General features: G+C 42.9%; 1 protein-coding gene across 1 annotated transcript; it reads right to left on the minus strand.

Annotated features, from left to right (window-relative positions):
* Nucleotides 1-32,857: 32,857 nt before the first annotated feature.
* LOC131285704 (toll-like receptor Tollo) lies at nucleotides 32,858-37,192 on the minus strand. Its single transcript, XM_058314560.1, has one exon. It carries the CDS (start codon nucleotides 37,094-37,096, stop codon nucleotides 32,858-32,860), a length of 4,239 nt encoding a protein of 1,412 aa, XP_058170543.1. The 5' UTR covers nucleotides 37,097-37,192.
* Between the last annotated feature and the right edge of the window lie 34,897 nt (nucleotides 37,193-72,089).

The following is a 72,089-nucleotide window of genomic DNA, read 5'->3' on the forward strand; positions in this document are numbered from 1 at the left end:
CCGTTCCTCGGTTATTATATAGTTTTTTGAGGCGTTTATTTATAAGTAAACAAATAAAACAAAAAAAAAATCAAGTGTGTACATAGCTTCCAAAATACCTCAACGATAACATTGTTTTGTACGCAGAATACTTTGAACTTCTACTTGTATGTACTTCGTTATTTGAGATATAAGTCATGTTCTTTTATAGTTAATTATGTAGTGGTTAAAATAATTTTCCGGGTAGTAGTAACTATTATAAGCTATATTTTGTCAGTCACTCGCTATTATAGATATCATCAAAAGTAATGTTGTAAGTTATTACTCAAAACATTAGGCATATTGTTAATTAACGACACATTCTGGTTGTTTTTCCATTATCGATACTAAGATTTTTAAATTTAGCGATTATTCTGCGTAGTAAGTAGTACGTTCAACCATTATTAGAACACCATTTGCTTGATCAAACTTGTTTTCTAGTTTTTATAATAAAGTTTATTAAAATATTAAAAATGTGTCGTCGACAGATTACAGAAAACATCGGATTTATTCTATTATTTTGATATGCAAGTGTTTAAATCTAAATCTTTTTTCAACTTAGCTGTACTGTAGCATTACTACACAAATTCGAAGGTTAATTTGCGTGTCGCGGAACAAGCACCACTTGTAGACATTCATTTCCACTCGTGATGTAATTAAAATATAGGAACTCAAAAAGTCATCCCCAGCGACTAGAGAAATAAATTAAAAACGTTTTCATTGTGTATGCAGGTGCATTTGATCCGAACTGTTCGCCCGCGATTCGGAAAGAAAGTAACTCCGTTCTGTCCTCGAGCAGTTTACATCTTCCACCACTTCTTTCTCATCAGATGTGAAAAGCTCGTAAGTAACACTTGAGCGACTCCGCTGTGCAAACACGGGCACTGCTCCGAGGCGCCCTGATCGTGCGTCTAGAACAAAGGGCTCGATAATCGGAAACATTCCATCTCATCAGCCGCTGGCTGGTTTCGGGACCGGGGTTAACTTTGTACCAGCACAAACACACGTGCAAAGCCTTCGGCCAAACCGCGTCGTTTTCCAGCAAAAAAACAACCGAAGGTGCATGCGTGCTGTTCCACTGGATGGGGAGAGTTTCCCTTCCGGCACGAGTAGCGTTGGATGAAAATACGAAATATTAAACCCGACAGTCGGTCGGGGTGCAGTAAAAATATTAGACTTTCCAGAAACAAATATCTCCAAGACATCGAATCGTCACAAGGCTTCCCAAGGCTCTTACGGTAGCCCATTCCACCGGGAAAAGGAAACCGTTTTGAAGGAATGTAAATAAACGACGATCCCGCTATATTGCATGCGCAGTGATATCCGAACAATTTAATTTGTTCCGCCCCCCATCACTCCACGCGGTTCGTGAGAATCGAAGACGACCGGGTCCGGGAATGTGTGGCACATAAATTGAAATATATATGGTTGGGGAAAACAGAAAGAAGTCGTACAACACACGCGGCCCGACGGACGACAGATCTGCACATTCGTTGAGTCCCTCAGCAGAACGGGAAACCTGAAAACACACCAAGTTCTATGCTAGAACATACCCGCAGTGGCCCGCTGTCTGTGGTGCGAGCATAGAGAATGCAACCAATCCAAAGTCGTCGTCGTCGTGCCGGAGTCAAAACGATAGAAACGGCAATCTGTGGCATAACGAAGTTCTTCGGTCGGAAACGATGAGCCGCACAATGGGTTTATTAAGATGCACTCGCCCCTCGATGCCGGGTCGTTGCTGCTTAGTATGCAGACCCGGCTCCACCCGGCAGCGGTGCTACGGTGAAAAACTCCACCACTTTTCACCCGCCATAAATGACCGATGATGAGACGGGTCAATGCTAATACCCTTTGCGATTTGAACAACTTTGTTTAATGCACTCTCTCACATACGGACGAACGTGGCATGGTTATAGATAGGGTAAACGTGCATTGTATCTCGTGGAAAACAGTACCGTCTTCGTGATTGCAATCTGTTCAAATATTTTTTTTTTCTTTTACCTGACTCATTCATTTTTTTTTCTTTAACCTGACTCATGAATTTTTAAAAATGTGCATCATTAAAATTGTTAATGATCATTCCAAAAAACAAAAATTACCCTAATGATCAAAAAGCTTGTGTACATTTGCAAAGCCTTCTTAAAAACTAATGACTTACTTTGAAATCAAGAACATTTAAGCCTTTCTACAGACATTATTTACAGTTCTTTTTTAGTTCTAAAATTACTAAAAATAACATGTCAAATTACGTTTTTGTGAATATGTAAAAATTTAACATAACTGCTCAATGTTCAGTACAATGTTCAGTACAATATTTCAATTATACAAATGTATAATTAAAAGTACAAAATATAAATCATCAAGCTACAGCGGCATTTACCACACGATGGATTCTTCTTTATTCATTTCATCACGAAATCATTGATGCCTATCGCGAACGAAGTAGGTTTCATCAATCGATCGATGCATTTTTATCGGTCGATAAAGTTATCTACTCGAATTTTGCATCGTGTACGCTTTTTCTGAATCTGTCGATATAAATTTATCGGTCGATAAGGCAACCAGTTTTCTGGCTGCTAATTAGCTACTTTTCTATGGATGTAAAAATCGCATGGAAGACAATCGTCATCCAGCTGGATCCAAGTATCCTTTTTTTACTGGTCAAGTGATACATTTGGTAAACAGATGAAATCAGATGAAAAGAAATAATCAATAAAATCAGTGATTTTGGTAGAAATAAGAAATTGTGATGCTCACTGGTGTTAGTTATTGTGGATTCGTGTTGATTTTTTAGTGTACCATCATTAAAAATGATCTTTTAACTCGCTATCGACTGGTTCATAGCAGTGGATAGTATATCGATCGATAGGGTTCATCTTTTAGCGTTCGCGATAGCAATATCTATCGATATAGCAACTACTCGACAAATTTGTTCGCGTTTGACAGCCGTTTTATCCACTGCTATATCGATAGATAACTTTCAACGTTCGCGATTGCTTAGTGAACCAAGTATCCTGAAAATGAACACTTGTTGGTCGATATACCATATCGATCGATAGAGCAAAACGTATCCGATAGCTCCCATTTACTGACATTCCCGATTGTCGAACCATTCCCAACGAAAACAAACACCGAATAGGAATTTTCAATGTTGATTTTGAAATCAATTCTGCTCTAAAACCAAAAGTTTGGTCAATTTTAATTGCTCATTTCTCAGGCGCAAATACAATCACACAAATAGTCATCAATACCAGAGCATTCTTTTGTCGATATATTCGCTCGCTGGAGCATTCACCTTAGCCCTTAATTTTCCTTCTACCTCATCCCGACTGAAACCCAAGACGGCTTCAAAAGTCCAGCGGCGTGGCGAAAGTGCGCTGGGTATTTTTTAATTTAGCATATTTCCCAGCAATAACGATGAGTCTTTGGTGTCCATATGGCTTCACAGGGCAGGGTAGTTCCCACAGCACGAGCAAACCCATTTCGCACCGAACGGAAACAAGCCGACGATGGGCGAGAAAGTAATCAAGTTTCGGAAAAGTATTCGTACGTGTGCCCGGTGTCCTATTGCCATCTCCGATAAAGATAACACTCTCCAATTTATCCGATCAAATTCCCTTTTACCCGACCCCCCCAGAGCCCTTCGAGGTGGAATGATCCGCCTGCTCCGGGTTTACTCCCGCCCAAACCTTAAGTGGATCAAAACGAAATTAAACTTTACAGCACCTTTCGCCCTTGGTAGGTTCGGAATTCTTTCCACTTTCGCACATGGCGCCTGCCTCGATCCATGGTGTCATCTTGTATTTACGTGGTTGTTTTTATACATCCCTTGCCGCACCCCAATTCGGAAAGTGTTGTACACTTGTCCCTTGCCACATCCGCCCGCGTACGACCGGCGTCCGAAGGCGCTCGAGAAACACGAGACACTTATCAGATCATCGAAATGTAGCAACAATTTCCACTTCTCACATCAAACGCCAGCACGGCGCAAGCATAAGGGCGTGAAGCATCCAACTACGGCCGGCTCCTTCTCCTTGTTAGCGCACCGAGCGCGTTCGATAGATGGAAAAAGGATCGTATCTAGTCGTAGCGTAGACTTTGTTTCTGCGGGGTTTAGTGTTTATGCGGACATGTGTGTGTACTCCGGCCACGAGCACAGAAACCACCGGCCGATACGACGATACTCCGAAATGAGGAGTGGATGAAAAGTTTGTTTGGATATCTTTGATCTTTTAATTTCCAAACAAATTCCTTACGGTTATTGGTAAGGGTGGCCCCTGCTCTTCCCTCCGAGTACGATAGCGATCGAAATGGTTTCGTCACACCGCTTCTCCGGGGGGTTGCTCTGTCACGTACACAAACACGCACACCGTACAGTCAATTCCCTCCGGTATTGATAAACTACGAACCGATTGGCCAAGTTTGGGCAGACGAGCGTCACGAGTCGCGGCGGGACTCGATTGCTCCGTGCGCCGATTTCGGGATGATAAAGCACTTTCCATTCGGAGCACCGGAGCCCGGGTCGGTTCCACCGGGAATTTTCAGCAACAGTTTTCGGAGCCGAGCTTGTCGTATGGTGAATCTGTGCCATCGTGACACACTGCTGTGGCAGCTTTCCGGGCACCGGTCGACCTGTTCTGTTTGCTTTTAGTTTGAGGCTCCTACATGTAACCTTTCATAATTGGGGGATATGTTTGACTTTCATTCATGCTGGAATGGAAACTGTTCGCTACGCTGCAAGGACATGTAATTAATGGTCCACTGTGTTACTTGTTACTACGAGTGTGCCACAAGATATAAAATTCAAATAAAACACATTTATTTTGAGTTGCTCGATTTGAATTAAAATAATAAACAATACTTTGGACTAATTACTTCCTCCTAAACAAATGTACTTAAATATCCGTTCTTCAAGTATTTATACTTAATATTAGCTTCAATTAGACTGAAATTATAACAATCTGTTCAACCACATTTTTTTTTTATATTTGTATGTTATAATACATTTTGAAGGTTTGAATAAGTAACAGATAACAATGAATAATAAAAAAAAACATTTGAATTTTTTTATTAAAGCAATCATAGAAGAATGTCTTGTATAACATTGTTGTTTCAATTATTTTGATTAATCTATATGATTTCATTAATAACCTACTTTACGTTAATGTTCCAAGGCAAGCATAGCTTTGTATGATCGAAATATCATCAACAGATATTTCCCTAAAATATGTAAAATCTCAAATAAATGAAAAAATATGGAAGATCGTTGCTCTCCATTTCAACTGTAGAAAATAAGTCAAAGGATGGAAACATTGCCTTTTCGAGTCCATTTGAGGAATTACTGAATTCATTTCTAACTTATAAATTAAAATACGAGAAATATCTTTTGAGCGGTTCATGGTTTGATAAGTTTTGGCAAATTTGGTATACTTTTGTCAACCTCAATACTAATGATTTTAATTTACTTCAATAATATTCAGTTTCGGTAATGAATTCATTGTCATTTCAATTGATAAAAATAACTTATTTGTGTCATTCGTACATATTTGCAAAGTGTTATTTTCAGCTTCCAAAGGATCACTTACTCGAAAGTGACAGCTCACCTTTGCATACTACCAGATGTAGAAAGTCTCCATCGTAAAAAGTCTCCCGTTTTGGTCACATCTTGCCCATCAAACCTACGCTGTCTTGGCAGCTCATACTTGGCGCATTCTCACTTTAAACCCTCCTCTCAACACACACGCGCGGCCAACGGACAAATGAAACATCTTCACCCTTCCAATTGGTCCGACAGGTTCAAAATCTTGCAAATGGGCGCAAAATCTTCTTCTCGAGACGTGGTACCGGTAAACGCGTGGTACTTTGGCCCGCACTCGAACGGCAACCAACCAGAAGGGGTAGATTCGCGGAACAACCTGCGCACCTTGTTCGCGACCGCCTCTAACAGAAATGGCAAGTCCTACGCGCGACAAATCCGGGAACGATCGCAGCTATTTCTATTTCTAGTATTCGGCATCGGCCTGATTTGCGCCATTCCCAACGCTGCCTGGGTGCCTCGCTAACATCTTCCCTGCCCATTTGGAGATGGCCACACGCCAACCGATGCACGGTGAACGCCCGCGTGCTCGAAGGTGTATTTTTAACCCCTTTTTGCACGAAACGGCACCGTCATCGGCGAAGCGATACACGAGGCGGCCGACTTAAAACCGAGGCACCGGCGGATTATTGTGCGACCATTAGTAATGGGTAGGCTTTTAGCGGGTGTGTGGTTGCTTTTTTTCTCCGTTAAACAACACACGAGAACATATCATCCTCTAGCAGCATTGTTCTTGTGTGCGCCCATCTTGTGGCGCGGCCATTGTCGACGGTCCAGCAAATTAGAACACCGCACATCGAAGGGCCAGAATGAAACAATTACCCAGAAACCGCAAAGCAGTTCTCCATCGTGTGTGGCTCCGTAAGAATTCTTTTTTGTTATAAATAATGCTTTTGATTACCTAACGCTAGGCCAGAATGGCGCTGAAAAAAAAGGCAGAGCATTCAACGTCAAACGTCAACGTCGGCGTAAAAGCCAACTCATGGAATATTTTATTTATCCGTCGCGGTATGACGCGATCGGCGTCGCACGAAAGCACGCGCACAAACCGAAAACGAGAATGGAAAAGTGATTTTACCTTTAATTCTAATTTTTTTCTACGCAAGTTTTCCGCGTCACCTTCCTCCGAAAACTCAAGCAAACCCTGTAGGTTGATACCGATACGGTCGGACTTCCTTCCCGCCGACGTAAAGCGCCCTTCGGTGCGTCATTAAATCTCTGACCAATGGGCTGTGATTTGTGCGTGTATGATGAGATATTTTTTTCTATTTTTTGTTCTTGCTGTAGCTTACTCAGTCCATTCTTTCCCTCACTTTGCGAATCATAAATCCCTGCACGCACCACCCAAACCCACCGCCGATGGATGCGATGACTCAGGCCAGGCCCCTCTAGCAGTCTGGCGTTTCCCGTGTCGGGGATCAAGCGACGTGACCGTCTGCTTCGTTGGTGGTACGAACCGCGAGTAAGTAAGGAACCGCGTCACCACGAACGAGACGTGCTAAAACACCCGCGCCTAGACTACGGGAATAGAACAACTAGCTAGACGGAAGGGACAAAGGGAAAAATGCTTGTTAAAACTAGTACGGAGGAAACGGATAGAAAAACTCGCGCTATACGCATGAGCACCGACGATAATGGTTGACGGTCAGCCCTTGAGCCTATCCGGCGAATCGTTGGTCTGAATAGGGCTTACGTTTCAGTGAACCACCGATACAACAACAACATTCCATTTGGAAAGCGAAAGCAACGCATGGTTTCCAGGGAATAGACGCAAGAGAACGATTTCGCGAATGCTCGTTGGAAGCGATCCTTTTGTGCCTTGCCCAAGGAATCCGTGTAGCCTTTTAAGGTTATTTAAACACGCTAGAAATCAATCGAAAATTACCGGGAAAACGGTGCTCGCGCAGAGGAAATTATATTTTGAAAATTAATTCAGGGTGAAATTCGTCCAAACAATCAGTTTCAGCCTCGATTCAAATATATTTCTTTGATTTTTTTTAAAAGAAACCAAAATCATTCCTCTCATATATAATGAAAATTTCATCACAATGAAAAACCTTTGTACAATTTGCTTTTACCATGATGAAATGAACAGCAAAATATTTACAAAAATGATATGAACTGCCAAATCACTTATCATGTTTGTATTTCTGCATTCCCTTATGTTCAGACATCAGATGTAGAGAAAAAAAATTAACTACAAGCCAAACTTTATTTAACTGGTTGTAATTTGAAATAATTTTCAAACTAAAACTAGCTTGATTCAATTTAGCAGAGTTTTGCATTCAAATAAAATAAACTTTTACTTCTTTTATGTATACAGCTCAGGCTTCATTCTGTCCACCATAATTAGCCCACTGTGCGCCAGTTAGCCAATTGACCCTCGGTTGTATCGCGTAGAAATTACCATCTTCCGGCCTTTACCAACGGTCATGCGGCGGCTCGGAAAACGATGGCCGGTGCTATCGTTACCGGACCCCGAACCCTCCGAAAGAATTCACAGCGAAAGATTGTTCATTTCGCTCGATTACGACCAATTTCGCTCGCGTTCTCTCGGCCACCAGGCGGGTCTAAAGAGGCCTTGGGTGTAGTAAAAAAACCCCTCCGGAACACCAGTGAGGCGTGACGCCTGCACACGCTGCACCGGACTGAACCGGTTCCGGAAACTCATTCGCAAAACACCACGGGAAGCATATTCCCTTCGAGACCGTTCGGACAACCCCACTTGTAATGTGATAAATTAAAACAGCTGATGAAGTTTGATCCCCTCGCGTGGCGTGGCCGACGGTTCCGGTTTTCCTAGCGTCCGTTTTTCCAGCTGCAAAAAGGGGCGGCATTCGGGCGGGTAGCGAGGACGGTTTCGTCGATGACAATCAACACGACCACCTCCCAAGAGCCTGCTTTAACTACCATTTCCCGCTTTACGCCTCTTAAGCATCCTTTCTTGCGGGGTTCGTTTTCTCACCCCTCTCGAAGGATCCGGCCGTCGCCGGTTGCACACTCCCGAAACGAGTTCCGCTTTCGAGCACCAGCAATCCAGAAAAGGGGCATCGGAAGAGATGAAATGAAACAGGATGCTCGGGCAAAATATGGATGATTTTTGTGCAATAATATTTCATTGAGGAGTATCTTCGGAACAAATTGATGTTAATTAAGAAACCTTCCTCCGTCAGCGACGAGGATCACGTCGAAGTGATGAGAAACTTGCATTCTCCTTCAAAACCTTTGGAAAAGGATGCTGACACTCAGGGGAGGTTTCGATTTGGTACCATCTTTCACCCCTGAAGGCAAAACGTTGAACAAACATGGACGTCGGGGAAGAAAATCTACCACTTAATGGTACGTCAAATATAAATCAAATTTGATCCACAAGAAAGGTTGCTAACTTTGTTTCGCATGACAATGGAGAAGAAGATTAACACTACAATTTCTCATTTCCTCTATGACTCAAAAAAATGTGAAAGTTTTGGCTATTAAAACTTTATAAGCAAACATTTTCGATACTTTACATTACCTCACTTTATCTAATACATATTTTAGCTTGTTTTATGTATGGAGTTCTGTATACACTAAAAACTCGACCAATACTGAACCGTCACTTCTGAAACTTTTCACACATTAAGTTTAAGTACTGCAGATATTGTTGAAGGTTTGTTTGATCACATTTTTTTGATAAAATCATCTAAATTTTACAATTTAAACTCAGTTTTACTAACACCGACAAAACAAACATGTAAACAAATGTTGACATTTGTTTCCAACATAGTTACCCTAAGGTTTATACATTACGGGGAAATTGATGAAATATTAAACATTTTAAATATATCGTTATTGTAACTATTACATTCAAACATATCTTTCAAGAATTAGTTAAAACCATAATACTTTTCTCAATCCCTTCGTCACCGAGCAACGCCGGGGCGTCAAGCTAGTCATCAATATAAAAAGAAAAATTCAACCCTGACATTATGGTTACATGCACATCCCAAAACTACCCAAAACTTTTTATTCTTCTGTGTATAAAGCAGATGATACCGAGATCTATTGCACAGGATTTTTTGCCTTATCAAATCGTATAACAAATAAATAGTTGACCTGCATTATTATGTTTAAGCTATTGTTTAAAAATAAGAAATGTTTTCGTATGATGTAAGGTACCAAAAAGGAACTAACTTGAGAAACAAATGAAAAAACTTGTAAGATTAATGAAAAACAATCCTGTTGAAGTTGGATCCAATTAAAGAAGGGTTGATTTGGCTAAGCATTTCCGAGCAACATACAATTTTCAAATATATTTTAAAACTATTATGTACCACACGGGTTTTTTGCACCTCAATGATAAGCATTTAATTTTTGTGTTTTTTATGTAACAAATCATCATCACCATCACTTTTTAATAGGGGGATTAAAATACTCAAGTAATATAATCAGCTCCAGCAGGAGTAAGTTAAACAATGGTCATGTTTTTGCATAAATACGTAAACTTTTCATTACAAAAACTTAGTTAGTCAAATCAAACGTATTCAAACATTTTTGTTGCGAAATACTTTTAGATTAGAAAATTCTCATAATGAAGCTGGTTCCAGCAAACAATTGTTTTGCTCAATTTATCCGGGAATGGCGCTCTCCAGCCATGAATAGATTCATCGCAGGCGACCATGCACACATCGCCGCAATGCAGGAATTTATCGGAGATAATTTTGGCCCGATATTTCATTTCACGTCACCCCGAATTATACACTTTGCCGTTCGTTCGAGTCAAATGACGCATAAATCATTCGTTGCTGCCGTACGAAACGAATCACAATTAAACCCCAACTCTGTGTGTGGAAAATTCGCTCCGGTTACTGAGCGGAGTGGAGGAAAAAATAACCCTGGGTGATGTCTCGGGTTGCCGATTTTCCAACACCATTTTCCACCACCCGCCGCTCCGAGGCGTACTTCCCATCCGGTTGCCATCCTTTTCCCTGTTTTTCTTAACTAATGCGTACCGAAATCCTTTGGGCTTAGGAAATTCTTCACGCTGTTAAATTTGTTTTGATTTGCACTGCCATTTTCTACCTTCCTGGGGGAAATTGTTCGGAGGGAACACGGAAATACCAAGACCTTTTGCAATACGATGCATGATTTTTTCCCCAATCTGGTTGTGTTTTGATCTGGCGTATGGTATATTTCCTCAAACACATGTGAAGGGACGTATAAGGAGGTTCGTCCTCTAAAGCACAAAGTGGAATTAAATTTCAAACATTCCTACAAAGATGACACTTTCCACACACAAAGGAAATCCGAGGTTAAGAGAAAAGTAAAAGACTCAAACTAAACATTGTGAAAATTAAAAAAAACACAGCGCCGTTTGAAGAAAGATTCGACCGACCCTCCCGATGGATCCATCCTGCCTCGGAAGCGTTGCTCTCCCGCGACAAACGCGAGACGACAAGATTTATGAGGTGTTTTGTTGTGAAAACAGTGTCATGAGTGATGCGATTCCGGTGGCATTTTCGAATCGCTCGGGCTGGGGATGGGCGAAGACCAGGGGCCAGAGTGAGGCCAGCTTGAGTTCGTGTTCGGTTATTAATTGCAGATCGTTTGAAGGACAGCAAACGAGAAACCATACTCTCCGAACGCCGAACGAGCGTTGAAGTACGCGGGATGAACATCGTCGGCTAAAAAACTCACATGGGGATGATGGCACTCTGAACCATTTGCTCCATTACCCCCCGAGAGGATCATTCGATTTTCCACTCCCTTTTGCCCATTTTTCCCCTTTGCGTAACAGATCAGCCTTCGATCCGGACGTGGCGCTTCCACTCAGTGAATGGAAAGTGCGAAATGAAAACACACTTGCCATTTGGCAGCCGTTGGCTGAGTTTTTCTTCCAAAGTTCGGCTGAGAACCGCAACATATGCTCGCAGACGTATCATCACACATTAGCCCCGACACTCTTCCCTTCGAACGAAACGAAATGACAGAAGGCAAACATTTTTCCAACGCTCGAAATCCATGCACTTTTCGATGTTGGAAGAACCACATTTTTGAGAAGGGTACACTGAGAATGAGACAATAGATGGATGGATGGAAACCCCATTAAAAGTTTTCGTTTAGTAAAGGAAAACTAGCTGCAAACAGTGGGACTTATAGTAAAAGTGGTTAATGCATTATTTCAGATAGAAAACTAATTAATAGGTCAAACATTTAGCAAATGGTATCTAAGATGTATGTATTAAGAACAAAAAATTTTCATCAATATCAGTTTTATAAAAAGTATATAAAATCGATAGCACAAATCAAATATTGACAAAAACATGCTATAATGACAAACCAATGAAGAAATTGAAAGAACAAAATAGTTAAACAAAAACTAAAACATCCAATATCCAGTTAAGCAACAAATTCAAACTATGCTTGTCGAAAGAGACAAACTCAAACCAACTACATTAAAATATTAGTTAAAAATGGTTTCGTGTGTAAAATAATTTATTTTATTAAGTTCAAAATTATTCGTAATCAATAATTTATCACTACATTAAGTTCAAAGAAACTTATCATAGTCCACCCTGCTGTGTTCGATGATTGGTAGAGTTTCTGTCGTTAATTTTCAGTTTAATTGAACCTAATTTTTACTATCAAATTTTCTTGTTGTTGGCTACGGTTCATAACAAATCGTGAAAACTAATTCATTTTTTAAAGTATATAAATTAAAATCACCATAAATGTGATCCCATAGTCCATCTGGACAGTAAACTCACACTCACTGATGGTCAAGCACCTTTAAGTAGTAGACAGCTCCCATTCCTTGTCATTTTCCAGTAGCTCTACCCATGGAAAAGTCCATGGATTCGTCTGGTGCTACCGTTTCTGAAGTAGTATGGGAGTTAATGATGCGCAAATTTTGCAGCCAAAGTCGACGTATGAGACTGTCAGTGAAAGATGCCGTCATCGCTCGGTTCTCGGATGTCGACCAGTAGGCAGTCGCATTAAAACGCTCGTTAACTACTGTACCTTTGCCAACCGACCCCTCCGGTAGCGAGATAACGTTGGACTAATTGTCTTCGCAAGGAATTCTGCTATGGACAAACGAGAGACTAACATAAAAAAAATTTTAAAAAACAAGATCAAGAAAAACACCAACTACCAACACTCATCCGTGCACTCTTGAAACAGTAAAGAAGAAAAAAGAATAGGCAGAGCATCAATCACTCTAACGATGTGCAATCTGGTATTTGTTGCCGGTTTTTGAATTTTTAAAAAAGGCCCGTTAGCTGCAGGAGCTGTTCCGAGCAAATGAAAGATCCATTAAAAAAGTTCAACAGTGTGAGCCAGCATTCAGAGTATCTGATGAAATTGAATTTACTAAGCAAGCATACGAACGCAGGCAACCTTTTAAAAGTCGATGTTTATTCACTCGCATATGGACATAAATGGAATGAAACTCAATTTTTAGTTTATAGACTTGTAAAAGAAGGTGTTTGCAAATTAAATAAAATACTTTTAGTCATTGCTTTGATTACCTCAAACAAATCTAAATTGCGTGGCGTTTTTAATCAACCTACACAATTTCCTATGGTGAGTAAATACCAGGCAGGTAATTTCTTGCTGACGCACAACAAATGGTTATGTACACCCGTTCGGACTGGAGAGATTACTCAACGATGTCCACGCCGTTACCTTGGCATAAACCCATTAGATCGATTGACCGCGTCCATTGAGCGCCGCCGTGCGGTACCTGTTCGTCGGAATCGTCGCCGAAATCAATCGATGCGAACATCGTTGCCCAAGGTTCGTCCAATAAACATTGTTCCAATGCGATGAAGTTGGCGGGCTCGATAATAATAAAAAAGCGAAACGAAACAAAAATGTTGCGCGCTCCGTGGACGATGACAAATGGGACGCGGTAAATCACTATCTCTTCATGTTCGAAAGTTTCCAAACCACATATCAATCAAAGTTCCACCGGCACGCGGTGCATCCAACTCGATGGGGCACAGTGAACCCGCCAAACCACCCACCCTACCACCCACCGCATTTGTTGACAGTTGCGCCCCGAATGCGCCACGACGATAGACAGCTGCCGCCAAATCAATTATGATTTATGCGCTGCCGGCCCCGTAAGGGAACCTAACAAACATGCATCATTGTAACTGTTGCTGGTTGTGATGTTCAATTTCGCTTCTATCTTCTTCTTTTTCGATTTTAATTTTCATCACGCTAACAACATTCTCTAACGGTGGGTCATTGGGAGTTGGAATGTCGACATTAGTTGGTGCATCGGAACGACACGAACATCTACATCTTCAAGAGGGAAGAAAACTAGAGCTACAACACGGACTGTTACGAGGTTGTAGCGGGATAGAATTTTCAAAACCACTTTAAAAATTTCAGCCATTTATGCTGTTCATGAATATTTCCAAAGTAACCAGGTGGCTATGAAAGATCCATCACAGTATTCATAAAAGTTATACTCTTATTCATGGTTACAGTTCAATGCGTTCAACTCATGGGTAAGAAACACTTTCGCTTTCCCATTAGAAACTTCATGAATCCCTAGAGTATAAGTTGAGTCTTAAAAATAGAGCCAACCTTTTTTCCTAGAATATATTTTCATAATTCATTCATTAAATTTGCTCACAAATATAAAAAAGCACTTTTGTAGGTTCTACAGTGCAAAACAAATCTTGCAAGACTGAAATAAGCAAAAGCTAAGCAAAATACTAAATGTCTTACGAATTAATTGAAATAGATCTAATTCTCGAAGTAACGAATAAAAAAATTAGTAAATCAAATACACTTTAATTGCAGTTTACTCAAAAATAAACGAGTTCTACCCCACTAGTTTAAGTTTGTTCCTTATATCAAGTACTCGCATCCAGAAGCGGATCATAGGCTAAACAAACTAAACAGTTGTCGGATTTTTTTCATCAGTTTAAAACTACTGAAAAGTTGTTTGATTAAAAAGTAATAATAATAATTACTTAAATTTGGTTCATAGAAAATGATATCATGGATTCTCTTGGAATATTATTGATAGGATTGAGTGTATTGATTGATGTGAATATAGTGTGTATTATTTAGGGGCTTCCAAATATAGCTGCTTGGGCCTGTATAACACATAATCCGGCTCTGTTTGCATCTAATTCTTAATTAATTGAAAATCATTCAGACATATATAAATTAGAGAAAAAACAATCATTGAATTTCAAAATCATATGTAATGAATTTAAAAATGGATATTTTGGGTCAAACTTCAACTAAAGTGTTTTCTACCAACGTTTTTCAAGCAGCGAAACTTTCTTCCATTCTCATCAATTTGCTTTCCAGCGACCTTTTCACACCTGTCGCATTCCGAGCAGTGAATGTCGAAAGTTCTTCATTTTCTTCCGATTTTCGTTCATCGAAAGTGAGCTTGTGCCAATCATGACCTACAAATCATTGATTAAAATAATTTAAATTTCAATCAGACCTGAAAACGCGAACGTCCAACGCAGCCCGATGCAAAAGAAAGCGTCCACCGCAAGCGACATTTCGCGCCGGGCGGCGGTGGAAAATCAGTGCGAAGAAAACCGTCCCGCGTCAACTGACTAATCAAACGAATACTCGAACATGCAGAACGTGTTCACACCGCGGGCGCAAATTCGGAAGCCACATAAACCCCGCAAGCCGGCGAGATCGACCGCGAAGTGCCGCGTAAATCGCACTTCAACGGTCCGATTCATCATTGGCGGCAATGATCAAGGCGGGTTTGAAAATCGAACGCCAAATACCCTTCCGTCGGTTACCAACGCAACCCGCCTAGCACCCGGGACGTACGCGACGCATTTCGGAAAATAATTTGACGGTTGAATTGAATTTGTTTTTCACACTTCATCCGTCTCGGTTGCCACCACGTCGGGGTCGGTCCGAGGGGGAAGGTTTGGAGCGGAAAGGAATCGTGGTATTTCTGTCCAGTCATGTTACGACGCGATCCAGTACCAGCCACGAGTACCGGGGGGTTTCGGTTCATGGTGGCATTTGATCTTTACAGCGCGAACCGGCTGCGAGATCTTCTTTTCTGGCGACCGAAGACGCCAATATTACGGTTCCTAATGCAGGCGAGCGCCTGGAAACCATTCAGGTGTCACGGTGCGTTCGTCGGTGGAAGCGAACTCTCCCGGTACCAGAAATGGACATTCAATTTCATACCTGCCATCCCCCCATGGGAAAATAATGTCCATCGAGTCTGGCTGCATATTTTTTTCTCCCCTTCGCAGGCGTAGACTTTGGCACTCCGGATAGATAGTTCCTGCGAATGCGCAACGGCCTCTTGCACTCATTATCCTCGGAGTCGTCCAACCGCGACCGCAGCAGGCTCGCGAGGTGTCCGTGTCATTTAGAGTCAGCCCGATCCGCTCCCCTCGGGCCTATGTTGAGCACGAATTCCAAATTCCCAGCGCGATCCAAAGCGCGCCCTCCTACGAACATGGTCAAAACGTCGTGGTTTCGTAAAATCGGTCGCCTCCGACAGAAGGAATCGGTCAGAGCAAGCGAGCGTAAAAAACGGCCAAGAAACATCCCAAGCTACAATTCGAATTACCAGACCTTTCGCAATCGATTGCGTTTGATGGAATAGCGCGGTCCCGAAAATGGCCCGAGACTACATGTGTCCAATCAGGCTTCGGAAGCTCATAAATTCCGCTCTCCCTTTTGCGTGACAGACACCACACGGCTAGCAAGCCTGTTGCCCTCGAGGCAGTTTGTGCGAAAGGGAATTCTATCGTACTAAGGCCTGGTTTTTTCCTCTTCATCCTTCTGTAACGTATTACTTGCCATCGAACCGGACCTGTGAATCTAAATTGAAGAAATTAAAAGGAATAAACTACCGTATGAGGGCGCATACAGCAGGCAGCAGCAGCACAGTGGCAAAGTCATCAAATGATAATTTAATTTCTTTTATTATTCACTTTTAATTGCCTCGCCGTATGCCGGCGAGCGGCGGGCTGGGAAAGTTGATTAGCTGCAGTTTGTAGTTTCCCATGAGCGCGTTACCAAAAGGGCGCGAGCGCTAAGCGAGTCCTGCAATGATCGAAGATGGGAAATGTGACCATAAATTGATTCTAATTTTTTCTGTAAGGTCAACCTTAGCGCAATTTAGTGATTATCAATCATTTATTTTAATTTTTTTCGAACAATTGGTACGCACTGTTAAAATTATGTCAGAACTTCTACGTACGAACAATTTTCTGCATCAAAAATGAACTTTGAAACTCAAGTAATATAGTATGGAGAATGGAATGTTAAGATACCCTTACGACACCTGTTAATAATGTTTTCCTTTGTAAAAATTCTCTCTTACACGTTGGAGCGTTTTTTTTCTGAAACAAATAAAATTCCATTAGTGCACTTGGTGGAGCAAACTTTACTTAAACATTTGTAAGACTCGTCGCTGCACGCGTCCGTACGAAACTTTGTCGCTGCTAGTCAAACATATGTTTTTTACGACTTTTTAATACATCACCGAGCGAACACCATACGTGCTCGGTAAAACGTGCTCTACTTCCCCTTCTTCTTCAGTACTTTAAAAAACCTTTTCATCTCCACAAATCTTCATTTCAAAAAACCACAGCGCTTGCAAAAGGCAAATACGAGTGAACATGAGCTAAGATAAAAGTACTCCCATCCCAGCGTTCGAGTTGAATGTCGGGGCACGATCCTTTTACATGCTACTGGCATGAAGCAGAAAGGAATAAAAAAAAGTACCCAACTCCCGAATGAGTTTCCACAGCCCAAAAATTGCCCAATTCCCGGGATACCGACGTAGGGCGCCATGCAAACAGGAAGAAAGTCTTGCCTTTCATGTTCATGTGCAAACAAGGTTCTCAAGAGGACGGAAAGGCTCCTCGGAACGCACGCACACACACACACGGGGGAATCATCCCAACGAGAAATTTTGGCGTCATTTTGATGTAAAAGAATTCTCTTGAGACCTGATCGCTCTTCTTTTCAGAAGTGTTTTACACCTTCTTTTGCAGCAGATTTCCTATGCAATTTTGGATGTAAAACACTTCTGAAAAGAAGGGTAAAACAATTCTCTTGATACTTGCGGGACACCGCAAAAGAGAACTGTTTTGACAACGTGACTGTGCAACGTGTTTATAACACCTATTTCTGGCTATACGCGTAAAAAACGTATACCCATTCGTAGTAGATTATATGAGCTGGGTTCAGGATATCTTTTCTTTCCCAAAATAATTATTTTCATGCAGGAAAATATTTTTGATTGTTTTATTATTTTGATACAACGATAATATTATATACATATCGTCCGGTTCGGAAGGCAATCAGGGGAAATGTTCAGAAATCGTCCGACGCCTCCTCTGGTTCGTGCTGGCAAACAGCGACCACGGATCGTAGCAGGCTCCTTCGATGTACGATGTGCAGCACCACTCCGTTATGCCCATTGAAAACACGTAGAATGCATTCATGTTTATTTCAAGCCGCTTCTTCCTCCTTGTCGAGACACTGAAATGTGTGAAAAGTGCGGACAAATCATCATCAGTAAGAACTCTCTGCTGTGGGTTCTTACACACGTACTTACTGTCTGGTGCGAGTTAACCCGGCCCCGGTTAACCACCCCGAGTCGGTCGATCCAAGCGCTGCTATCGGACACGGGCCACCGATGCTATGTTACACCCGGTAACAACCGATGATCGCCGTGATGTCCAACCGACACCGACCAACTATTAACACTGAGTTGCAGTTTCGGCGCCTGTCGCTAAGGGTCATCGTCTCATCCTGTTTCCTTTCCTGCCCTTTTTCTACCATGTTTCATGATGTTGTTTAACACATTGTTTAATAAACTTCACTCCGATTCCGACACCCAAACCCGCGAAAGCGTTATTCTTAACTCGCAGCTAGTTGGCCAGACTTGCACAGTAAACAGTAAACAAACAAAGGTTTGACAGCCAGTACCTCTTTCCACTGCGGTGCCTCCCAAAACAAATTATTGGTAGGTTATGAGGTGTCCATGCCTACCAAAAATACACTTGGCAAGGTTCTTTTAGGTAGGCATGGATACCTTTGGTAGGCAAGTGCAGCAGGGTTCTCCTTGGGATGGCAAAACGGGAAGTGGCACACGCGGCCCCCGAAACGGAAGCGACTTTTCGAAGAGTTACGCCATCGCCAACTCCCCCTTAGTCCGTCCGTCACGATGCCACAATGACACACTGGCACATCATTTCCGTCAACATGTGAGCCTGCCGAGCCGAGCTCAAGAGTTTGCTTGCGTGCGGCCGAATCGGAGACACGGGAGTGAGTGAGTCAATTAAACAAACTTGTTCGCCCCACATCGCGGCACATCCGGGTGCGTTAGCTCACCGTTACACGAAGACTCGGGAGCTCAGCTGGCAATGTCCTTCGAACACGCGGTGTCCTTTTTGCATTTGCTTTGCCATTCGTTCACCAGTCGTGAAGTCGTCCTTTCAGGCAAGTGTAGCGCTGGTTCCAACGGCGTGCAGAGAAATAACTTCATTCGGTTCCTCCCTAACTTGCTGTCAATTTACGGCTCTGCATGCCTTCGCCAACACCATTGGCAACATCAATTGATGCGCTGGCTCACCAGTGCTCTTCAACTCACACATTAGTCTTGTAACTGAATCGAAACAGTAGTAATACTCAATGTAAACTGTCCCATATAGCTGTGAAAAGCTAAAAATGTTAATACATAAATGAGCATATTAGCATTCTAGTAAAACTAAGATTTCTTATAGTAAAAATGACTATTCTCGACTTGCAAAGATTGAAATCAAATAACAGATCAGTCTTCTAGTAAAGTAAAATTAGAAAACTTGTATTACTGTCGTGAAAACAAAATCGAAGCAGAAAGTACAACACATAATTCGTGGATCTCTTTAGAAATATGCTTGATGTAAAGGATGGAATAAGAATTCCAAGTTTGCAGATAATTCATTAATTTAGTTTTCTTATACCATGCACACTATATGTTCAGTAGCAAACATTATGTGAAAAAACTGCACAACATTTAGTCTATTTTTAGCTTTTTACTTTCTGAAATACTCTTTATCATCAAAACAAACAAACAAACAAACAGTTTATTGCTTTTCATAAAATTTATCGCCAAAATAGTATCCTGTGTTGGTAAGAAATTAAAGAACTAATATTTTAAGACTTTATTTATCATTTAATTCATTGTAAAGAAACTTGATTATAAATCGATAATAAAACATGCGTTAGAAAACACTCAAGCAGCGGGTTAACGATCCCTGTCTGTTGAGCGCATGCCTTTTGCTATCCGCCTAAGACTCCGTCCGGTGTCCAGTATCGAGTACATCATGTTCCTCATTTCCGTTCTATCCGTTCATCTTCCCACGATCGATGTTCATTCTGTGTCAGAACAGAAGTTTTGGCAAACACTGACGCCCAATGTACAACATTTACACGCCTTCAGGCGAGAAAAAACGAGTGCTCCACAAACGTGCGTGGAAGCATAATTTAATGCGAATCGACTGTCCACATGTGGCCACGGCTGAGGCGGACGAGAAGGAAAAACACTTCGACGATGGTGATTTTACTTACTGCTTGCAAAGGTTATCTTTTCTCGTGTGTACCGGCAATATCCAATCACACGGGATAACCGAACAAATAAACCCAATAGCCACCAAACCCAAACATACTCACACACACAGGCAGAAATTCAGCGGCCCCATGCGAGGTGTCGGCGCAAGGTGGCAAATTTGTGGCTACAGAAGGAGGATACATAAAATGGGCCAGGATAAGACAAACTCCTCCATTTCCCGTGTACAAAATACACCCATACACGCACGGTCGGTGAAACTGGAACAGAAGTGTTACATATTTGATGAAATTGGCTTCTTCCCTCACCTGGCGGCGATGTTTATTGAGAAGAGGAGAAGAGAGAAAAACACCCCTGTCGCGTAGAAGAAACTGAAACAAATCCACGGCTGTGGCCTACAGCTAAAGTTTTGGGTTTTATTTTTTGGTCCATCCGTTCGCCCTTAAATTCTGCCACGTTCCACCACTCCACACCCGTTCGCCGCGCAGGAAAGCTAATCATAACATAATGCAAAACTTTGCCGTACGCCAAACCATACAACCATGGAACGAAGCAGATCGTGCATGAGCGGCTTCTATATCCTTACGCATCCTTACGCACCTTCCAGACCATAGGCGAAAGAAGGCATTACTCCGGCTGGAAGTGCTTCTTCATTGACTTATTTCACTGTTTCAACCGGTTTTTGGAGGCGCCCTGGGCCGAATCGACACAGTTTCGGGTTCATTTAGACCCCATTTTGGTACAGAACGGCGGTTGAAAGATTAATGCACGCATGAGGATTTCGTCGATGAAGTTTCCGGCATTCTTTTTCGTTATTTACTTTTGGCTGTGTTTTTAGAAATTCAGTCTTATGGAAGAGCACAAACTAATTCATTTTCTGTGTCCCACTTGTTTGCTGATCTAATTAGATTTATTAGCACTTAGTTATGGTTTACTTATCCATGCTTGATGTCGCTATCGAGTGAAATTTACATACTTTGAACGATAATAAACATGTTCTGTGTGACTTGAAGAAAACATGCAAATGATTTTCAGATAAAGATGTAACTGTGGTTGAACCTAGAAAAATGGAAAAAATACATCTTTTCCAGTACAAAAACGTACGTTTGATTAACGTGTCTCTAATTGACGAAAATACCGCCATGCGCCAGTCAAAACCTAAATAAATATGTCACTCAACAAGAAAACGAAAGTAGGTCACCCTGAACAAAGCAACAAGTAAATTAAATCCCTTGATCGTGAATCGTCAGTTTTATTCGACGACGCGAAAAGAAAAACCGGAAAAACTCGCTCTGCTTGGCGCTGCCGGTCGAAGTTTGCAAATCACTTTTCCCATCCCGTGCCCACATCTTCCCATTCAACCGTATTAAAATCTACTTCGTCAATTGATGATTTATTTGGAGAAAAACCACCTGCGTCATGCACCCGGCTCCACCGATGTCACCGTTAATGTATTGAATGGCGGTTGATCAACATAATCAAAGACAGACGAACTTTGGCTTTTCCGTCGGGTGCCATTTCGCCGTTAATAACATTGCCATCGGAGCCGGAGCATAACCTTTCAATCACTGAACACCGTCCCTCGGCTAGGTTCAGCTGGCAGCGGAAAGCACACCAACACACACTTTGAAATAAAGAAGCCCGAGGTGATGTTTTCGCCGTTCACCGAAAAATCGACCGCCCGAAACAAATTCTCAACTCTCAGCTGGCCCATGCTGGGCTTTCTCTGGCCCTTTCTCTGGCCCGTTCGCCCCAAAAACCCGTCGGCACGGCCGCGATCGATCCATGTTGTGTCGACTTCCACTGGGAACTTCGAGGTAGTTAGACGCTGCTGGGGAAGGGATCCGGAACCGACGGGAAGGGACCGATGTTTATGCTGATGATGGTATCGATTTTCACCAGAGTCTCGTAGGATTTCCACCGCACGCCGGTGCCCGGATGTCCCCGGATACCCATACTGACAGCTGCTTCCCGGGAACGTGTCATCGTTGTCGCCCTTCCTGGACCCCCAGCACTGGATCTTCTCCTTCCTTCTTTTCCCGTTTTTTTCCTCCTTCCTCTCACCCACGGTATCTCGGGAGCAATAATTTGTTTGCCACCACCTGAGAAGCGAGGAGAAAAGTCGAAAGGTGCAATTTCGATGTGTTGTCACTTCCCTCCCCGGTCCGGCCGCCCGCGAAACAACGAACCGGGATCATCTTCTCTTGTCTTTCTCTTCTACTTCGAGGGTGGAAAAACGGTACGTACGCGATGGTTACCTTTTTCCCTCCGTCAACTTCCAACGGCTCGTGGAAAGTCAATATTTGCACGACCATCAAAAGGTGTGTGCGTGTGTACGTAGGCTTCCGTAGGCTGCTGCAATACCCGCGACCGTCCTATTAGGGGTATGGGCTTGTTTATGGGTTCACATTTTTTAAAGAATGAGCCTACAATGGAAGAAAGTTCGTCCTTTACGCAGAATACCCGGGAAGCTGCGGGTTGCTGCTTCCTAGCATTCGTATCCCCTCGAGACATTCGCGGCCGTAACCGTGTGTGCTTGTGCATGTCCGTATGATAGAATGTCAAATTAAGGCCATGTTGAACGCCTTACTTACGCAAATTTATATCTTCAAGGAAAAATATACTAGAAAATGACAAGGGGGCATTCGCTTACAAATACATTCAGTTTATTGCTTCATGCTAAAATATCAAGCACGAAAAATTTAATTCTACTTAATTTTCTACTTTAGTAAGAAGTAGTTTAAGCGAAAGAAATAAATTGCTAACCACAGAGAAATAAAATTTTGAAAAATGTGACAGGGAATGTTAAGGGAATCAACCACTCTAAGTCAAAGAAACTTAATACAGAAAGTTACATAATCCAAAACCTAACGGAAAGAACTATTTTTAATGGTAGTTCACTTCTAGTAAAATGGAGTAAAATGAATATAATACTTTTCAAAACATGACCTCATCTTATTAACTCATTTTCAACAGCATATTCCTGGATGAATAATGAATAATGATCTGTTTTCAAAAAGATCTGTACGATGAAACCAGTAGAGTTCCAAAATTACTATAACTTGTTTTGTAAATTTTAAATAGTTTAACAATACTTATGAAATAGAGATAAATAAACGAAATTGATTGAAAATAAGTGAGAGAATTAAACTCATTGGTTTCCTTATTGTAAGATTTATACCATACCAATACTCACCAGTAACATAGATCAGAAACCAGATGTGATATTTTTTTATTTCAAAATCTATACTACCTAAAGATATACAACAATTCAACCTTTAAATACATTGAGGCAACTTTTTGATAAGTTGAAAAAACACCGGAACAAGATACATTCTACTGTGATTCTGAAAGAGCATTAAAACACAGCACACCATAAAAAATAACCAAGTACCGCAACTTTCTTTTTTCTTCAACAAAGAGCTTTAAAGAAACAACAGACGATAAAAACATACAGTTCTAGCAGCTCATCCGAGCCGTTTGTGACAGAAATGTCAATTGAAATACCACATTTCCGAGTCTAGCGGTACAGGAAAGTGCACAAAACCGCACATTTCTGCCGTTCGCTGCATCTCCCAGTGTTGGGGGAGGCAGGGGTCGAAACATACCAAAACAAAAAATTACCGACCACCCCTATCCGTCCGAAGGCGAATCCTCTCCCGGGAGGCCATCATCGTGTCGTGGTTGGCGCGCGACTCCGACAGCATTCCGCCATAACGCAATTATCGTGCCATTTTGCATGCGGTTAACCGAGCGCGTTCGAGTTAATCGTGAGGACACGCGAAATATGCAAACAAACAAGCAAAATACGCTGAAATAAAGCAGCGTACGGACGAGAGTGGGTAGTAAAGAAAAAAAAAACGCAGGAAAAACATCCACCGACCAGCATAAAAACGACTCCTCGCCTCTGACACTGTGTTTCTTTGAGCGATGAGATGAGAAAAAATGCAACACCATTCAGTTTGTGTTTGAGGTTCACGGTTCTGATCGGATAGCAGAGCATCGGGGTCGGTGCAAAAACAAAATGAGACACACGCTTAACCGCAACTCGACAAACTCCACCGACACCCGTTGACCCGAAACCGCCGATCCAAAACACACACACAACACACACAAAGGCCGAAAGAAAAAAAGAACTGGGAAAAAGAACCGATGCCCATCAACAACTGGATCAACTTCATTTCCTGTCCTGGAGGATCTTCGACCTGCCACTACAGGCCAGCAGTGTTGCCAGTGAGCGCCCATTCGCTCTAAATGATGATGGTGATGATCTGCCCCGGATGATCTGTTCCGAGGGCCGAGGGTTTTTATTATTCCGACTCTGTCGTACGAGGTTTCGCGCGGTTCATTTCTTCGTGGTGAAAACCCCTCTCCACGCCGCCGCGTTGCAGTCATTGAACGGGGAAGATTTGTTTGCTCGGGGAGGCAAACGCAATTGTAAAGCCAACCCAGAGGGGCTAAAAACGCTGAACCAAATTGGACCGAAACGGAGCGAACGGTTCTACAGCGGAACCGACGGCAGTAATGGAATGCGACGGATGAACGTAAAGCGGAAGGACGGACAAGTCAGGCTGCAGCTGGAGCCGCTGGAGAGAACAGCAGAAGACCACAGAGTGTTAAACGGTATACACGGGCGAGATAAGCGAACGGCCGTCGCTGGGTTTGCTGAGTGAAGTTCTATCGTCAGTCCTGAGGGCAGTCGTGAGTTTGTGATATCTTGTAAAGAATACAAAAGACTTGGTCAATACGTTCACACGTTCCTGGTGAACAGGTTCTCGGTTCGCCTTTAGTTGAGACTGTGGAGAATTAGGGAAGCATCTTGTTTGAGGGTGACCACAGACAAATATATTTACAGACATTTTGCAATGAAGTAATGCTGCAAAAACATCGCAAGTCTTAAGAACTTGTTAAGACACACTGTTTCGTCAAATGGTGTCTACTATTTCTCGGAGATCTACTATTGATTCGGTTACTATGAATAAGGTTCTATTTAACATCATTTAGTATTCATCACTAATTAAATAAAACATCCTTAATTATATAACATATCTCCATCAGGAATATAGCTTCCTTCATGGAACAGAGGCAATGCTTCTTCGATGTACCCTCAGCAACCATGTTTTACGGTAAATCCCTTGGAGCAGAACTTCAGCTTTCTGTGCGCTGTAATTTAATGAGGGATAATGATAGTGTACCATTTTGATTGGGAAGCTTACAGTGCATTGTTTTCTCCCTGCCTTTGCTGCCCGAAGCTCGAACAAATTGTGGACCACCGAACTGACCCTTCTTAGCTCGCTCTTTCTGAAGACAATACAAAGTTAACACTACGTTTGTTGTGGACGCAAAAACAAGAAGACAAATCGAAGGTGGCTGAAGTGGCAAGCGGCCAACGGGAATGGGGGAGCACTCGAACAACCACACTAGATTGATCTCAATTTCGTAACCGGTGCGTCCGGCTCGAAATGGGCCGAAGCTGAATCGGTGATGGTGCACACGTGAATTCAGAGAATCGCGTTCCTGCGCCAAATTTAGGCCGGGCGTTATTTTAATTCTCTATGATGACGGTCTGTTTACTCAATTCCGGGCTACGATTGCGATATTAAAACCGTATTAGCCGGTGCAGTGCGAAACAAATTGCTAAATCAAGTGACCAAATGAAGCACCATTAAGGGTAATTATGAAGCCATAACCCGACAGATCGGAGAGTGTGCCGAATAAAACGTTTGTGGGGTCCGTTCGATAACCTTCCGACCGTCATGATGGGCTATGCCCGGGGTAATCAACCGTATCACCTCTCCGATGGACCGATGCCAAAGATCAGGAAAAGAGTAGCAGGCGGTGGCTTAATTTAAAACCGCCAAGAAAGGTCGGTCTCGTAGGAAGCCCTCGTAACGTGGTGCGATAACGGGTGTTGATTGATTTTAATTGAATTTCATGGATCGCAACCATGATCCTTGCCCGCTGCAACCGGCGGTGTCGGTTTCCGGACGGATTTTTATGACAGACCGCGATAAATCGCCGCGTGCCCTCACCAGACGTGGTTTTGGAGGTTTCGATAATTGAATTAGATTCTAACCAACGCAGGCAGAGAAAGTACGCCGAAAGGGCCTCAAACTATGACGTGATGTTTGACTCTTGAAAAACTGTTTTTCACACGACTCATTCATCCGGTAGTTGTGCCTTTTTGTTTTTTCTCCCATAAATGTGAGTCAAATATGATAATTACTACTCAGAGGTCGGTCCACAAGCGCTATCCACGGTTAATGGATTTCATATCTTGCAAAACAGACGGAACCGCTTCGCCTGAGCAAACCTGGCGATGATTAAAGTAAATTTCGAGAATCACGCGTACCAAAATTGGTAATTGGCAAGTAAAGTGGACGTCTATTTTGGTTCAAGCAGCTCAAATTAGCGTTTCGGTAGAGATTTCTCGGACAATTTTTACTTTAAAAAATTGTAAAACTAATGATTGCTTAACTTGAATGCATTATTGCAGATCTAAAAGAGAAAATCAGAAAGTTAGGCTGATAAAACCCATACAACAAAGAAAATATTTCTTTCTTTTTTATGAATTATAAATAGTCGTCAGTGAAATCGACTTTAGTAAAACGCACCACATAGTGAAGCCATCCAAAACAATAATCAATTCATAGGCAATGATGAAGTAACAGCGCGATGACAACGCCTTTTAGCAATACTCAGTTTTTTTTTTGCGTGTCTCAACCTACTTGGCTAACTAATTGAATGAAACAACACACAAATGTATAACATACATATAGCATTCAATCATATAATTAATTTGGGACCAAATTGTACATTATCAACATTGATCACATAACTGCATCAACATGATGAAATTCTTCTTGATCGGTACATTATTGTTTTTCTCGTCGGCTTATTAGTTTCGTTATGGGTGAGACAAACAACCATTATACAATTTGATCAGAATCGAGGAAAATACGTTTAGAACGACATTATTAAACGTCATGAAAATTCATATTAAAACATCAATTAGCATAGAGGGGTTTGTTATTGTTGTAATCTACTACGTACTAAATCATGCTTGTTTAACAATTTGAACGTTTTTCCACACAACACTAAACACTAAAAACTGTACAAAAGAACAAAAGAGGTAAAGCAGTTAATAAAAATATGTATCCAAAACAAACCATCCACCATGTTCGTTTTTTCCATTCATTTGCTTTATCATTTGTTTATCATTCCTAATTATTTATCAAAACAGCCCTGCTGATGGCTTCCCTGCATTACCCTAACAATGCCACGCCGTAGGTATGTTTTCCCAAACCGTTATCAAAATGAAAAAATCTCCGAACATCTGTTTTCCGAATTGTTGCTGCGGCGTCCATTATTGTAATCTTCCAAGAAATGTGCGACACTTTAACGCACGCAGGTTTTGTTTTGTTTCGGCGGTTATCGCCGTCCCGGCGCAAACCACCGCGTCAGCCGCGACGATAGCATCACTACACGCCGACAATAATGACGGCATTTTTGGGGGTGAATTTATCTTATTTTCTGTTAAAAACAACCACCATTAAACGCGCCGAGTGCCGCGCCGCTGATAGTCGACGGAGATAGTCGTCTAACGACGACATAAATAGAGCACCGCGTGCACCGCATCCCTACTACTGCATAAATCAACCCCCTTCGAGGTGGCCGCGGAAACAAGAAAGGGTTGTTGTTTTCGTGGCGGCTTTTCGCTGTGGTGGTATCGTAACCTCGGCCACGCAACAGGTAAATTGGAAAATGTGCAGTGGAAATGTTGCACGATGCTAATCTCCACCATCCGGGAGATGGAGATGGAACAAAAAAAAAACTAACGAAAACAGCAAACAAACAGCAGCACAGAAATGCGCACACCAAAACAATCTGCCCAAGTGGCGGCAAATCGCGATTTCAGCCGCAGGCGATCCCGTCATCCGGAACGGGAGATTCCGTAGTCCGACCAACCTAACCAGCGGATAACGTGGCGCTAGATGGCCCCGCAACCGCAACCTTTCCGCCCCATCATCACCCCGATGAACAACGCGGGAGGAAACCCGTTTTCGGAAAACGGGCACGCAAACGAAGCGGGAACTACTGTCCGAAAAATTCGAGGCTCATTAAAAATGCTTATCAGAAATGTTTCCCCGATGGCCCGGCCGGGTGGAACAATCTCCGTCGGGCGATCTTGCCGTTCCAGCGCGGGCACCCGGGAATCGACAACACATACACACACGCCCCACAACGGGTCCCATGCCATGCCAAAGGGAAGGGGGGGAGGGGTGGAAAACCCGGGAGAAAACGACAAGCGTGCGAGCATTCGTTGTCTAATTGCTAATGTCTACATTCGGAACACGGTCGATAGGGACCATCGGGGACCGTTGTCACCGCCTTGGTTTCGCCGACGATGACGTCCACCTGTACCTTCACACATACCCACACACAGACACCGCCGAGCCATCCGGAATCCGTCCGTCAAACCGGCGGAGACAAAGCGGAATGAACGGTGTATTTAATGTTCGCTCTTTTTTCCCTTCTTCTCATCTCTTTTGATTTCTTGTCTTGTCTTGACTCCCTTAGATGGCCACCGGCTTCGGGCTCCACCACGAAGGGTCAGCGGGAAGGCGGACGAAAACCTGTTTGTTTTTATATCTTTTCCGCCGCCGCCGCCGACGTCGCCGTTGTTACCTTTGGCACAGTTGGAGCCGCGCGTCCATCTATTCGCATTCTTCTCAATGATCGCATCGCTTCCCAACTGGACTCTAGAATGGTACACGCACCGCCTCACAAACCAAACCCCAAGACCCGGAGTGACGTTGAGCTTGACTTCAATATTCCACCGCACCGGGTATGACTGCGTGCGTGCGTTCGTGCGAGTGTCTGTGCCTCACAGCATCTCTCCATCGATCGTCATTCCTTCACAAATTGCTATTTCGTTGCTTTGCGCTGCCGACGGCAACGCGCCAGGCCGTGTGTGTGAGGCTGCGCAACTTCTGCTGGCTTTCTCAACTTCAGGCTGGACAAACACTCCGGGTCCATTCCGGTTGACCCTAAAGGGGAACCCGAAGACCCGCATGAATTTGTGTTCGGTGCACGACTGTGCGTCCTGTCCCGGCCCCAGAAGGTTCCCGTTTCATTAAAGATCCCTTCCAACAGTTTTCGCAGAGCGGGGAGCGTGGAGGAAGGTGTAGAAAGCTGAAAGAAAAATAACGAAAAAAAGACGCATACAAGCCAAACAGCTCGAAATTGACCTGAGAATGAAATGCCGCCCGCCCGCCACTGATGGCAGCTTTAAACAGCGCGCTTCTAAGCAGCGTCTAAGCAGCTCTTGGCGACACAATTCACTCGTTTCAGACCAAACGAAAGCAGGAGAACGAGATGCTCACGGGATGGCAAAACAAGAAGGGAGACCAAACTTGCTCACGGACTCAGTGTTGCTCTCCTGCGGCGTCTGCGATCAGCGCAACGCTACGACCAGCCGGCGTTCATTTATTAGCAGCGTTTAAGATTTATTTATTTTTACAATTAGCCATTGATTATTTTAAAACCCCCGACCTGGGGGTACAAATACGTACCTTCCATTTGTCTTCCCACTGTTTGCCCTGATCGTTCGGACCGTTCGTGACCAGGAGTGGAAAGAGTGGAACGAAATGGGAAGCGCAAGAAAGAACAACGGGGATGAGAAACGGGCTGGATCGAACGGAGCAAACGAAAAACAAAAAACACCCAATTGATCCAAGAAGGCACAGCAAACAGGGAAGAAAGGACAGTTGCGACTGGCAGCGACATGAAATGAAGAAAAATGACCATCGTTCCGTTTAGAGTTGTGGATCGGTGATTTTACTCTTTGTTGCTCCGATGGCTGCCGTTTCGGTTTGATTTCTTTGCTTTATTTTAAATGTTTTCATGACATTTTTCCCATCTGTTGTTTCTCTTGTTTGTGTGGGTTCTTCGGATTTTTTTTTCAACTTAGTTTAGTTTTTATTTAGCAGCGGAGAATGTGATCCACTGTTTGTTCAGTTGCCTTTTCCAATCGACGCCGCCGAGGGCAGCAAAAGAGATTGAATTAATCTTTGACGAAGCACCACACAACCGCGCGACTGGTAAACATCCCTCCCGGCCCTTCTTTCGAACCGTTGTTTACCGCCATCGTCCCACGGACGCCATCAGCCGGAAACGGTTGCAATTTGCTGCGACAACCGTGCTGCGCCGTTTGCCTTCGCCGTTCGCCATCGCATCGGAGTGCCCGCGTGCGGAGTGCAAATAGAATAGATTAAAAATGTCACGACACGCTCGGCGTTCGCTGGGCGAACCGTGGTGCGGGTGGCAAACCCGGGTGGATGACAATATCCATTACCCCGGGGGCAGCGCCGCGGGACGGGGATTGCGAAGAACCGTTTGAACGCGAGCGCGAAAAGGCAAATAAAAAGTCACCCAGTTTCTTCGCCAAAGCAAAGTTCAACGGGAAAGTGGCCTGCAGAAGATGTGCCTTTGCTTTCGTCTTCAAACAACTTGGTTCAATAAATCAATTACACGGATGCACAGGTAAGTAGGGTGAGGCAAAATTGAACAGATTTTTAACTAAACTAAAGAAGGCGTGTATATTTTTCGATCGTAGGACAATTGATACAATATTGCACACTTTGTAAGTCATTCTTCTTTACTGTCGGTATTGAAGCAGGAGTGATGTGGTAAGTTCTTGTCGTTTTTTTTAATCAAAAAAATTATGGCTTTACCCAAGCTGTAAAGAAATAGACCAAGATTAGCATGAACAAATTCTTGAACATGAACAGCTATTCACATTTGTTCAAATTTGTTTAGAAGTTCGATGTTTCAGATTGTGTGAAGTGTAAAGTGTAAATTCACAAATAAATGACAAAACTGTGTTGGATTTTGTATGATACTGTTTGCCTAAAACTTTAGAAATGCTTTAGAAATCATGGTGATACATAATAATCAAATGGTTCTATTACATTCGTAATTTTTAAAATTCCCAAAGAATATAACAATCTCGACACAAAGAACGTAGGTAGACTTATGGAACGTTCAAATCTCGATAGAATTAAATGATATGGCTGGCAAAATTACAGTAAAGCAAATTTCTCAACATGATATCTCATGCTTCGGTACATGTCCTGATGTAAAAAATTATATGTGCATTTTATGAATGTTAAGCTCCAGTTGTGGTTTGAATTATCAACTTTTCTGCCTTACTTCTTCTTGCAAGCAAGTTTGAACTTCGAGAAAAAAGGATCGAATACGAAACATAATGAAAAACAATCAATTTGCAAAGAGTATGTAATGAAATGAAAATTGATAGCAGGTCAGTCAAATGATGATGTAATTTTGTTTTTGTTGAAGTATGAAGTTGAGCTTTGATTGTTTTTTTCACAAACTGTTAAATGTTCTAAGGTATACCACGAAAACTTCAACTTGTTCTTTTCCATTATCAAAATGTTATTGTACATATGCCGGCGCAGAGAATGTTGTTAATGAAAAAAGCTCGTAAATTAGGCTCCACGGATGATTTGACCACGGTCTACCAGAAGCTGCCCGGATGATTAGAGTTCCAGTGGAAATACCGGAATAAAATACATAAATGTCTTTCTTACCGGCTCTGCACGGGCCACGGACACACATGCATTCCTTCCATGGGTCGGTCAAATTCCATCGATGATCCAGCGAACCAGCTGCACATAACTCACCGTCGGAAGGGCCTCGTGCGCGAGGCGGTCATAATTCATGAAACCAGAACATCAAAGTGCTGATCCGTTCATCACCGGTCATCGCATCGCTCCATTCATCAATCAACGCAACGTTGGCGGACAACAGGGACAAAAAGAAGATAGGACAAGGGAGAGACAAAACAAAAAACCCAAACTCGACCAATCAGAACTCCATCAACACTCAAACCTCGGACCGACGATGAACTGCCCGGAGGTTATGGAACCAAGGTTATCAACGGTCAGCGGCGGGAAGGCACGTTCAGTTGGACAGCTTTAATCGGATGTAAAACCACTGAACCCAATCGCAACCTCCCAATCCCCCTTCCCAATCGTTGCGTCCCTGGTCATCAACACCGCTAGGAACGGTGGCTTATCAAACGCCCCCCCCTTTTTGCCGTTTCAATTCCATGCCGATAGTGTCATTCGTTTCTTTCAACGTTTCAAGCCCAAAACCGAAACACACAAAAAATCTATCAGTCATCATGCCGCATAAAAGCTATCCTGTAAAAACCATATATACATAGCAAACATTGCGACCAGGCCCCCCCCCCACCCCTACCCCCCGCCCACCCGAAAAGAAAGGCAAAGTAAACAATTAGTTTAATCTTCAAGTACGTGTGTCTTTTGTAAATGTGTTTTTTGTTTTGTGTTTGTTTTATTTTTTAAAATCGAAACCTAACCTAAAATGCAGTAGTAGGAATCATAAACATACGATGCGTTACGTTGCGTTGCGATAGTGTGGGACCGAGGTGCCTTTCAAACTATCACGGAGTCGGGGATCCCCGGGTCCAATAACGACATTAGAAAGTAAGGGACGGAAAGGGACGAAACATGGAAATAGGGGGGTGGGGGTTGGGTTTTTGTACAAAACATAGCTGCGCACGGCTGTGTAAGCTGCCTATTAGAAATCGGCGCAAAGGAAGCGACGGGAAAGCGACGGGAACGCGGGGAATATTACACAAAGTAGGGACGACTGCCGTCTCCGGTTGAAGCACGAGAGCCCGCCTGGTGATGCTGGAGGTTGCCCGGGCTCGGCCCGACCGGTGGCGATAGCTGCGAACCCATCACATTCTGGTTATGGAGCTGCTGCTGTTGCTGCTGATGATGGAACTGCGGTTGCTCCGGGATGGTGGAGTACACATGGCCGAGCGTGTTGGTGCTGGAGAAGTTGGCTGCACCGACCGCCGATGGATGGTGTCCCGAGGGGGACGCACTGGACGTCCCCGGATGATGGTGATGATGGTGATGGTGGTGATGCGGATGGGGCATCGTTTGCGGGTGCGGCGAGTGCTGCGACGGAATGTGCTGAGAGCTGCCGGAATGCTGCTGCTGTTGCTGCTGTTGCTGATACTGAACAACGTTCGAAGGCAGATGATTGTGATGGTGTGGATGCGTGTGGTGTGAATGTGGATGGTGACCTCCTCCCGGGAACGATGGTGCTTCGTACTGGGGGGATGAGCCGGCCGTCGTCGAGTGGTCCTCGTCGTCTACGGTGTAAGTACTTCCTTGCTGCGTAGTTCCACCGCTCGAACGGGGGTGTGGAACGGGGTAGGGTTGCTGATGATGGTGCGGGTGGTGGTGGAGATGAGACTGAAGCTGCTGCTGCTGCTGTTGTTGTTGAATAGAAACCTCCGAGTTGAGCCGCTTCGGCCAGGTAGCCGTCGGAGCCGAGGCAGCACCTCCCATCATCAGATTGTTGGTCGGAGCGGGCGTGTACCGGATGTTGATGTTCTTCCGGTGAGGGGTTTTATTTACAGTTCCCGATCCGGCCCCATCCTTCCCCTGGAGGTCGGGCATGGCGAAGCGTAGCTTGTCCCAGAAGCGACGGTCATCCCACGCGATCACAGTGCAGGTGCGTGCCAGGATGTCCATGATCGGGTCCATCGTGAGCATCGCGCCGGGAACGGAGGTGATAAGAATGAGCCGCTGTTTGCGCCGCGATGGTCGAATCAACTCCAGCACGGCCTGCAGCGCCACCCGGTACTCCGGTTGGGACCACTCGAGCTGCAAGAACTTGACGCTCACGAACAAGATCAGCTTCCGGGAGGCATCCGCAGCCGAATGCATCGCGTCGCCAAGGAAGCTCGCCGTGCCGTGCACGTCCCGATAGTGCAGGCACAGCCCGTACCCGTGGTGCTCGAGCTCCTGGCCAATCTGACTAGCCACCAGGTCGGCATCGGCCGCACTGTACACGAAGTACGCGTCGTACGCCTTCTCACTGTCCTCACAGCGCTCGAGCGCACTCAGCGGGTCCTTGCAGAGCCGCACACCGTAGCGAGCGTGCGCCCAAAGGCAGACGTCCTGCCGAAAAAACAGCACCAGCGCAACGAGCAGCACCGTCAGCAGGATGCCGGCAACGACCGCGATCAACAGCGGCAGGTAGTCGACGAACTGATCGTCGATGATCGTACGCTGGACGGTTGGCGTGGCAACGGGTACCACGGCCGGCCGTTGACTGTCACACTCCTTCATCACGTCCGGCAACACCTTCCCGCTGGTGCAATGGAACTCCCCGAACAGTGACTGCCGGTCCTGGGCCGCATCAGTTCCATTGCCCGGGAATTGTCGCTCGAGCCAGTCGAGTAGCTTCGGCATAAGATCACAGGTGCAGTCGAGCCGATTTCCCGCCCCACCAAGTGACAGCGTGCGGCGTACGGAACCACCCGGTTCCCCATCCGACTCGGCGAGTGGTAAGAACTCCCAGGGTTTCAGATCGACCAGCTTATTATCGCTGAGGGTCAGCACCTCCAGGGACTTCTGGTAGTAGAATGATTTATTGCCAACCTCCGCCAGCTCGTTCTGATGCAGATAGAGCTCGCGCAGTTCACGCAACTGCTCGAATTCGGCCCCACTAAGAGCCTCCAATCCGTTCCGCTCCAGGTGCAGCACCTCGAGTGCGGGAATACCAGCGAATGTCTTGTTGTTAAGCGACTCGATGTGGCTCCCGTTAAGGAAAAGTGCCTTCAACTTCTTCTTCCCGATGAACACGTGACTCCCGAGCGCACCAAAGTTGTTCCCGTCCAAGTAGATGTCGGTGGCGTCCATTGGAATTTTCGACGGTACGAGCGACAACCCGGCCGATCCACAGTCCACGATGTTGGACTCCCAGGCTGTATCGTGGTAGCAGCTGCAACGATCCGGACACGCCATCTTGCAATCGCACGCGTCAAAGTCGCAACAATGACAGGTGGCGAAGCAGTGGCTCTCGTACGGGCACAAGAATTCGCTCGCCTTCATCGCCATCAGCGGACGTCGCTGTTCACCCCGGCCGTGCTCCATCGAACACTGCACCGAGTCTAGATCCTTCACCTGCGGGTACTGACGCAGGTAGGTCAACTCGTTGATCCGCTGTAGCCACTCCATGGTGCAATCGCAGTGGATCGGATTGTCACCGATGTAAAACTCCGGCAGAACACGGGTATCCGGCATTGGAGTGAGGGCAAGTGCGGCCATCTCGACCCGCCGCAACCGATTGCCATACAGGACCACCTTGACGATGTTCGCTTTGCCGATGAACGTCTCCGGAGCGATTAGCTCGATCGCATTATTGTTCAATAGGATCGTCTCGATGTTGCGTGGAAACGAACTAGCGTTGATCTGTCGAAGTCGGTTGTGAGACACATCTAGCATTTTCAACAAGAACCAAGGTCCAACGTCGTACCGATTGCCGAGCTCACTAATGTTGTTCTTATGGATGTCGAGCCACTCGAGCGAGTGCGGATAGTGCGAGTAGTCAAACCAACCGATGTTGTTGTCCGAGATGTTCAGGTAGACCAGCGACGAGAGCGAGGTGAACACGCCCGATACGTCCTCCAGCTCGTTGTTGTCCAGCCGGATGGCACGCAGCGTCGGGTTTGAGCTGAAAGCCGACTGGTCGATGTGACGGATACGGTTCGACGCCAGGTTTAGCACGTGGATCGTCGAGAGCGCGAAGAAAGTATCCCGGGAGATCTCCGAAATCTGGTTGTCCACCAACCGGAGTCCCATCAGCTCCTCGAGCCCCTCGAACGACGAGTTGTTAATCTCGGCGATCTGGTTCTTGCCGAGATCGAGCGACTGCAGAAACTTCAAGCTCTTCATGCCGGACGGGATCTCCTCCAGCCGGTTGTCGTTCAGGCTGAGGTCATGCAAGTGTGTCAGGTTCTCAAACGCCCGCTCGTGGATGTACGCAATCTGGTTCGACTCCAGAATCAGCTGATTCAGCACGTACAGCTCGGAGAAGTGGTACGGTTCGATCTGTCGCAGCCGGTTGTGCGACAGGAACAAGGCGTGCAGGTTCTTCAGGTCCCCGAATGCCCCGTCCGCGATTAGTTCGATCGCATTGTGCTCGAGATTTAGAATCTGCAGGCTGTACAGGCCCTTAAACACGTGCTGGTCCACCTTGGAAAGCTGGTTGTGGCCAAGGTTGAGCACCACCAGTCGTACCTGTCCCGCGAACGTGTCCCGCTTGATCCACGTCGACGTCAGCTGGTTGTGGGACAGGTCGAGCGACTCGAGCCGGTCCAGTCCCTCGAACACACCCGGTGCCAGCACCGACAGTGAGTTGTTCTGCAGGTGAACCTGACGAATCTTGCGCGACGACACGAACAGTTCCGGCGTTAGAGCGGTCAGCTTGTTGTCGGAAAGATTCAGCACCTCGAGTGTCCCCAACCCCACGAACGCCCGGTCGGCGATCTCTTTCAGGAGGTTCTTCTGCAGGTAGAGTGCGTTGAGCGATCGCATTGCGGTCAGCCCATTGTCCGGCAGCAGCGTTAGATCGTTGCCGGACAGATCGAGCACCTCCAAACCGGTATTGCACGCCTTGCCCGGTTCCGTAGGGCCTTTGCCCCAGTCGGAAAGAACAAGCTGCGTCAGATCGCTCAACCGGTTGCCGGTAAGGTTGAGCACTCGTAGCTTCTGCAGCGGACAGAACACCTCCGTCGGGAGGCTCCAGATGTTGTTGTCGGCCAGGTGCATCTCGCGCAGCTCGGTCAACCCCCGAAAGCTGTCCGGGTGCAGCTCCAGGTTCATCACCGACCAGTCGACGTTGTGCGTACTGAGCGCAAGGCTCCGCAGCACCTTCATGTTGGCGAACGCGTGCGCCGGGATGTACTTGATCTTGCAGTACTCGATCGACAGCCGCAGCAACCCGTGCAGATTGCCCAGGAAGTTGCCCGGCGTCGTCGTCGACTCTAAGGAACTTTCGAAGAACATAATGTCGTTGCACTCGAGCTTGAGCGACTTAATCCTATCAATTTGATAACTACTTATGTTAGCTAGCAGACTCTCCGTCTTGGTGATCGTCTTGATCCGACACTGCAGCTCGTCCGAGCGCTTCTCCTGCGATACTTCCAGTACCGCACCGGTCCAGCTGCACGCCTTCGGTAGCGCGTCATCGTGCCGCAGGAAGTTCCCACGCCCGTCCACCGACCGGCAGCACCAACCTCCCAGAAGCAGTGCTAGCGTTAGCAGGTGGACCACCGCCGTCGTCCGTGCTGCCGACGCCAGGATGCCGGTCGCACGCTTCGTCCTATTGTGCACCGCCACGCCACACTGCCCGCTCTGACACCAGCTGTCAAAGCACACACACAGGAGCAACGTAAACAATAGCCCCAACCCTTGGTGGGTTTGTTCGGTTTCGGCAAGTAGTGTTTTCACACAGCGCAGTGCAATCTTGTGTCAGCTTCACAGCAATCGTAGCAGGCGTTGCGCACTCGAAAGGCCATTTTGTTTCACGCCGTTGATCGGTGTTTGATCGCACCGACTGCCGAGGGGACTCGATCTGTCCTCCACTAGCGTTCGACACTCATTTCACACCGAAATTCTGATTCACTGAAGGGTTTTTCCTTGCGCTTTCTTTCAGCTGTCAACTCGTACTGCATGCATCCCTCGCCAAAGGCCTCACGCTAGGACAGGCCGACACAGCAGGCGCGCGTTTCCCTGACGACCGTGCGGCAACAACAGGTCACACGGCGAGGATAGACGGAGCACTGGTTGGTTGAATAACCACGGAACGAACGGACTTTAATTTCACACAGCGTGCCACCGAAGCGTGCAGCTCACTCGATATTCCGACTTCACGCCCGGGGAAGAAAAACACTCTCGTCGGTCGGAAACTAAACTTTAAACTATCAATTCCACGGTCCCTCGTATTTCACTTTTTCGCTTTTGGAGGTACCTTCCGCGGTGGAATCTATATGCCGAAGGAGAAGCCCCGCGTTCGTCGTCTGCTTTCTTTTTTTTCTTTTCTCGATCGAACACCTCGCATGCCAAGGTCCCCCTTGAAGTAAGCACACATACGCACACTTGCACAAACACACGCACACACACACACACACACTGCGTGGAGGGTTTTATAACTTCTTTTTTACTTTCCTCCCAGCTGCCTGCGTTCGACGGGTGCGTTTTCTTCACGGCTTTTAAAAATAATCATCATCAAACAACGGCACACTCGCGCCGGGTCACACACCACGAGAGGAGCATCGACGTTCACGCGCCGTGCAAGAACGTGCGCTTTTTTCTTCTTCTTCTCCCCCTTTTCACGCTTTGTCACGACTCCACACGGAATGGCAGATGAAACGCGGACACCAACACGGCAGCGAAGAAACATTAAAAACAAACCATCAAACCGGCAACACGCTCTGACCGCTCCGCGAGATGGCCGATGAATTATTCGCTTTCTGCGGAAACACGCGGAGCCCTAAAACAAGCTACCACCACACTGCCCTATCCAACCCTCCCCCCGCCGAGGAGGTGCGTATGATAAGCGGGGAGGATATTTTGCGTTTTTTCGTTACGCGTTTCTCCCTTGCGGGAGCACACAAACACACGCCGAACACCAACGCCGTCTCGCAACGTTCATCAACTTTCCAACGGCAAACGGCGAAACGTCGCGATGTGCGAAAATGTTGGTTGGGACGCGCAAATACTACGACGACATTGACGGGTGGTACGCGATACTTTATACGTAACTTTCACATGCTCGAGTGTGCGGGACGTGGCACGGATCACTTCCCGAAAGCGCGTCCTCCTTTGTTTACGTCCAACGGTCGACTGAAACTTGATCGCGAACTGCATCACGCAAGCAGCATATTCGCGGTTCTCTCTTTCTCTCGCGTTCGCGTTTCTCCGAATCGGGAGAACAAAACTCCATCTTTCTCGCGTTTCCCCTTCAATGTGCTCTCTGTTTTGTTTGTTTGCTCTCCACCTTCGCGTGTTCGGATGAACTCTTCAATTTTCCCCTCCATTGTGCGAGCGAGGTAAATTTATTCTTCTTTTTTTACTCCCGTCGCAACATAAACATAACAACATATTTTAACCTTCAAATAAAAACATATTACGCACATTAAATACTTTGTATAACCAATTTCAAGCGTTTCACGAAAATCAAGAAATTCCTCATGTGTTAAGAAAGCTTTGAGTATATAAAAACTGCTAAAAACTATATATTCAGAAAACATGTCTTGATACAAATCATAGGAAAATGTTGTCAAAAATCATAGTGATTATTCTTGTTTCGCTCGATGTATGTTCGCGGGTGGTAAACGAGGCCTCAATCTGTTTTCCATTCCGAATCGGCGGGCTTATGCCGCACAAACCGGCGTCTCGCTAATCGGTGCCGTATGCCAAGCACCAGCCGTTTATGCTGCGACTGCCGGGCGGCCGTGGGATCGGCCTTTTTTCCGCGTGGTGCACTGTGAACAATTTATATGGGGTGCATACGTACATTTGGCTTCTCATGTTTCTTTTTGATTTTTTTTTTTTTGTTTTGAACGCCAGTGGAGAGAGAATTAACGATCGGAATACGAATCGGTGAAGTGGGTAGGGGGATATGCTGGAAAGTGTATAGTAGGTGGAAAAAACCCTAATCCACGAGCGAGATGCACCTCAATAAATCATATGATGTGGAATTTATGACTTCTAATAGACTAAAGCGTTTTGCGTTCGGTCGATTTCGATTGAAGAAGCAAAAACTCCATGTGATGTTGAAACGTATATGAAGCATAAGATTATTGTGTGTGTGTGTTTTTTTTGCTTCAAACAAAAACCAAGTAAAGTATGCAAGTAAGTAGTAAATGTTGCAATGAATGAATTATTGTGGCATTTAATCTCCTTATGAGAATATGACACAGGAACGTGAATATGGACATGGGAAAATTTCACAATCATACATTATGAAACGGAAATTCGGGATTTACATAGTTCACATCGCTACCTCACATTTAAAAAGAAATGTATTTCCTTAAGATAAAAACCATACGTTAAGAGTAGTATAGCTTTTTTATGTTTTTAAACAGAAACAAAAATTATTTTTAAATCAGAAAAATAACCGTTTAAGGTATAAAAATTAAAAGGTGTGATGATGATTTAATTAAGTACCGATGTATGAGTTATGTGGAAAATCAGATTGTTGTAACATAATTCTTATGATTTAGTTCTGAAACTAAAATGACAGCGAAAGCTTCGAAATGCGAAAATAATAGATGTGAGCAGAAATTTAAAATCACGCTATATCAACCATTTCATACTGCCCTCATGTTTCGAGGAGTAGTGATATAAAATCCCTCGAACTGAATAACAGCACTTCGGATTTAAAAAAAGGCAGCACTCTACTGTTTTCTGCGATTGGGAAAGCGTTCTTCAAATCCTTTTTTGATCAATTTTTGAGGATCGTATCAGAATATAAATATTTCTTCGACAAGCAACTTGAGCACAAGTGACCATAAAGTTTTGCCTACGGGCGAGTGTTTTTACAACGAAACACGAGAAAATAGAAGTAAACCCGACTAAAAGCAAAACAACAAACCAAGCGAAACCTTCAATTTTACTTTACGCAAACAACTGACAGTGGTAAAACCGTTGCAAATTTCCTACACCCAACCAACTCCGCGGAGGTCTCCGGTGTGGCAATGCAAAACTTCGTCCGGTAGCTAATTTTATTGCACCGGATACACCGGAAGGGACACACGGACACCGTAGGGATCTGCTGCTGCAAAAGGAGGGAAGCGAGTTTCCGTTTTCTAGCTTTAGAGTGGCAACGCGACGGGGAAAACAATTCTCACGGAAACATAACAATCCTAGCCACGTCCGGTGGGCCACCCAATATGGAGGGTGGTAGAAGATGTATTCGAGATGTTTGAGCTTTCCGGAATGCAGGAGATTTCCCAATTTAAAGACAGAAAAAGTCTATGATACAGCGATGAACAAAGGTTTCTTCAGTGGCAGTTCTTTACTCCATGTGTGAAATAAAGACGAATGGTCGGAGATCGACAAGAAAGCGATTCTCTCTAACGATGGCCACATTCAAGGAACAACATTCGAGCACTGGCGTCACTGTTAGATTCAGGAAATTTAAAAAAAAAAAAACAACGAATTTCGATGCACCGTAAAACAGAATGTTGCCGGAAAAACTTTGCCGACGACTGCAACAAAACAAGAAAAAAGAGAATACGGTTGCAGCTATCTATTTGATCGATGTTTTGGCAGCCGCATGCAGTAAATATAATCGGATACTCAACCATCGCTAGCACCTTCGAGCCGTCAATGGGCCGCCCTTCGTTCGACCAACGTTGCTGGCATATATAACCGTTCCACGCATCGGAAGACACAAACGGGGACAACGTTGTTTTCGAAAAGGGACTAAAAAGACGCGGGAGAAGCGAGGCCACCTCAATGCAAAACATGGCGCTACATCATGAACTGAAAGGAGTATTTTCACACATCGAGCGTAAGTCGATTTTGTATGCTTGGTTTGCAAACAATTTCATAGCTTGCACTTTGCCCGTAAACTGGGGTGCACCTTGACGGAGAAAAAAAGGGAGCAAAGAACCGCAAATGTTTCGCGAGTCTGGCGGCGGTGTGCTTGTGGTGATAAATTTATTCTATTTTTCCAACTTGCTTTACGACACTTTACAACGCCATCCGACGCCACTGCCTTGGCGCTAAAACCCCTTGCACTTGTTATGATTTGAAGTGTTGCAATCGCAATGGTGCAATGGTGGAAGGGTGGTGTGGCGTCGGGGCCGCTAATCCATTAGGTGTGGACATATTGTAGAACGGAAGGCGGCAAATAAAAGCACTGGAAGTATTTAGTGCGCATTTTAAATAATGCTGATTTGTTCCGGAAATATTTTTTCCCCACCTCACTTTTTCCTCCGCTTGCTTTACGTCATAGTTCTAGTTACCTGCTATTTTTCTTGGCTCAAATACACTTGATTTCTTTTTCGCAACACTTATCTGTCACATTGAAATGCGGAAATGCTTTCAAAGTTTTAATTTTAATGCATTTTTATTGAACGTCAGCTTATCAACTTAGGGTAAGTGCTTTAAGAGCTCGTTTCAACTAATTTTGCCCGTTAAATGCAGCTAATGGAATAGCACTGGATAATTATGGATAGTGCTTACATTTATTTGTTTATTACAATAACTTATTTTCCAGATGTTATTATGAAACTGTATAATATTCTAACGAATATTTATATTTAATATGCCTTTAATTTAAATTTCATAAATGTTATATGTTTGTCTAAATACTTCAATAGAATAACACAAAAATTTAAAAAATATGTTAGATTAACAAATAATATATTGGTAAATTACCAATCGATATTTTTCCAAAGGGAACATTATGGTACCACTTTTCAAGGAAGTTGTCGAAGTTGTTTTGAAAATGAGATAACCACATGTGTCGAATTGATCTTATCTGAATAACAAATCTTTTCTGAATCACACGCTTTCTGAACTTATAACAAATACGATTTCATATCTTTGAAAATAGCTTTTTAATGTTGTTACATTTCTTTCGAAATCATTTTGTTAATTTAACAATAAAAAGCATGGCTTTCACCAGTCTTCTGAAACAACGTCTATGCAAAACCCCCATTTGCATTGTGTTTGCACTCGAACTGACATACTTCATGAAATCGAATCCAATGCATTTCCATTTAATGAGTGTTACATTTCTTCGCTGTTCCAATCAAGAACCGATTGTCAGTTGGACTGCAGGTGGCCCCAAACGGGAACAAAAGTCGATAGGATACTAAATAGAACGGCAATGGCAACGCAAAACAAATGAACACCCACATCCAGATGCCCCGTTCCTTCGCTCGGTTGGCCGTTTGTTTGAATTGTTTCACCGGGGCAGTGAAAACATAGAAAACTGTCCGGTTTACAGAATTCTCCAACACGAACCTATAAGAAATAACAACTTACACCCGAATGGTGTACGTGTTGGGTCACGGGGTGGTCAGTAAATCATCGTCGAAATGGTTGCCGACTCGCATTCCTTTTGAAAAGAGCGAACCCTCAGTCTGGCAGCATCGCGCAAAAGGCAGAAAGGAACGGAAGCTGTACCCGACCGAGGGTCACTGCCACTGCCACCTTCCATCTGGTGGTGGTCCTGAGAACTCGTACGAAGTACCCCCAAGGAGTGCGTCGGGGTCGGATAATTCCTCGGAGGTCCCGGAGGTACGTCATTCGCGAGCCCAAGTCATTCCCATTCTTGCCGTATCGCCCCTGCGTTTCTACCCCATACACACACACACACTCTTCCAGCGTTCAGCGTGGCCATGTTCCCGAACGCAAACAATCGTAAAATTTAACGATTTCAAAACACCATAAAAACCATAACTGCTCTTGGACTTGCACCGGGGGAACTATTTCTGAACGCGCCCGTATGTCTTCGGAACCATTCGCGGATGGTCTGGATTCTGGAGTGCTCCAGTTCGAGTGTGCGCAAAGGCACGGAAGGTTCTGTTCGGGGCGATAATTGGTTAAAGTAGGTGTTAAAAGAAAGACAATGGTGACAGAGTTTTTACTGGTACTTCTACTGTAACGTATATTCAAGTGAATTATATTCGGGTTGGTCTAATACTTCGGCTTGTTTGAAAAAAGAAGAAGCCCTTTGGACTAAGATACCAGATATCCAATAACTTGTCCATTCAAGTATTTAAAAAGAATCTCGAGTAAACATAACAGATTTGAACTTCAAGAACTCTAACTGTCTTATGACCTTTGGAAGATCATGAGAATGGGAAACGAAATGTAGTTTCTTGCATGACGCAGACCGGACAAGAATTACGGCACTACATCATGCGGTTTGATACCTCACTTCCCAGTGATTGATCTTGATACCGATTCATAATGCCACGAGTACAATGTTCGATCGTCCCGACCGCTTGCTTGTATATAGCAAAAACAAAACTATACCTCCGTGACGATCAGCCCTCTCACTTACATGGAACGTAACACCAAGCCAAGGGGAGAAATGATCGCTCAAAACCGTTGACCCTGATGGAATACTGCATCACAATGCCCCGAGGAGGTTAGTTGGTTCTGGGACTTATGCCATAACTGACAGCTGCGCAAACCGACTTGGAAGTGTTCGATATGGCTGACTGTGAGAAGGTGGTGCCGGTGTTTATGCTCCAGATGTCCATCAGTGTGAACCAGCGTCGTAAATGTAGTTCGCCACGATTATGTCCAGGTCCTGATGCGTTTTGGGGTAGATGACACAACACGAATAAAGTGAAGAACAAAACAACACAAAATATTACAATGACAGTTACAGTGACACCGCCTCAAGATAGCCAACCAGTTTCTGGCCCAAAAATCATTCTATGGCGGCAATGAAAGATGGTCGAAACAGAGAACAGAAGAAGGGTTTAAATATGGTGCCTGAACTGTTGGAGAACACCGATGAGAACAACAACAAAACACACATACATACACAGTGTGGACATAAAAGCCACCACCAGCTAAGACCACCGATGACAGTTACGACTACGGTACGGCACTATACGCCGGGAGAATACCAAAACCCCTTTTTTTAAGTACCCTCAATTAAAAATCTCTTTCCCCGCTCGCTTTCATCTCGTTTCCTTCGACGAGGGGTTGTGTTTCGTTTCTCGTTCTAAACGTCATTCGATCCTGGTTTGTTTCCCACCACAGACCCCAGAATAGGCGCGGGACCTCCGAAAAAGCCGCGCCGGTTCGACTTAAGCACGTCGTTTGCTCATGAATCACAATTAATAGTGATTAAGGCAACCGGTAGGACAAACGAAACCAATGCGGACTGCGTAGGTCTCCCGTCGTCACTAGAAGGTGTTGCCGGAACTGCACAGAAATCATTCAACCAACGGTGGTAGGGTCGGTGAAAAGTAAAACACAAAACACAACCATGTAAAACTCCCTGTAAAGGTCTTTGGGGTAATTCTGTCAACCGCAAGCCACGCTACAGCACCAGGTTTGGGTATCTGCGGTACAAATTGATATTCTTGTATGTAATTTCATTGTCTCCTTCCACCACACATTACCCTCCATCGGGACCATCGTGCGGTTCCCCTTGCCAAGGGTCCACGGTTGAGCGAGCTGACGACGAGCCTAGCCACCGTTTAGTGTGCGTTTTCAAGCTCGAAGGACCTAAAGTAGCGATCGGTTCGGTATGGTCCACGCAGCCCGGGTACTTGAGCCCTGCGCTGACACAAGGGGCCATACTAGAAAACTAGAAACGCACAGCTAATTATAATAATATTAGGGTGCATTACCCGAACCCTCATGCGCCTTAACCATCGGAACGTGGCCAGGGCGAACCCGCGAGGGACTAAATAATAATTAAATTTAGGAGCAAAAAATAAACTATCAAGTCCCTTTTTAAAAAAGGCGCGCGCATTACTGCGCGCAAGAGAAATTACGGAATGATACCCTGCTAATAGGAGCTGCGCAGCCGGTGATCCTCCATTTCCGGACGTGCGAGCATGCGTGCGTGTAATTCTTGAGATTTTTCTTACCATCGTCCTTCGCCCTCCGGTTGAGGGGAAGAAAATTCGTAACGTGGACTCCCCACTTTAACGTGCGTTGACGTAGGCTTCGCCGGTTTCCGAGCTGAACCTCTCGAGCTGTAGCTGGATTTTGGTTAGACAAATATTGGAGCGCGTGTTGGTGAGTTATGCGCCCTGCTATTAGCCCGGCTACCGTGGCGGGTGCATCATTCGCGCTGGAATTCGACAGCCAGCACAGCCGACCACCAAACCATTCCATTCTCTATTTATTGCCGCCCTAATAGCCTATCATCGGGCGCGAAACAATGTAACTATTAATGTGCTGCATAAATGTTTGGGAAACGCGGGCTAACGTAAAAAGGTCGGATGAGCCACTCTTGAAGGAACGGAAAAAGAACACTTCGAACTTTGTGCGATGCAGTGCGGCGTGGCGTGTGCAATAAAAATACCCGAATGCTTTGGGCGGGAAAGCATCGTAAATTTATGTATTATTAATGTGAAACGCACGCCCGTGGCGTTGAGAGTGTTGGAGCCCGTTTTATTGTGGCAGGTGATGTGCTAGAATGTGTGCAATGTGTGCGACTGCTAAAACAAATTATAGAATTGAATAATATTTTATCAACTGAGTCAATTCTATGAAAAGGTAAAACATACTTATTACAATTGGAAACATCTTAGAAAATTTGACTAGCTTGCATATGTAGACACTCTTAAAAAATAAAATTAATTTAAATAGAATCTAATTAGAGGTCCATCATTTACATTTTATTATGTCTTTCGTATTGTATTAGAGTTCTACCCTTTATGGAATGTTTTTCCAATGAATATTTAACAAAAAGAATATTAATGTTTGATGGGAAAAAATCGAAGGGAAACATTTAACTTGCTTGGCTTACAGGTTGTTTTGTTTTTCATGTTTTATTTAAAACCAGTTAACATAATGTTTGTAAATAATTTTGAATAAATTATTTACCTTTATCATACATGCATATGTAAAATGTGTTGCAATTGAAATTCACCTGTTTCGATCGTTTGAATTGATTACAGAGGAAGACTACATTGTCATAAAATTATTGACACTAACATTTTAAAAACACGTCCAATGTTCTTACTTCATATATGTTTGAAAACATATTACATACTATCACTTAAAAAAGGTAAGGGAAATCAAACCATCTAAAACTCAGGTTTAAGAAATAAACATTAACCTGGGCATATCTTGGAAAAGCTTTTTTATATTCTTTATAGTTTCTATGAATTGAAAAAACAAAAAAAAAATGTATCAGCCTATGTAATGCTTATGAACTATTTACTACTTCAACTTGTTGACTGTCAATGACCCACATAGTGGACGACAGATAATTCGGCACGTGCCTCGAAACTGATAAAGTATTGCACTATTATAGTAGTGGAGCGTTGCATAAAAAATTCTTAGGGAAGCTTAGTCTATTTGTAAGTGGATAAAGAACAAGTCTCAGGGTTTGTTTTGGAACTAAATAACATAAAAAATAATTGTACTAAATAAAAATGTACCAAAATTTCTTGGCAGACAACTGAAAACTAAAGAATGCCTATTGATGATATTTTCCATTTAGAATTAAAAGAGAAACAAGGTTACGTTTCGAACGTAAACTTCAAAGTGAAGTGTTCAATATTCGCTTTCATATTCGCATATGAACAAGACAAGAAGATCTTTTATATATCCTCTGAAAAGAGACATCAACCGAGTCATCATATGTGTACCCTTCTGTTCCGCGAAGCGCTGTTGTGGTGTGAGAGAAAAAAATAATATCAATTAACAAAGGCTTTCCCTGGTGTTCCGTGCCGTTGGGTGATGCCCAAGCTCGCTCACGTAATCGACGAAGTGCAGCATCAATCAGCTTCAGAGCATACCATTCGCCCTTCGCCAAAACCACCACCAAGAGATAGAAAGGAGGAAGGAGGGAAAAGAACGAGTCGGGAACAGTAAGAGAGATGTTGAAACGGACAGTGTGTAGCTCACAGACAAAAATCTTCGCATATTTCCCGAACGTGATTCTCTCACACAATGAACATCCATAGATAATGGCCTAATAGAGCAAAAGAATCGCCACCAAAGAACGGTGGTAGATGGGGAGAGGAGGCATGCTGCCATATCATGCAACACCCTTCGGCAGAAAGGCACTGTGAAGCACTTTCTTCTTGCCACCGCGATTTGTTGGTTTTCCATCCTCCGCGCGGCGTGACCCGTTCTCGATCCCGGGGCCCGAAGTGATGGACATTCCGGGACTCGGCAACGTGCAAACACACATCTCGTCAGCCACCCAAAAGCACTCGGACACACTCTCCGGCCGCGGGGATGTCGGCCCTCCACAGCACAGCAACCACGTCCTGGACCAGGCTCGAAGCGGTCACTTCCAGATCGTTCGACTGTCCGCGGATGAAGTTTTGGCCGCCGGGCCCCCCAACCTCGGCCGATTCGTGTTCGTGTTCGAGTTCGCCATCGCTTTTCCGCCTTGATTTTACGACCTCCTCGCGCGTACGCGTATATATCGCCGTTCGCCGCCTTTGGGTGGTCCGCAGCCCTACGCCAAGATGGTTCCGTTCCGTTCTCGTTCTCGTCCATGCTTCCTCCGGCTGTTTGCTGCCTCTATTTGGTTTTGTTTTGTTTCGATTGCTCGCGTCCGTGTGTTTCCACCGCCGCGCTTTCTTCTCGTTCAGCGGGATCGCGCGACTCGCTTTCGTCGCTTTGTTTCTCTTCGCTTTTCCTCTGCTTTGTTCTGACGTCTTCTCACGGGCTTGCTTTACTTTACATTGCCCCAAGTGTGCACTTTAACCGACAGAGTTTCTCGGCAACCGTTAAACCGATATCAACTATGTAAAAGCATATAACTTTTAAAAAAATCAAAAATGGTAATAATTCTCAAATCACACTGCAAAACTAAATAACAGTATTTACATTAATTCGTTCTATAATAGTGGGAAACATTGATTAACGAAGCATGACACCATTTCCCAAAACTGCCAAATCAAAAAGCGTATTATGGATTTTAATCTGCTTTCTAGTCAAAATTAACTTTTTAAATATTCAACTTAAGTTTAAAATCATTTCAGCTACATTTTTCAAATAGATAAGTGCATATTTTGAAATTTGCCAAACTGCCCATAGTTTCTGATACAAAATCGGAAAGTCGCGATGAAAGAATATAATACTGGATCTTCAGAGAGGAATTAACATTAGACAATTAATTTCAAATAAATTAACAATTTTCTATATTTTTTAAATATAACAAACTGGCTTGATGCCCGATTAAGAAGGGTGAATAAAAGAGTTTTGAGGTTTACTCTTTACTTGAGAATTATGTTGTTGTACACAAAACTCCATACAAAAAAGCTAAAATATATGTATGTTAAACATACATTCAACTTAACTTGTTAAAACATGAGAAATCAAATCGGTTGACCTCTGTCAAATCCTGTAGCTTACAAGTTTCGTTCTCAATTCCCCAAGAGCTCGATCTCAGAACTTGTCCATCAAGTGTTTCTTGGTTTAGTTCCAACAGTCCTGCGCCTTGGAGTTTTTAACGTTGTTTTGTCTTTCTTTTTTTCAAAAACCTTGAGAAGGTTCCTTCCCGAAAGAGGGGCACGTTCTAGCGGTAGGGATCCAATAGGCCCCCGGCACAGAACTGAAACGGCTGACCACCGGATCGATTTCTCGTGCATATGTGACGAAGGGGAGGGCCGAAGGGATGATGAAAGAATAGCCCAACGAATTCAACAAAACCTGGTAAAATTGAGAGAGTGAAAAAAACGCTAACCCAATAGAACCCGGACACCGTCATCGGGATGGCGGCTTAATAGAAAGGAAGCAGCATAGAAACAAAAAGAACGAAGACAACGCGCGACGGCCCCTCCCGTGTTCTTCTTCCCCCGAACCATCAAGCGAGGTCGAACAATTTGTAAAGCGGATAATTTATCGTAAGACATTTGTTTTGGCCGTAAGTGTTTTGCGTCCGGAGGGAGGTGGCGGAGGAGGAAACCACGGACGAAGCGGACAGTTTGAGCAGGGAAAGATGGGAAAACCTTTGCTGGAGCGAGATGTCCAGGAACCAGGGCCAACCCGAAGGGCTTCGAAGTGCACATTTGATTTGAAGGCTTTCCTATCTCTTTCCTTCTCTCTACTCTCCTCGCAATTGCCGACTTGTCTTCTAAGTCATGGTTGCCCTTCATTCGGGACCCTACCGGCCTTCAGCGTGCCGGCATACGGACCCCGATGGACATGGTGATGGATGGAATCTTTAAGCAAATTAAACTTTGCCTCCTCAATCAGCGATCGGTTTACACGCGGTGCCGTAGTCGAGCCGGGATTAGATTAGAAAATGCGTCATTTGCTCAGGGAACGGGCTCTCGATGCGAATCGTTGGCGAAACCCGACGGCATGGCATGGTGGCCATATCAACAAGTTGGCTCCGGCGTTCGACGAGGAACACGCACAAGATTAAAGACACTGGAAATGAGCGCGGGATGTGTTGGATGACGTCCGGAAGACGATCAATTACCGTGGCGTGCTTTGTCATTTGTTTGGGGTTTGAAAAAACAAGACGGCTAAGTTTGGCGTAAATGGCGAAGCGGTCTATCTGAAAGCCATGTTCCAATTTTCTAAATTGAACATCGGCCTGCTTTTGATATTTTACTAGATTGGATGATTCGCTCACGTTTTTATTTTTACTAGGAAAGGAGTAAACAAAAAAGTAATGCTGTGCTGTGTTAACATACCTCAACTACTACTACTCAAATTGTGAATTTAAAATTGGCTCTGTGATAAACTAAACAAATTGTTAAAGGAAATACAATTCTAAACTAAACAATTATGAAATGTATGTTTAATTCGTTAATATTCGTTTGCTAATTTGGTACTTTTACTACGATTAACACTTGATAGCACGAGTTGCGACGAATGAACACGGAATGTTTCCTTGATCATATAAGTTATTCGTATCCCTTGATCTACAAACTAATAAAGGAAATACATTTTGTTTGACTGTTTTGATTCCAATCAATATTTCTAACTGTTTTACTTTTTATCTAGATCTGTATTATAAAATGTAGAATGTTAATTAAACATATTTTCTTCTTAATTGAAAACTTTCGACTTATGAAATGCACGACAATGATGCATCATTTTTTTCGATTTGTAATTGTTTAAAGTTGTTTAGCTTATGAACAACATTATAGCATAAAAGAAGAGGATTCCACAATGTTTATAGTTATATTAAGTAAAAATGAGTACACCGAGTGTTGAGTTTCATTTGCATTTGATTACATTTATATTTTATCTCCTTTCTTGAAAAAATAAAATTTTATGTTTGTAATAATTTTCAAATGATGCTTACAGCTTTTCAACGATTACTGAATAACAATTGCTTGTTAACTTGATTAAACAAATCAGAATATTTAAAAAGGTCTTTTTACATGTTATCCTGCCCGTGTACCTGCCTTGAATAATTCCACACCTAACACTTCCGTCGCGTTCCACGATCAATTCTTTCGCTTCTATTTTTACACATGAGCTCGAGAAAAACACTATGATATCAAGAGTGGAATAAAAATATGCTGGAATAAAAACAATCCACATTCGCAACGACATTAGACGATCGATGTGTGGTTTCGGGAACGGCGAGCTGATTCCATAAACCTTCTCGTTCAATTTAGCACGAAGCCTCTCAAATGGAGTCATTACAGCTGTGGCACTCTAACGAATATTTCGTAGTGCTTTCAGTTTGCCTCCACCTTTCGCGTCTTCTTTCCTACTTTTACAGACCGACCCATTCCCTTTCTTATCACCTGTACCATCCACTTCAGATTTGTGTCGTAAGATCGGTGCCAAAGAACGCGGTTTTTCGAAATCATGTTCGGTTTGCTTCCGGAGTCTCGGGCGTGTTGTGTAGTTTTTCTTTGAATCAAACGCCAAAGCGCAATGCGAAAGTCAAGTGCATTGTTATCCCCCACTTCCGTACCCCTCTGTCGTCTTGCTTACTTCACTCGCTTCGCTCCCACCAACCGGCTGCATGCAATCTGCATCCCATACTTTCCTCTCGCTTTCGGAATGAAGCGACTAAAGTAAAGTTGATAAAATATTAAAATCAGCGTGAAGCCTCGACATCCGTTCGACCTCACCCCCGGTCGTCCGGTTGGTCCAACGGCCAAGTTCGTCAAAGCATTTCCTTAGCCGTACGAAGCGTCTTACGTTCGGGGATGGTTCGGTCCGGGAAGGAATACTTTCCCATCCTGGTCCACCGGAGTGGAGCGGCCGGTCTAGGCTTGGGGAGGAAGGAAAGTAATCTACGCGCGTAGGAGGTAACCATTTTCCCGATTTCCTTCCGGCTGCTCGTTCCCCGTCACACAGTCGGAACCGTTTTACCCGCCATTACCGGTGCAATCCGCCCCCCCGCACCATGTTTCCCCACTGTCCCCTCCATCGCCACGCTAGACTCCATTCGTACCTTTCCTGGGGGAGTGATGGTTTCCCCGGGAATGGAAGGTTGGGAACGAAGGCTGCCTCAATGTAGAACATTTCGCATTCATGCATTTTTCATTTTCCTGTCTTCATTTTTCTTCCCGTCCGCGGGCCAGCTCTTCGCTTCTTGCGGGGGAGTTTCGCTTCCTCGGCAGCAGCATTAATGGGCATACTTGCATCTACTGCCCGGCTACCGGTCACCTACACCATCACCGATCCCACCGAACCAATGGCGATTCTGTATCTGGGCGTCAAAGGCAAGGGGAAATGGCGTAGGCCGCGCCATGCAACAAGTTTTGCTTTCCCTATTTTTCATGCCTGGGAGCCGCTCCGGTATGCCATTTGTGTGGAACTTTCGTTGATCTGCACAGTGGTACTTAGGTAGGATCTTTTAAGCACCAAGTAAGATTTGCCTAGGATTTTATGATGAATCAAGGAAATAATAAAAAAAATATTAAAAAAAATGAAATATGTCCACATTTTTTTCTAGGAAAACATAGTTTTTACCTGGTCACACTTGATTTTATTATCAACTAGCTGACCCGTTTGATGTTGTTAAAAATTGGTTTAACGGTCACATTATATTTCTTAAGTACATTAATTTCATTGTATTTACACTTTTTACGTCGTAAAAAGCTTATAGTGAGGCTGCTAATGATTATCATCCTTATTTTGTTAATAATCAAGCAGACCAACTGAATGAACGATGTTTTATGTACGCCTGGTAAGCCATGTATGACGTACATATTAGTTTTCTAAATTGGGTTTCTATTAGAGCTTTTTCTGCTAAGGTGTATTGCCGATGTCTAATAACTGTTTGGAGAAAGTAAAAGCTGATGGATCCTGTAGCATTTGGACGTGCCTGTTTATGCTTAGTTAAAGTTTTTCAATATTGCTCCACAACACCGATGAGTAAGGCAAGTTCAGGTGATCTTATCAGCATAGGTGGATCGTGGCACTACGGGAAGAGTTTGCCTGAAATCACCTGAGAGGAGAAACACAGTACAGTTGGTCTCCGCAGTACGCGAATGTTTGGGACCGAACGCAATAGCGTATATCGATTCGCGTATTGGGGATTTCTTCTGCCATATAGTTTATACTTCATATTGAAGAGTTGACACTGAGAGGGAACCGCTTATTTAACATATCTTTTATCCAAATAACTAATAAGTGTTCCATTTTTTCCATTGTTTCATTATATCTCTGTTAAAAAGTGCATATTAAAAACTTCATTCTACCAAAACAAAGTAAAACTGACTAATAGAAGTCGAGCAACCCTATGGGCTGTCAGTTGTAAAAAAATGCGTATTGCGAATTCGCGTATATCGAGAATAGCGCACTGCAGGGATCTACTGTATTACTGGAACAATCTTTATTACACTTCACGCCTTTGAGTGTTCTGTACAGCGCCTCAAGAGAATGCTTCTTTGCCATGGTGTATTCTTCCCAGATAATTATTTTTCACTGTTGCATGACCTAGGCCATGAGTGATTGATTTTTGTTGTTTCATACGGCTTTTGTGTTCCTATTGATGTTTCGAAGTATCCTAAATGATGAATGCGTCGTTCTACCTCCATTTCCAGCTACAATTCCAGATGAAGCAACTGGTATTGCAATGTCATTGTTTGCTCGTATTTTGGAAAGCAAGAGCGATATGAGAAATGTTTTGCCAGTTCGGACTGGGGCATCCAAAAAAAGATACCACTTTGTCCCGTTGATACTGCCATGATAATGCGTTCGTACCCAAGCAACATTTTAAGTTTTATCATGGTTCTAACGATGTTGTTCATGCTCATCATTAAGTTCCATTTTAAGAGTAAAATATCTTAAAGGCTGTGATAAAACCTTCATAAACCCGTTTTAAGTGTAAGAGGGCCCACTCTACATAACGTTGTCAAAACCATCCCTTAAAACCTTTTCTAGACCAAAAATCACTGATTGGTTTAAAGAGAAGGTTTTAAGAAGGACTTAACAGCGTATTTACAGACTCTTCAAGTCTACTAAGATTTTAGACTTATTGAGCGGTTTTATAGCTATCCTCAAAAGGATGTCAAAATATTAAAACTATTTTGCCTGCTGGGAAACTTCTAAAAAACCAATTGGACTTGGTACACCCATGTTAAAACATTGATAAAACTTGTAAAAGTCTATTAGGTTTTGGAAATGTTACTTGGGTAAACATATGCTTGTTCATCAGTCAACATTGATACGTTGTGAGAAACGATATCCAACATGACTGCAATATTATGCTGCAGTTCACGACTTATTTCAGTGTCCATCAAATTAAATGCACTTCGATTCGGCGAACCTAAAACATAACAATAACTTAGCGGTAAATTTTTAATTACCATGCAACGATCCTCGATACTAATCATAGCTTGTCGGACTAAATTCAGCGACATTAATGTTTGAACACACGTTTTGTTCTATCATGACTATGGGCCGCATTTTGTCCTGGTAACAGTAAAACTTACGCCACGTTGGATTGCATGTAAACGTGACGAATAAGCATGCTCGTCCCTACTCGCGAGTTCATAGCCTCGCGAGTGGTAACTATACTGAAATTCGTTTTCACAACACTGGTAAATGAGAAGGTTTTCTCACTGCTCTAAGCAACAATAATTTGAACACATATTCTACTACCACCAATTAACAACATTAGTTATTATTACCAAAAATTAACAAAGATTTTACTATCGTCACTTATATGAAACGACTTGTTTGAATTAAATTCACCACTTTTGTATTAAACTCACCACCACAGTATGTCAAAAGGCATGTTGCTGTGTCCGTTTATACTTGTTGTAGTTCACTTTATGTGTCATTGCTGAATGTAAACAAAACAAACAAACCAATGTATGACGATAGAAAATTGTAATTAATTAAAAAAGTATAAAATTTACAGATATGAGACATAGTTAAAAACCTATTCTCATACCTAAGGAACGTGTGTGCAAAGTTTGAGTTTAAATGGTTCAGTCGTTTAGGAGGAGTTTGAACACTAACACCGTGACACAAGAATTTTATAGATATAGATATAAATAAATTAGCTTACGATGTCGTTCAAAACATATTAATACGATGCAACACTTTTTTTTATTTTTTGCAAAAATGTTGAACTACTAGTAAGAATAATACAGCAAAATTAAATATAAATGGATTGAAATTCGCTCTAGTGAGGCATTCATCATTTAAATTGATTCGCCTTGAAAAAACCTCAAATCTAAAACCCAATCCTATTGATAGGCTTATTGGTTTGTTTTAAGTACGAGTAAACTTCAGTAAATCCAGAAATGATCTACTCAAAATCATCAATGTGAAATATTATATTTGTTCGCATAACAATTTGAATTTACAAGTGCCACTTTGAGGTTCAGAAACCGTTTAATTTTAAGTAAAAGTTGCTCTCGAAATATGCAGAATTCAAGCAGCATAATGCAGCGTTGCATAAACAGATATGGAAAAACATTTCGGATAAAGATGATGAAAATATATTTCAAAAATAAATACATCGAGAAAAATGTATCGTCATAACAGGCACAAGAACTAGCATCCTCATTAATTTGCTTATCCACCGAGACTACCATTGTGCAATGCTTTGGAAAAGAATTTTCCCTCATACCCTCGCATATTTGCGCACGAGGTTAAGAAAATGGAAACATCGGACCCATTCCAACCGACTTCGCTCGAAAGCGCTGGGTGTGATTTTTCGCGCAGAAAACGGATGGAAAGGCACACTGTCCTATGCCTGAGCCGGTGCTCAGACCTTCGTCTTCGCAGCAAAGAGTATTTTCCGGGCCAGATTCTCGCTGGTAGCTAGGCAATTTTTCCTATTCATAAAACTAGTCGCAAGCCGTTTTTCTTGTGAGTTTCGCACGTTACCTGCATAGTGCCGGTTGAGGAAAACGGGTTTTGCACACTCCTAACAGTGCCATTTGCCTTCCGTAACCCATTTCGGTGCACCGGAATTCCGATTATTTCCTTCAATTTTTCCCTCTACCGACTTGGCCCTTCCTACCTCGGGCCGACTCCCATTTCTTGCCAGATTCACCGGACACGGCCCACCCGCTGTCGTCTTCCGGACAACCGGTTCCTTCCTGACGTTACCCCTACCCCAGCCGGCACGGTTCGGCTTCCGGTACTTTGCTTCACAATTGCGCCGGGCTCCCGGTCCGTTTCGGGGGAAAAATGTACCCCGGTTGATTCTATTTTTCATATTTTTATTACGAGTAAGTAAACATTCCTTTTCTGCTCCCGGCACAGATTCATCCCGTACCAGCACGGGACGTGGGTGCGGGAAGCGACGAGAATTTTTGAAATGTGTATCATCATAAATATTTCAACCGAACTGAGATGTTGTGTACACGGCAGGCAAGAAACCTCCGGCAGCGGCCTTTCCACCGGGAGGAGCTGCGGAAAAACAAGGAACGACACGACAAGTGAACGAAAGGATGGTCCGGGCTGGCCAAGATTGAATTCACCACTGGAAAACTCTCTCCAGGCAGCAGCGGAAGGGAATAAAAAACGTCGCCAGTTTCCACCGGTTTTTCCTTCGAACGGAAATATATTGAATTTCCGACCCTCCGCTCTCCATTCCTAAGAAAAGTTCTTGGGAAAACAAAAAATACCATATTGCCGATCTGGCGGCGTACAAAACAAACGAAAAATGTTAGTCAAAAATCTCAAACTCTTAAATTACATCGCCCTTTGCCGTCGGAAAGTGAGAGCGGGGCACAGGAAATAAATTTTACCCGTTCTTCAAGCCCCGCAGTGTGAGATTGTTTGCTTACATTTCTTCGACTCGAAATCAAAGAAAGCAACTAAGCCCGGAAGGTTTTGGCTACCGATACCGATTGCGAGTCCCCGGTTCACTGTTTACCGGAAGTAGACCCAATCCAACCCAAATACGTTGGCAAGAGGCAAGAAGGAAAAATGGAAACGTTTATCGATGAAACAAATTATGTACTGATGATCAATCTGCTGTTCTTTCCCGGTCGACAAACTATAAACATTCAATCAGCGAGTTGTTGGAAACTTTCATAAACATGTTAGGTGGCAACGTTTGAGTTGTGAATTGAAATTTTGCCTTGAAAAAACAATTGAGGAGTTTCAGTCCACAGTAACTTTCGAACGGCACAACAACACAAGTCAATTTTATTGACTTAACTGATCGACCTCTTTTCAGTTTAAGTTTATCAACTTCTTATTATTCATGTAGAATTTGCAGGAGGCATGATTAAATTATAACGGCAGTTCTTGGTGATAAACTACAAGGGTAACATTGAATAAACCCTTGAACACACGCTATCTTAAAAAAGAGCAGGCAAATGTAACAAAATATTGGTACTGAGTACAAGAGAATGTATGAGAAAATCAATGTTATGCAAGCTAAATCAAAATGATTATAAAACATAAGCCATCTATATATAAAAGGAGCAATCTTGCGAAAATTTGGGATTAAATTGTAGTTGCTTCACAAAGTAAGAAGAGAGCTGGTTAGTGAATTTAAATATTAGAAAATTAAAAAAGTCTTCTTAAAGAAACATAAATTTATAAAATGATTAGTGTTTATGAAATGACATGTGTTGTTTCATCAACGCAGATGTTAAAAAACTTAAACTTGACCACATATCGTTTGAAAGATAATCCTGACGCAGTTAATTATATTATTTATTAAATTGTTATTAAGGACAATTTTTACATAATTCCTACAAGAAAAAACCAACAAAACTTTCATTCATATTTATCATGTTTGAAAACAAAAGTACAGCATGATGCACACATCTTGTCAATAAATTCAAAAGTAAACCCTTCCAATGTCCACAGAATATCTTCCCCACAACCATATTTCAATCTATAAAATAGATTGATAATTTGATCCTTGCGTCCTACGCATGACACGTCCAACACTGGGACACAGCTTTCCAAAAACCAGAGCGATGCTTTTCGTCGACCCATATTTCGCTTCCAAACATGCACAAATACCATATGCGGCTACCAGATGATGCACATCTGTTTGAATGCGTGTATGTGTGTGTTTGGGTATGTGCGTTTGCACTCATGCGACACGAAGTGATGTAAAAACCACATTTCTGCGGCTTCACTGCAAAACCGTCCGAATGGTACAAATGAATGATTCTAAAATTTATAACCTGCTGCCAAGTGCATGTTGCTCGCAGATGAAAGCAAAAACAAAATATAGGCAAACACCCGATCCCTCCGAGGCCCAGCCGAGCTTAATCGAGCCTTGCAAACGTCGCCCAGCGTGCAAAAGGTTCCAGCACGCCCCAGATGCACATCCCCGATGCTGTGCCGCCCGAGTGCAATAAATTGAGTTGCAAAGTAATTAAATAAACTTTCATCTCAGCTCAACTGGTAAATGAAATAAAATTTACAATTTATTTACCACCTACTATGTATCTCCATTAGAAAAAAATAAATCGCCGTCTACCCTCCCATGTTGCGGGAGTAGCGCCATTCGTCCATCGGCCTTTGGATAGCGGAACGGATGGTCTGATCTCCGGACGCCTATTCCGCCGATCGGCCAATCTTTCCATGCGAACGCTAGGCGCGTCCCCAAGGATGACGTCGACCAGCGTCGGTGCAGCGAGTGCATTTTACGTAACCGTTTGCGCTGGGCTGCATCGAAGTGAAGCGATGCCTACGAAACCGTGCCGTTGTACCTTCCTGGGTAGGGTGGATCGAAAGGAATCCTTTCTGGCAACGATGAGCTACCTAACGAAAGTCATCGTGCATCGTGCCAGCAGACTTGGTGCGGCACTAATAGTAATACACGACACATCCACGCGCTGTGGAGTGCACTGTGGACTTCTATCTGGCAGGAAAAGCAAATTACCAAAATGCGTATTATTTGATTATTATTAGCAATTTACTGAATGAAAAAACTATTTGATCAAGAAAAATTATGTGACAAATGATACAAATAATCTTCTGACTAATAAGAAAGTGACAATGAAACCTTGTTAGCGGCATTAACTAGTCACACGACAGGCCTTACTTGAAGCTATGAACAGTGGCGGATTTACATTCTTGGGGGCACTACCCTACTACCAATTTTGAATGAACTCAGGCCTATCCCCGTGGATCGGAGCGAGACGAAGCGACTGACTTATGCTCCGTCGCATTCGCGCTGCAGCGCCGAAATTTTTCAACCCGCTCTTGAGTGAAACTTTGCATGAAAAATGAAATAAAGCGACGGATGCAAAGCATAAACCGTTACAGTTTGAACGGAAAGTTTATTTACCGGCACCAGCGCTGCCACCAACGGTAGAACATTTTCCAATGTAAACAACATTGACGCTTTCAAATCTATTATCGATGCACAATAAAGAGAAGAAATAAAACAAAATTGCTCCTTAATGGTTATTTCTAGCCAAGTGCATCATTCAGACAAAAGATAGTTCCACTAAATACCTATGCAATAATATTTATATCATCTCAATCGCCTCAGAAATGATTGTGTTTTAGATGATCCAAAATGTATGATTTCAAAAGCATTCGAAGCATTCTCGTGCGGTCTCTTCAAAGCAACACTCGATAGAATAAAGAATCCTTCGACAGAATTTCTATATGTTGGTATGTTTTCATTTACGTTATTACAAATTCGTATAAGTGTTACATACCTATAATGACAACGAGAAAATAGACAAATATTATTCAATTTATTGATGATATTTATCTGTTAGCTCGGAACGATCTGTTTGCGCATGCACATGCACATGCATGTCAGCAATTACAGCGTTGGAAAAACAAATTACAAGTTTGCTAGTTGCTGGCTCAAGTTATGTTCTAAGAAGGGTGGATGCGATATTTTTTTCTCCCGCAATCAATTTTTAATCTTCTCCCGCAGTTGCTACCATTGCTACCGCTGCACGTTTTACACCTGTGAATAAACGAATGCATATCAAACTAACATATGATCGGCTATTCATAAAGTGTGTCCATTATATTTAAAACATCAAAAATATATCCCAGCGATACATTGATCATTTGAATCAATGATCTCGAACGCCAACTATTGGGAGGTGTTTGATGCTAAGGATTCATGTTCGCCATTTGATATTTGAAATATAGAATTCTTTTTCGAGTTTTATCTTCGGGCGTGAAAGAGGTCCAACATAATCGACATAGACTGTCCTTATACCGATTAAATCTTGATTAGTGACGAACGTTTGCATTTCGGGAATATTACAATAACGTTGGCATTTAAAATATGAGACAAATTTTAACCAATGAAAAAACGGAACACGTTAGCAACTTTCTGTTAAAAGGAAATTAAAGAGTAGCATTTCGTTTAAATTTAAAACAAGTTTGACAACAACCATCTACGTTTGATTGTGTGTTAAACATCCTGCTTAATAGCGGACCACGTGACCAACGATTATTTAAAACCAGATGGCGACAAGTGGTAAAAAAGCCTAGTATTTTATATTACTGTTGAAGCTTGTTACAGTATTTTTAAAGCGATTTTTTTTTTTTTAAATATAATAAATTTTAAAAGTGAAAATCAGCGAGAAGGATTTGCCCAAAGTCGCTGTTCTTCCTGTCAAGACTTCCAGCGTATGGAGAAGTGTATAGTGTGCAGTGTCTTCCGGAATAAATCCACTTTATCAGAAAACACGATAAAGACGATTCAGTGGTTTGGACATACCTAGCCACAGTAAATCATGCGTAAAGAGGATCGGAGGAGTTGAATGGGTCAAATATAATTGAAATATCCCACACTGCTCACCTTGCTCATGCCTATCAACTACAACCAATCGAAAAAAACATTTACAGCAACTGAAAACATTCCTACATGGTTGGTTTGGTTGGCTAAGCCAAAGTTTCGGCCAAGGCCAACTGGCCGTCGGAAGTTATTTTGAAAGTACTAAAATCTTAATCTTACAATAAAATTTACTTTATTCAATATACTGGGTTGACTTTTTTCTTATCGCCGACGAAATTTGTCTATTTTTTAATGCAAACGTTAAGGCCGTGTTTCTCAGTTCAAAGGTTAATTACAAAGTAACGGTAATCTTTGTCCGGTAGTGGTTAATTTTCTATCCACCTGAGCAGTTGCTACACGAGTTTATGTATTTATATTAGGGTTACCAGCATTAAACAACGAATGCATTTTGACTAAGGAGTGCCATTAACCTGCTCTCTTTTAAACTGTCAATACATGATTTCACCTTATGCTGAGAAACGATTATGTTTCCGGCGGAAGAAGATGTTGGAGCGCATTTTGCACACAAAAGTCGCTTTTGATAAGAGCTAGATTTTTATCCGTTGCTTCCGAATGCTGTCTCCAATTGGTTTATAGATCTGTGTGTAGATCTTTACTAGTTTCCAAAAGACGTAATCTCATGAAACAATCAAACGCTAAGCAATGAAAAATGCGATGCGACATCTAAATCTGAAAAAAATCATTGCAACTTGCAGTTGGATGTAGTGGATGTGGGTAAGCTGTGCAATTATTTTTAACCAGATTTTGGCATGGCCTATCTTAGTAAAAGTAATTTTTTATCTGTAACATATTGCAAGCTAGGTATGAACCAAAGTTCGTGGAGGAAAAAGTACATCTTTGATCATTCGTATTGTTCTTTGCTCCGTTCTTTCGTTTTGCATGTTCTTAACGTATAAAGCACATGTTACACAAAAAACATGCAACTTAGTCGCTTGGTCAATGTTAATGACGAAGGCAGTACACTGCGCCTAGCGCCAGTTTGTATTGAAATTTAAATCAAACATTTTGCGGTCATATTTTAGTACCTTTTACAGCGTTTTACAGTTCACCTAGCAACCGGGGCAGTGTATGTAGAACATCAAGAATGATAGCCTACTGCAGAGTATTTGATGTAGAATAGCAAAACCCACAAGTGGCAACACAAACCGGTAAGTAGAATATCCATCACTTTCTAGGATCTACCAGAATGAAAGTTGTCGCGTGGATGTTTGTAGTAGGCACGACCAGTTGAGGGGTGCAGGTAAAAGTAGGGGAAAATCGCTTTCCGGTCGAAAACATACTTTTGCGAGGATTGTTGTGATTCGCGCTCGTTTTCTGATGCGAAAAAGCGATCATAGCCTACCTTATCCTGTACCTTTCAACTGGTCGTCTCTACTTCAAACATCCATGCGTCAACTTTCATTCTGGTAGATCCTAGAAAGTGATGATTTTTCTACTAACCCGTTTGTGTTGCCACTTGTGGGTTTTGCTATTCTACATCAAATACTCTGCAGTAGGCTATCATTCTTGATGTTCTACATACACTGCCCCGGTTGCTAGGTGAGCTGTAAAACGCTGTATTACATGTTAAAAATGTGACGAACAACTGTAATGATAACACAAAGAAATTCCATGCGCATATGTTTATTTAATGTTGCGCGAAAATATCACAAACATAATCATACGGTGCGATCGGTTGTCGCCACACCAGTGTGGCAAAACAAGAATCAGCTGGTTCTTGTTAGCGGTTCTATTTACAAGGTCAACGCGCGTGCGTTATACACACGTTGATACACAAGCGACGCGTGCGTGTACTGTCACGCAAACACCAAAGCGGTCAAAGAAAACCCTAGTTAAACCCGAGGGTGTACAAGATTCTCGGTGGACTACTGGAACAATTCGAGATTAACACCCCACACGCTTCGGACTGGCAGAATCAAATGGTAAGTAAAAACTTTAATAACAAAGACAAATATATACATCTTTCACCCTCAGGCAACATATCAACTCCCAAAGCCGAAGGAACGGCGGAACACCTGCTACCAGGCGAGCAGAACACATCAGGAGGTTACAATAGGACCGCAGAGGGGAGCGAGGCAGCAGAACGAGAAAGGCAGAACAGAACAGAAGAAAGAGAAACAAACGGAACAAGAGTTGTGAAATGTTTTTTGAATTTTTTCACATTTTTTTGCAAAGGTTCAAAACAATGCTTAAATTTGTTGAATTATTTCATTAATTATTTCATACGCTTCAATTATTTCATGAACTCCGGTGCTGCATCAGAAATGAACGGAGCTGCTTTAATAGGAAAAGTAGCCGAACACTTCACAGAAAAGCAGCGGTCATTTTCCATAGCGAAATCCCTACTACCAATTTTGAATGAACTCAGGCCTATCCCCGTGGATCGGAGCGAGACGCAGCGACTGACTTATGCTCCGTCGCATTCGCGCTGCAGGGCCGACAATTTTCGACCCGCCCGCGAGCGTAACTTATATGAAGAGTGAGCAAAACTTGTATGAAGCCTGAGCACGCGTGGATACAAACAAGTGCGAAGGCCTCAAAGAGCGCAATTCGCTCCATACAATTACACGCTCTCCACCGTACGGCAGTGCAGAGAGTGTACGCGAAGACCCCGCGAGAGCCTTAAATGGCCTGCTCTTGGTTGAGGCCTACGCTAGCGATCGCTAACGATGCATGCAAACGCATGTAGCTAGATATATATTGTACATTTAGCGCGCCATTCTCAAGCAAGAGCGCCGGTCTAGTGGTTAGCGTACACAGACCGGAGTTGGAGAGGTTGGGTTCGAATCCCGCTGTGTGCTCGAGGCATGAGAGTGTTGTAGAAGGCAGAAGAGAGAAGGGGGCCCATCAGGGCTCTCCTCTTTTTCGTTTTTGCCGGCTTTGCTCCGAATGAATTATCCCGGTTTAACTGGACGATCGTTGAGAGAACCGTTGACAAAACCGGGACCCATTTTGTATGGAGAAATGTTCATTTTGTGTTGGATGGGAATGTTGGTGGGGTAAGCGGTAAAATGAATGGGGCCCCTGCATTACCGTAAAAAGTGACAGACTTTCGTCTTGCTTATATGCTTTTCAATAAAATCAATGTAAGATATTATTTTATCATCAAAAAATTTTCTGGCTGACTCCTCGAAGTTCTATCTATATGTTGTTTAACAAATCTTATGGAATAAAGAATTTTTATTAAAAATGGTATGCAGAACAAACGCATTGCTTATATTGAAATTGTTTAAGTTTTTCATTCGCATTATTTTATTCTTATGCTTGATATATTCCAATATTTTGTTGTTTTGATGCAAACACATGCTTGTTTACAATTAATAAACTATAAAAAATGTATCCTCTGTTACTCTTCAACTCTGATTATATACCGGAACAAATTTTTCTTTATTTTATTATGGTTCTTAGCATTACCTTTTATAGGATACAGTAAAATTATCCACTATTGACCTGTTACAATTTATTACTTGTCGATCATAAGAGCAAATTAATGAATTCTATCGAGTATTTGTTTAGGTATAAATTTTACAAACTTGGCCGCTGAAGGTTCGGGCCCCTTGCAAGCTCGGGGCCCCCCGCGGCCGCTCAGTCCGCGCACCGTTAAATCCGCCACTGGCTATGAAATGTTTAATATTTTAAATGAAACCTCCAATTTTGAAAATCATTTCGTAGTTTAAAAAACCAATATTATTATTAAAATAACTTTAATTTGAACAAATAAGAAAATACATTTACGGTTACTTGCTTATTTCATAGGTTAAGCTATCGCTATCGAATTTTGAAATCTGATGCAGTGATAAAAATTTGGATATACAATTCTCACCTAAATATTTCATAGATAGAAAAGATAGAGAGATTCCATGTCCTCCCCGTAAACAACATCACTGTTCCACTGTGCACAGCAAGCAGCAGAAATGCTTTCACGGAGCGAATGTGGGATGGAAGAAGGCGTGGAGTTTGGCGCAGATCTGTCTTCACGGTTCATCCCCGTTTTGTCGGCAAATCGGTTCTGAGCTACTGGTTCCTAGTGATGTGTAAATTATATCACTTGCACGGTGCAAGTGTCCCCTGCAGGAAAGGTCCGTGTGGTCCCGGGCCCTGTTTGCTTCAGTGCAACAACTGGTAGGCGAAGAAGTGACTGACTGACGCTGATGATGACGATGCCGCAGCGGAGGTACTGGCTAAACTGAACGTTCCGAGTCTTTGCCCTAAACCCATCAATGACAACGATGACGGAGTTTTGCCCGGCCACACAAATTCACATGCTCATGTTGTTTGCACCAGGTTTTAAGCTACTCCCATCCTGCAAAGTGACTGCGTCTGAATATGCGTTAAATTGTTTCCAGAACCATCCCGGGCTGTACGGAAGAGAGCCGAGAGACACTGGGTCACACCAAGATGACTTATTGTGTCGTAGAAGCTTAGCAAAGTGTCATCTCGATCGATCCCCAAATTAGGCGTGTAATCTCTTTCAAGTGCGGAAAGAAAGTGTTTAGAATGTTCGGTACTACCGAAAGCTAGTAGAAATTATTTCATTCAACCCATGTTGTGTGTTTTTAAATTATGTCATGTTCTACTTGTTCAAATAGCGTATTTTGTCAAAGATTCTGTATAATATTGATTTATTTTGTTTTAAGATCCAATCAATTAATACAAAAAAGCTCCTAAAACATACTTAGAGCATAAAGGTAGATGAATTCCGAGTGTACCTAATATGTGACAGTTGTTAAAGGCGTAACCCTTTCAGGACCATAAGCTATTCAAGACTAAAATTAGGAATACAACACAATATTTTGACTATTTGGGGTGTAATATAAGAGAATATCACCAGAAAAACCTAGCAGTCTGTGTAGGTTTTTTTTTATAATTTCATGGGAAATATTTTTCCCAATGAACCGTAAAAGTAATTAAATGACGAGTATAGTTATGATATCGGAATTTCTTTTATTTGCTTTCCAATACAAATTATATTTTAAAAGTTCTAAAAATGAAGATCTTAGCCATTTCTATAAAAGAAAAATAATAAATTCCTCAAGACTAATAAACTTTCCAAATATTAAGTTGTTGTTCTTGGTTGAACGCACGAATGGTTTGGTTTTGGAGCAATGAATTTTGATAGTTCTTTTTTGTTTATTCGTTCAGAAAGTCATTTGCCACCTTCAACATAACGTTTTCTTTGGTGTTTCGTTTCAAAAGTATCGTTTTGATAATAGTTGAACAAACAGTAACGAGTTTTGTAGATGGGGAAAATATTTCCCTTGGTCGTGAAAAGGTTAATAAAACAAATTGAATTAAATATTGATAATGTTTTGTCTATCATACGTTTGTTATAAATCACTTTTTGTGACTAACTAATGATTTTCTTGGGAAGTTATTAAAACAAATACCACAAAATTTAAAGACCGCTCACTACTATAAAAACCGAAAACATCTAATGAAAACTTTTTACTTAGTATGATTATCCTCGTTACGGTTCATTAGTCCATAAAAATGTTGAAACTTCGCTTCGAAAATACGACCTACACGGAAATAACTGACTGAGCGTAGTAATACGGAACGCAAGCTCTCCTATCGATTGATCACAAAATGCAGACATCAAACCCCTTCCAAACTTCCCCCCCTAAATCCCACAACATCACATCGCACAGGACGACGTAATAAACTTGCCAATTTTTTAGCAAATAAATAGAATCCTTTCAATTTTCCGCAGTGCAAACGAGTCCTGGCCAAATACCGGATTAGACCTCACAAACCCTGCGCTCACAAACCTTACCTTTTACGGATCGATCTACCCCGGTTTCGGTGGTTAGGCCGCTCGACCCTTTTTTCCACGCGGTTACTCCTCACTCCCATCGAAAACCATGAACCACGGAACCTCAAGGTAAACGATGGGGCAAACCTTGAAAGAATTAATTATTCATTGGGTTAAATTTATCAAAACGATCTTGACCAAGCAGTGTGAATTTTTTTATTTTTGCTTCAAGCCTAGTTCCGGGTAACATTCTACGTGTACACTTTTCCGGATGAAGTCGGCGGAAATCGATGGAAAAAGAACTACTCTATACGTGGGTCGCTGCATTCGGCAATCTCTGGACCAAGTCTATCGGATCTGGAACCCATTTACGTCGATATTTTTTCCTCGCCCAAAAAGGTCAATTACATTTTCTCGGAAGCTCAGTTCGGAAGGAAACTTATTAGTGTTGGTATTTACCGATACTAACGGGGGTAGGTATATAGTAAACGGAGCGAGCTTTTAGCGAATTATAATTTTTAAAAACAAGGCAAAAGGAAAACTGTTTCTCTAATGGCCGTACTGCAACGTACATTCCGAATAAAATCAAACAGGACGTTTGTTCATCTACAAGTTAACCGCTTCCAACTAATTCTGGATGGTTTGGGAACCACCTTAAAATTTCTCGGAAAACTTCCCTTTTAAAAAGTACGATGGTGTGTGTATACAACCTATTTTAATTCAGTTTCATCGAGATAATTCCGTTTTAGTTCGATGGTGGTACAAAATATGGATGCCGTTTAAGAGCTCCCTTCTACTGCTTAATGACTCACTTGTCGGACGAAACCGAACAGCCAAGTCATTTATTAACGTCAATAAATATCCCCAAACCCGACCCTCCTTCCACAACACATACACACGATGTCGGAGGATCTTGTTTTGCAATCGACCGATTAAACCGTGATGGATGACGATTGACCTACTTTTCCTTTTAACCCTTGGCGTCTTCAGCACTTCATTACTCCACATCGCTTGACGTCCATCCACATACGCCTAAGAGCGGGAGATTATTCTTCTATTCTTGATCCTTCGCTCTTGAACATGTGGAGAAGGACCAATATTATTATATCCTTTCGGACGACGTATCGTAATTTGTTTGACCGAAGCGAATTGGCGGTCGTCCGGTTTAGCCGAAATGCTATCACCCTCTTATCGTCCAGGACGTGTTTCTATTTTTCTTACACCCCGTCATTAAATGAAGATGGTCCTGTGAACCCGAATGTTGCTGTGTTCCATTCCGATCGATTAAGCCACAAGCGAGCCAGAAGATGAGTTCTTTCCAGTTTTCTTACGATTATGGCACCGGAAAACTTAACCCCTTTCGCAATCCATCCAGCAAAGTCATCAAAGTGCAATTTAATCCCATCTCTTCAATGGTGTCTTCTCAAGCTGCTCATCTATTACCTCTAACCCTGCGGTTTTCAAAGGGCAGTGGTTCTCAATCAGACCATAAAAATTCGATAATGGTTCATCAAATTGATGGAAAATGTTATCAATCGAACCAAAATATACGTTGGATACTTGCCAAAAACTTGTTGAATTGTGGGTGTGGAATAACAAAGTTTTTAAATGTGAATAACATTTGGAATCATATGTAGGTAGAAAGCCGCTATTTACTATAACATTAGCATAATTTATGAATAAGTTATTGGCGTTGGATCTAGCTCGATAGCCTGATGCCAATGACACTGTGGCTCAGAAGAGTAAGGATTGTGCATTAAGATAAGTAAGATCAATCGAACCACCTAATGGCCGCCGTCAGCCTATACAAGATAAAATTTAATAACGGTTATTCTCGACTATAAAGTAGAACCGCTCATACTGATTTTTTAGCTCTAGGTTCATTTCGAGAAATTCATTTTCTTTTCTAATAAACATTTTTAAACATGTTTGTATTGAACTGCGCAACTTACAAAAATAGACTTCATAACCTACACCACGCAATCTTGATTGCCTTACCGTTGATAAATAAAGACACGAAACATTATTAATAATTCTATCATTTCAAAATTTGAGTATATTATAGCTACCATTACATACAGTGACCGGCAGGAAAAAGTGCCCACTTCGAATTTTGTTGATTTTCGCTCAATATTTTTTTCTCAATCAAACTAAATATTCTGCATGTATTTTTCGTATATTGATTTACATATTTCATATAAGATCCACTAATGAGTAAGCGAAAACAAACATATTTTGATTTTGAGAAAAAAATAATAAAAAAAAGTATCTAAAAAAACAGTGACAAGAAAAAGTGCCCACTTCAGTTATTCATTATTATACATAAAAATAAGAAAAAATAAATGCAATTTGATATTTTATATGTTCTCTTTTAGCTTTTAGAACCTGCTGAAGGCGTTTTGGCATACTTTCTACTAGGATTTTTAGTTTTTGGAGATTTTATTCTTCTCATGCGCGCATTAGAGCTTCAAAATTGTCGTTTTTATTCGATACATCAGTTTTGTCCACCCTGGCATCGAGAATTGCCCACAAATTATTAATCTCCGCGCTCTGAGGCGGCCATTTCAACAGTTTTGTCCGACAAGACGTCGAACTTGGCCCCGCCGGGCTGCGTCAAACTTGCCCCCGCCGGGAGAACGAACTTCTCTTCAAGGCCCGTCAGGATCAGTGAAATCTCCGAGTGAGTGATTTTGTTGCAGGATGTTTATGTTTATGTTGTAATCTGCAGTCTTAACACTGTTAATGTTCCCAAGGCGCCCCACTCCACTGGACGAAAAACAAACCCAGACCACCATATTGCCTCCTTCATGGCATATTGTGCCCTGGATGTGGCGAACCTGCAGCATTGCCTCCTTCGATCTGCACTGTATACGTCCATGCCATCTTCGATTAAAACGTTCAAATTTTGATTCGTTAGACCACAGAACCGTTTTCCAGTACTCTAGAGGCATAGCAGCATGTTCCTCAGCGAGCTTAAGACGCTTGACCTTATTGGCCTTGCTGATATAAGGGCGCCTCCTATCAAATCTGCTCTTTAACTCGTATGCAACAAGCCGGCGACGGATAATTCATTCAAAAACTAATGGCTGAAGTATTTACATGATCTCCCTGACAGTTACTTTTGAATTTTTCTTGTCCTCACGAATTATTTTAGCGTCCATGCGCGCATCTGTTTCGCGCTTGTCTCCTCTACGAGGGCGATCCTCCACCGATCGGTGCGTTTAAAATGTAACTATGAATTTTCCTACCGCTGCGTTGTGGATTTCGTGCTTTGAATAAGTTACTTTAATGTAGATAAGCGCCATAAAAAATATTTTATGCTATTTAATTTCTCGTAACACTCAAATTAATGAGATACCTAAACCTAATATAAACAAATTGTATATTTACAACCAAACATGAATTAAAAACGTGATCATACGTGTATAAATGTCAGAAATAGTGCTAACAAACCTAAAAAATATTAAAACGCAATAAATTGGTTAGCTTTCAATGCAAAACTTTATGCAAAACTCGAAATTTCAAAGTGGGCACTTTTTCATGTCACTGTTTTTTTAGATACTTTTTTTATTATTTTTTTCTCAAAATCAAAATGTGTTTGTTTTTGGTTACTCATTAGTGGATCTTATATGAAATATGTAAATCAATATACGAAAAATACTTGCAGAATATTTAGTTGGATTGAGAAAAAAATATTGAGCGAAAATCAACAAAATTCGAAGTGGGCACTTTTTCCTGCCGGTCACTGTATATGTTTATTGAGAAACGACTTTTCTGATTGTTGTTCAATATAAACATGATATTGTACCTAGATGTGAAATAGATTGAGAATCACTGCACCTCAGCACTATCAATGTAAGCGGAAGTTTCGGCTAAAGAGTGACAAACCCCGGTGCGGGGCTTGTCGAAGAGCGAGGTTGGTATGAAAAACAAGAACATAAACTTTTCACACATCTTGTCCAAAGTTTGGCCATATTTTACACACATAAATTGCAACCCGATGGGTTGCGCCTCTCTCATATATGTTTCCCCCTGAAATCTCATGATAACCCGTCAACCTCCACAAAAGACTTGCTGGCGTCGGACGAGTCCATGCGCTGGATTTGCCTCCGGATTTCGCATATCATTTTAACCCTGTTTAGTGGGCACCGTACACCATCTCCAGGGTAAAAGCCAGAGGTTCTTGAACTGGATGCACTTTCTTGCAACGGAGAAGCGCCTCCCGAACGGGGAACCTCGACTGGAGACTTGAAAAAGAAATAACAACTTAACGGGAAAGACATTTGCAAACACTTGCCAACGGCCAAACCATTTTCCCCACTTGTCGATCGACATGGATACAGGGACTCTTGCTGACAGTTTTTCTTGTTTTGTTATGCAACCCTGTCCCGGTCTCGACTCCACGGCAAACGCGAAAGCGTATCGACGCAAACGACGGCAACGACGACGAAAAACATAAAACTTTCAAAAACTGATTATCATATTTATGCCGACAATTTGAATATTATTCGCACTACATTGAGCCCAGCTTCTGCTGCCGGTTGATTGTTGTGCCAAAAATGTTGCGACCCGAAGGAGCGGACGCCCCGGCACTATGTTGACAAACTGGCTGGGCTGGGAACGCGACGATTGCTGTCTGCCTGTCTTTGGAAGGATTTTCGCTTTTCTGCCAGCTTCGGAGCTGTTGCGTTGGGAGCCTTTTTTGTCCTCCGAGAGTTTTTAACGACGTTCGACGTGCGTTTCGTTGTTGTGCCGATGTTGGTAGGACGACAGCATGCAGTGATTTCGTCGTGATGCAATTATTTGCTTCCATATATCGAACGAGCGTATGGCGGAAAACAATTTCAACACCCTAATGGATGTGCTTTTCTTGTCATTGTGTCAAAACATACGTTAGGCTGCAGTTAAACTTATTTTTTATCAAGACGATGGCTAGATAAATATATTATTTATCGCTTTGTTCAATGTAGTATAGTTGATTTGGCTACCGATCACTGGATTGTTGAATAAGTTGTAAACTAGTTACGAAATAGCTATGAATGCAATTTGTCTTTTGTTTTTAATGTCTCTGAGAGATTCAAGATTTTGGCACATGGATTTCATCGAAAAATATTAAGTGAATTGCATGTTGCTCTATTTCAGAATATTATGGAAATCAAATTAAACTCATTAGAAATTTACACAAAAATGTTCCAATGATGTTTGTAAACCAAAGTAATTTCCCTGTTCCTACCGCTCGAAACGTTCAATGGGTGGTTAAAAGTGAACTTCCGCCGCGCTCGAACATGTCCAATACTGATACGATTAACTTGTGTGTCAAACCGTTACTTTTAATTAAATCTCCCGCCCGAAACCCCCACTTCGTCCGATTGTACTGATGAACATGAGCTGATTATGTAACGCTGCTCGCAGATTTCCCCTACCTGCGGACG

Source organism: Anopheles ziemanni, chromosome 3 (assembly GCF_943734765.1).
Source record: "Anopheles ziemanni chromosome 3, idAnoZiCoDA_A2_x.2, whole genome shotgun sequence".
Lineage (NCBI taxonomy): Eukaryota > Metazoa > Arthropoda > Insecta > Diptera > Culicidae > Anopheles > Anopheles ziemanni.

Excerpts from the sequence above, each read along its gene's own strand:
- LOC131285704 (XM_058314560.1), bottom strand. The coding sequence starts at position 37,096 with ATGTTCTTCGAAAGTTCCTTAGAGTCGACGACGACGCCGGGCAACTTC.